Here is a 72089-nt window from a genome sequence, read left to right as displayed (position 1 = left end):
GTTACACGTTTCATGGTGGGGCAATGTTTTTAACGTTTGCAACGTAACAGAGACGCGAAAAAGTCTCACGCTAAAACTTGCAGCTGGTGTGGCCCTTTTAGTGTTATCTTAAGATCTATACTGTTCTTCTGGAGGGCTCTATCTTGGAACATGGGCTGGGGGGTGGTCCTGGCGGTCAGCCGGCCATGTGGTTGTCCGTCCCTTATCATAGGGCCTTCTAGCTTAACACGGTTCTGCTCTTGGCTTCTGTTCTCGGTTCTTCCCTCGGAACTGCGTCTGTTTCATGGTGGGAGGGTATGACATGCATTTAGGCGTTCTTGTGTTAGACTGTGGTATTCCATTTGCTCACTTGTTGATCATGTTACTTTGGTTAATTTAATGTCAGGATTTATTCGGAGCTATGTGACATACTGTCGCATTTGCTTATCATGTCAGGGTTTTCATGGAAGGTGTTGGATTTGCCTGACACCTTACATATCACCACCCTTCGAACTTAATTTTTGCACTGAAGTTAGGCAACGTTTGAATCGTTGTCTAAGTCAGTCAAAAACTATTCCTTTATCTAAATTTTGTAGCCTATTGTTCAGCCATGTTCTATGACAGTTTGTATTACTAATTTATATTTCTATATTCTTCCACAATATTCTCAAAAATATGTTGATATTGACAAGAGAAGAATATTTTTATGCTATTATCATTAATAATTTTTAATTATTTTCTTTCTATATTTAAGTGTGAAGTTTTTTTTTTAAGAAGTTTGTTATCGAAAGTGAGGAGTCTTTCACATCGATTTTCTTAGAAATATTTTTTTTATTAATGTAATAATTACGTAAAATCTATTCCTAACACATTTCTTAAATATCATATACAAGTAAAATGTTTTTATTTCTAGACACTCATTTGAACATTGTTACACAAACAAATAAGAGTTATTTCCAAGAGTTGCTTTGACAAAGAAATATACATACACAAGTATTGAGATATTATCCTAAAAAATGGTACAAATGCTAAAAAAGGGGAAACATACAAGGTAATTTTTTATTCTTTGTTTTTATAAGGAGAAAATAAGTAAAATTTAGTTATTCTTTTATTTTTACGAGGCGAATATAAGTGGCGTATAGTTTTAGTGTTTATTATGCCTTACTTTTGTTCTTTATATACTGTCCATTTCGGAACTAATGCCTTATTTTTATCGATAGTCTATTTTCACTTGTGTCCCTAGTCAATGACTGTTATTTTGTAGTTTATTAGCTGTCTGGTGTGCTTTACTTATTTAGTTTTTCACACATGTCTTTTGCACAGTTCCTACATCACACGATTTCACACTTTTCAGTATCCTATGAATGTTTATGCATGAGGTTGACAAATGATTTTCCACGAAATTGATGGACTTGAGCGTGATGGATGTGGGCAAGTATTTGATGTACAGCTTCGTTCATTGTTCCTTGTCGGCTTTGCAACTGTGTGTTGTTGTTGTGGAGGTCCCATAATGGAATGGAGCTGTGGGTGCAGAATTTCGTGGTTTACTGGCTTTGTATGCGTGAAAGTCATCGTTATGTGTCGCTGAAAGCGGTCGTTTTTCGTTGTAATACTTCGCAGACGACTAGTTTACAATAGGATAGGGATTTCGGAAGGTATGTCGTCTGTTCTTCACCCATCTTCTTTCTTGGTCTCAATCTTGCGAATCTTCAACTTCTGTTCTTCCTGCTTTTTCTCTGCTTCTTACCTGATTCTTGTTTCTTCTCTGGGCAGGATATGGGAATATTTATTGATAACTAGTCGCTTTGAAGTTCTCCTCTTAGTAACAGGTTGATAAATTATTTGGATGTGTCAGTTCTACTTTGTGGAACTTTTCTTCAGTTTCGTGCATCAGTGTGCTGTTTAATAGCAGTAGCGTGACTTTTACACATATTTTTTACCAGTGGTGGCTTGCCCAAGCGGTCTTCTCATTGGGCCGTTTTTGCTCGCTCCGCTGAGTCGGGGCGTCCCATGGTTTACGAGCGGCGAAAGTCTGGTGTTTGCTTGTCTGTCCCTGCACGGGTCCCTTTTAGCAGTAGATTCACTGCCAACTTTGGATACAATTGCCCTTTGTTGGTCTTGCTGTCCTTTCCCTTGTCTCGACGCTTCTGCCTTGTAGGAATCGTGTCTTGCTAATTACGTCCTTTCCTTTCTTGATACTTCTCTCATTGCAACGTGTGGTTCGTTGCATTTTCTTCTTGCTGGAGTTTTTGCAATGGTTCTTACAAAAAGTTTTACTTATAATCATCGAACATATGTCTAGTATCTACATTGCTTTACGCCTTTTTAAAAAGCTTTACAAATTTAGTCACCTTTTCCATGTTACAATTCGAAGATATTTTGAGTCTTAACTTCTACAAGAATCCTCAAATTCGTTTTTTATTTTTGAGTAGTGTCGTGGTGTATAGCATTTTAGTATTTCATACTGTTAGACTATCTACGCTTTATACCTTCACCTTAATCTATGCTACTATTGGTGTTATTTTTGTTTTTGTTTTTATTGAAACTACTTTCTTTTCACCACCTTCCTCTCTCTTCATTCTTATTTCTCCTGACGATATTATCTGCAACATAAACTTGAAATATTGTGCTAATTATTTACTTGAACTTCTTGAAATTTTTCGTGAATTGCTTTATGGACTTCTAACATGAGTTGAGGCGATTCCTCCTTTTGTGCATACTATTCTAATTCTTCGTCCTCTTTATCTTACATCATTCTTAATTGTTTGTTTATAACTGGTATTTCTTCTAATTTTAGCTTTTGCTCAAAGAGAAGTGTAACATTCCCGAATGTTACGCTACCTTTCCCCATATCTATTATCGCTCGTCTCTCATTTAAAAAATCTGCGCCTGTAATCAAAACTACAGTTAGTTTAGGTATAATCACGAAGTTGGCTTCGATCTTTTGACCTTGGCACGAAAGAGTTAACCTTGTTTGTCTCGCAACTTCTGCAGCATTCTTTCTAATAGGACATTTTAGATTAATCTTATGTGTTTTCAGAACTGGCAATTCCTCATTGGCATTACACTGCATGAATCAAGTTTCTGAGATCGCGGTCAGTTCACTTCCGCTATCAATTACAATATTGACTGGGATATGCTTTACCATAGCCTTTACAATTGAGTGAATTTGAAAGGGTTGGTTCTGCTCTTCTTCTTCTTGCATCAACGAATCCTCCACTGAATCATACATGAGTCTTTTCAGGAATTTCCCTTGTGAATTCGAACTTTCTGTAGGATAAGCTCCATCTGCTACTTCTCTCTCTTTTGTTTCCTCTTCTCTATTTCTTCCTTCATTTACGCTTTCTTCAACATCCTCTACTTTTTCCTCATCCTCGTTTATCGTCTCCTTCTTCGTCGCTACTTCCACATAATTGAATTTAAATGCTCTAATTATCGCTTCATAACTTCATTATATACGTTGGGTTATGTGCCCACTAGTAACTTATTTTCAACTTCTGTCAACTGCGCATTATTCTCATTGAATTCTCTTTCCCTGGTTTTCATCTCAAATAATTCTGCAATACTCATTACTTCGTCCTTTCCTCCTACATTCATTGTGCATGCCTCTGGTAATTCATCTTCCTCGTCAGTATTCTCCCAATTAATTTCGTCACAACATGATATTGTTATTTTCCTGTCTTCATTTTCATCTGGTCCCTGCGGTTTTGTTTCTTCCTTCTTCTCTTCTCGTGATAAGGTATTTACTTCTCTGTTCAAGGTGCAGCAATTACCCTGGGTCGGTGCGTCATTCTCTTTGGCTTGGGCGCTTAGCTGTCAATTCGAACGTTTTCGGGGTTTGGTGGTCTTACCTCCACCTCTTGTATCTGTATTCTCTTTTCTTGTTCCGCTTGTTGATACTGGTTCCTTTGTTGATAATTTGTCGATCTATTGGTTCTCCAATACCTGTTCTGGTTGTCATTGTTCCCTCTGTAATAGTTGCCGTTCCTGGGTGAATTATAGTTATTGCCGTATTCTCTTCTAAATCCATAACCGTGTTTTTTGTTGAAATCTGTTGTCGTTTCTTGGTGCAAAGTTATCATGTGGTTCGTAATTATTGTTTCTTCGTACTGTGTCTTGTGGATTCCACTGCTTTTTGCTTTCGTTGTCACATGCGTTTCGTCTTTTTCTTGCGTCATCTTCCGAAACTATGAACTCAAGTTCCCTTAGAATTCCTTTAAATGCTTCGACGTCATTGCCTCCGCGACCTACTAATGATTGCTGGTATTTCACTGGTAACTTCATCGCGCATAATTTAATCAACTCTCCATCACTGTATGGTACATCTAAGCATTGATTTTTCTTTGCCATTACTTCGAAAAATTTCACGGGACTCTTCTCTCTTGGATTTTCAAAATATGGGTTCTGTAATAATTCGTACTTCACTCTGTTCTGTGCTTCTCTGGACCAACATCGCGAGAGAAACTTCTCTCTGAAATCTTCGTACGATCGGCATGTGGCTGCAACATTCTGCATGGTTTCTGCGACTGTTCCTGACATGTGTGCACATATAAAGTCTAATTTGTGTGCTAGCGTCAAGTGTTCTTGTAATCCTACTCGGAATTGATCAATAAAAGTTCGTGGATGTAATGAGTTTCCTTCTCGAAAGTGTTGAAATTTTCTGACTGTGAGGAAATGATCGTTGTCGTACTTCGTCATAGTTCCATATGAAATTCGCGATTCTTCGCCACTTTTGTTTCTGATCATTTCTCCCGTCGTTCTTTCCGATTGTGGGAGATCCATTGGATATTGTCCACTGTAATTTCCGCCTACCCTTGCGTAGTATCGTTGGAGTGGTACGCAATAATTTTTTTCCATCGGTTGTGAACGTGTAGCTGAATGCATTGCACTGTACTCTTCGCGACCTGGCTTTCCATTGTCAGGTATTGGTTCGGTATCTTGTCTGGCTAACCTTGCCCCTTCATTGCACGATCCAGACTGTCTTGAAACATACATTTGTGGTTCTGCATGTGTTTGTGGTGCCTTTTGTTCATCAAGAATTTCGAAACGTATTTGTTGCTGTGCAGGCTGTCTGATTTCAAGTATGTTACTTTTCCGCCTGTGATTGGAATCGCAAATGCGTAATATCTTCGTTAATTGCTTGTTTTTTCCGGTGCTGTTACAGATACGGATGTGGTTGCAGATTCAGTGCTTGTTTGATCTTGTTCACTACGCTCTTCAATGGTTTGCAACAACTCTGCTCGCAATTTCTGAAATTGTTGCTTCGTTTGCGCTTCTATTTTGACTATGCGGTTATCAAATCTTTTCAGCGCTGCTTTTGTGATACGTTTGTGTAACACACTGTTTTCAACAATTTCACGCGCTGTGCCTGCTGCTTGTCTAGTAATTACGTTTATCTGTTTCTCTAGTTTCTTGACTTCTACCTGGGTGTTGTTACGTAATGTTTTGATCTCGTCCTGAGTGTCATTACGCAATGTTTGTACGTCCACTTGTACCTTGTCAATGTCTGTTCTCAATTGATTGTGACCTGTTATTAAGTTTCCTATCACTTCTCGAGATTCTTTTGCCTCATCTTCAATATGACTTAGGTGTAACTGAACTTTTTTGTTTTGTTCTTTAATCTCACGCATTTGTCTCGTGGTTTCTGCATTCTGAATTCGAATTTGGTTCGCTATTTCTTTATTTTGCCTTGTCATGGTTTCCGTAATTTGTTGTAATAATTCTGCCAGATTGGTGGGTCCTATTTCGTTTTCTTCCGACGTCCTATGCTCTGTGTTTTGGCCCAAATGTTGGTTCGCAACCGATTGCATTGAACTGTGCGGCGACACATTTCTGCTCGAATACCTTGTGTTCTGTTGTGAGGGAGCTCTGACTACTTGTACTATGGGTTCTATGTATTCAAGACGCAAGTTAGAATCCTCATCGACTGTCTCTCTACTTTCCTGCTCCTCTGTCGTATGCTGACCTACGTTTTCTATGCCTTGGCGTAAATTATCCTCGTAATGGTGCATTATCTGTCCTATTTCTCGCGATATTGCATCGTCTGTTGTACTGTCCTCTATTGTCTGTCCATCTTCATGCTGGGTCTCTACCTCAATTCGGTCAATGTCTCGATCTGCCATTGCTAATCTTTCCGAATCCCTTATTTTCTGTTTTAAAAGCAATTCTCGCGCCCTACTTCGCGTCAACATGCTCTCATACGATCTCACGCGTTTCATAAACTTTTTGTTCACACGACTTGACACTTATTATACCCAAGACTGACAATCCATTCACTTACTTGTTGGGTCAGAACCAACTTTTCAACGATGTATCCGCCACCTGTGCACTTACATTGGAGAGAAAACTTAATTCTAACAATATTAAAATTCATAACTTAATTATGCTGTTGTCTCTGATAGAATGTCTCACTTTCTATTGAATACTTTCTTACTATCTATCGCTGCAGCTACTGTTTTCGACTATGTATAACCTTAAGAAAAATTTTTTGTTACGAAAATTTTTCAACAGAAAATTTTTCTGACCTAGTTAGGCATGTGGTCGACGGTCAATCATGGTATTTTACCATCCTGGCAGGGTCGCCATTCTCTAACATTCTGCGTGGTGTCTGTTCTAAGTCGTGTCTCCCTACCACTTTCGCAGAACGAAGCTCTGAGCGTGTTTTTTAGGGAATTGACTAGTTTGAACCTGGGACCTGTTGCTGGTAAGGAGACGCCAGACCACACATGTCATGTAGAATTCAGAAGAGTTCAGTGAGACTAGCGATGATATAATCAAATACTTAATGATTTCAGCGTCAGCTCCACTGCACTCCCTGTAAAAGAATTTTAATGCTAACTAAATTTAGTGGAAGGGATCGAAGGATGACCTATGCATATCACATCTGTAATCTAGGTTTAAGTTAAGTTTCATAAAAGAGAAAACTATCAAAATCGTCTACAGTGACCCTCAATTACCTATAATTACTTATTTAACTTGTCGTAAATTCAGTGGCTGATGTGGCTTCTCAATAATTATATAACAGAAAAATCATTGCGTTTCAGATTTTAACTTATAATAGCAAATGTGAATACCGTGAGCTTTAATTGACAATCGACACTAGTATTACGTAAAAAGGTGGTGTAACAGATGAGACTTCTGCAGTTCTGAGTGAAGGTTTATGCACTCTCATGCGGCATCGCATGCATTCATTACCTTGTCATTGGTTAGGCAGCGTCAGGTAGTGGCGAGCGGCGCAGCTCCACACATCTCGCCGTCTCGGAAGCAACTCTCTCCTAACTTCTCCTTACTACAATTTACCGAAGTTGGTTTTTAAAAAAGTTATCTGGCTGTGTTTTCAACTGACCAATCAGCGTCTCAATGTTAACTTTAAGCTCCGCCTACAAAAATTCTGTCTATCCAATGGGAAACGTTACACTTTTCGTGGTGGGGCAATGTTTTTAACGTTTGCAACGTAACAGAGATGCGAAAAAGTCTCACGCTACAACTTGCAGCTGGTGTGGCCCTTTTAGTGTTATCGTAAGATCTATACTGTTCTTCTGGAGGGCTCTATCTTGGAACATGGGCTGGGGGGTGGTCCTGGCGGTCAGCCGGCCATGTGGTTGTCCGCCCTTATCGTAGGACCTTCTTGCTGAACACCGTTCTGCTCTCGGCTTCTGTTCTCGTTTCTTCCCTCGGAACTGCGTCTGTTTCACGGTGGGAGGGTATGACATGCATTTAGGCGTTCTTGTGTTAGTCTGTGGTATTCCATTTGCTCACTCGTTGATCGTATTACTTTGGTTAATTTAATGTCAGGATTTATTCGGAGCTATGTGACATACTGCCGGATTTGCTTATCATGTCAGGGTTTTCATGGAAGGTGTTGGATTTGCCTGACACCTTACAAGGTCACTGGCATAATGCACTCACAACTACACAAAACACTGTTCGGTCCACGTGAGGATATTAGACAGGTGTCGTTCGTGGTCAGATACGACAGTGGCTCCTATAGGAGTGGTTAGAACCTGCATTTAAGTTCAAGCATGCTTTTCTCGCAGTGATTCCATATTTTTTCCAACCCTTGCATTTGGGAGAGGATGGATACAGACCGCGTCCATGTCAGACGGAGCGTTGTGCTTAGATTAACTTCTAGAGACCCCGTTATCATCCACGATACACACAGACTGAGGTGGTGTGACGTTTGATGCACTTTCAGGAGAACGGCGGCTCAAATCCCATCCCTGCCAACATTAGGTTTCTCGTGGTTTCCCTTAGGTCATATGCCGGGAAAGTTTCCCAGTAAAGAAAACGATCGCTTCTCTTTCTCGCCCTTCGACAATTTCGGCATGTGCTTTGTATCTAACAATCTCTTCGTAGACAGACGTAAAACCTTAAGATAAAATTTTCCCAGAAGAAAAACTGTCGAAGTCATTTCGCATTTCTTACGATCATCCAGCGACGATACATGACTGTAGTCAACAGAATGCTGTTAAGTCTTATTACCGATTAATAGGTTTACGCAGCTGAGTAAATGTTTAAAATATTTACTGTATCAGTCACAGCTGCAACAGACTGCACTAGTTTTTATCTCATTTAATAAGCATATTCTGATATCATTAATCATGATTTCTGAAAAGTCATAATTCTCTAAAAAAAATAATCATTAGCTCTAAAATAAAAGGAACAGCACTATAGTAAACTCGTGACAACTACGTGTGGCATCTAGTGTAATGTAGTGCTGTTCTTTTTATTTTACGGTTTCTATCTCCTTTCTAAGGAATTTAGACTTTTCGCAACCGGTAAGTAATCAGATCTGGAGATGGTAATTAAGTGCAATAGGAAATAGTTATCTAGAGTGACTAACTGCAACTGAGACTGGTACAACAAATATTTTAAAAGGTTTTCTGTTTGAAACACCACCATATGCGACTGAAAAATTGAGGAATAACAAACGGACAGAGAAGAAGAAAACGGAGAGAAGATCAGTTCATCCACTACCACCACTTGTCAAGAGATATGAATGTGACGTCCTTCCTCTTTTACTGGTGATGTAGAAATAGTTGAGCCTACGATGTTTCATCTGACACCAGGAACTACAGGACCTGTGACGACATTGCTCGACAAAGAGGCTTCCTTTTGCAGCTGTGTGTGCACCGCTGCGATACCATTATAAAAGGCGCACAGATGAAATGTAGCTTTCATTCTGTTTGTGACGTTCATGTGTGTCGAGCGCTGTTTAGTTTGAAAATGTCTTACACAGAACAAAAGAAACTAAAATATGCTACTTCTTTACAAATAATGTAGAAGGAACACAAAGAAAACGCCGCGCGGAGTAGGCACGGTTTGAGGCGTCATGTCACGGGCTGTGGGGCCCCTCCTGCCGGAGGTTCGAGACTTCCCTCACGCATGGGTGTGTGTGTTGTTCTTAGCATAAGTTAGTTTAAGTAGTGTGTAAGTCTAGGGACCGATGACCTCAGCAGTTTGGGCCCCTACGAGTTCACACACATTTGAACATTTGCAAAGGAAACAGATGAGTTCTAAGCCCAAAAGTATCCCAACAAACCAGAATGTCAGTTCAGGCGATGTACTGACAATTGTTACTGGAATGTACTGAAGTACTACGAAGGAGGTCAGGAGCGAACCTCCAAAAAGCGGAATGAAACAGGCGCTCTGGCACCTATTGCCCGTAACCCACATATTAGCCCCTGACAAACCTGCCTCTGGAGTAAGTCAATTTAGCCCCGTTCGCAGTTTCGCACAGACAGAACTCCTCTCCGGGTCACGTGCCACTCTACCAGCAGGTTAATCGGTAGGACTACAGAAGACGCATGCATATATGTGGCTCATTTTTGATGCTCCATCAGGACAGTAACGGTGAAGTCGTCGGAAGCACGAAGTCTTCTGTCAGTATTGGTACATCACGAAGGAACGAAAGGACAATCACTGCCTTACTCGGCAACGGAAGAGAGACGTCGGCGTAGACACGCCATCAAGAGGGTCCATACACCGTCACTGTCAGAAGAATACTTACATCACAGAGCAACGATGCCCATCCCACTCTCTAATCATTGCCTAAGACGACGCCATCATCTTATTTCAGATCCAACGGCGCGAGTTGTATTAAAAACTAGAACTTTGTATGAAAATTAAAAGGCAATCATACTTTCACAAATGACAATGATTTTGGACTAAACTAAGTGATACTAAGATACGGGAAGATTTCAATTAGATTACATCATGGTCAGACAGAGATTCCGAAATCAGATACTGGATTGTAAGGCGTACCCAGGAGCAGATATAGACTCAGATCACAATATAGTAGTGATGAAGAGTAGGCTGAAGTTCAAGACATTAGTCAGGAAGAATCAATACGCAAAGAAGTGGGATACGGAAGTACTAAGGAATGACGAGATACGTTTGAAGTTCTCTAATGCTATAGATACAGCAATAAGGAATAGCGCAGTAGGTAGTACAGTTGAAGAGGAATGGACATCTCTAAAAAGGGCCATACAGAAGTTGGGAAGGAAAACATAGGTACAAAGAAGGTATCTGCGAAGAAAACATGGGTAACAGGAGAAATACTTCAGTTGATTGATGAAAGGAGGAAGTACAAACATGTTCCGGGAAAATCAGGAATACAGAAATACAAGTCGCTGAGGAATGAAATAAATAGGAGGTGCAGGGAAGCTAAGACGAAATGGCTGTAGGAAAAATGTGAAGACATCGAGATATTGCCGGAAGGACAGACTCAGCATACAGGAAAGTCAAAACAACCTTTGGTGACATTAAAATCAACGGTGGTAACATTAAGAGTGCAACGGGAATTCCACTGTTGAATGCAGAGGAGAGAACAGATAGGTGGAAAGAATACACTGAAAGCCTCTATGAGGGTGAAGATTTTGTCTGATGTGATAGAAGAAGAAACAGGAGTCGATTTAGAAGAGATAGGGGATCCAGTATTAGAATCTGAATTTAAAAGAGCTTTGGAGGACTTACGGTCAAATAAGGCAGAAGGGATAGATAACATTCCATCAGAATTTCTAAAATCATTGGGGGAAGTGGCAACAAAACGACTATTCACGTTGGTGTGTAGAATATATGAATGTGGCGATATACCATCTGACTTTCGGAAAAGCATCACCCACACAATTCCGAAGACGGCAAGAGCTGACAAGTGCGAGAATTATCGCACAATCAGCTTAACAGCTCATGCATCGAAGCTTCTTACAAGAATAATATACAGAAGAATGGAAAAGAAAATTGAGAATGCGCTAGGTGACGATCAGTTTGGCTTTAGGGAAAGTAAAGGGTCGAGAGAGGCAATTCTGACGTTACGGCTAATAATGGAAGCAAGGCTAAAGAAAAATCAAGACACTTTCATAGGATTTGTCGACCTGGAAAAAGCGTTCGACAATATAAAATGGTGCAAGCTGTTCGAGATTCTGAAGAAAGTAGGGGTAAGCAATAGGGAGAGACGGGTCATATACAATATGTACAACAACCAAGAGGGAATAATAAAAGTGGACGATCAAGAACGAAGTGCTCGTATTAAGAAGGGTGTAAGACAAGGCTGAAGCCTTTCGCCCCTACTCTTCAATCTGTACATCGAGGAAGCAATGATGGAAATAAAAGAAAGGTTCAGGAGTGGAATTAAAATACAAGGTGAAAGGATATCAATGATACGATTCGCTGATGACATTGCTATCCTGAGTGAAAATGAAGAAGAATTAAATTATCTGCTGAACGGAATGAACAGTCTAATGAGTACACAGTATGGTTTGAGAGTAAATCGAAGAAAGACGAAGGTAATGAGAAGTAGTAGAAATGAGAACAGCGAGAAACTTAACATCAGGATTGATGGTCACGAAGTCAATGAAGTTAAGGAATTCTGCTACCTAGGCAGTAAAATAACCAATGACGGACGGAGCAAGGGGGACATCAACAGCAGACTCGCTATGGCAAAAAAAGGCATTTCTGGCCAAGAGAAGTCTACTAATATCAAATACCGGCCTTAATTTGAGGAAGAAATTTCTGAGGATGTACGTCTGGAGTACAGCATTGTATGGTAGTGAAACATGGACTGTGGGAAAACCGGAACAGAAGAGAATCGAAGCATTTGAGATGTGGTGCTATAGACGAATGTTGAAAATTAGGTGGACTGATAAGGTAAGGAATGAGGAGGTTCTACGCAGATTTGGAGAGGAAAGGAATATGTGGAAAACACTGATAAGGAGAAGGGACAGGATGATAGGATATCTGCTAAGACATTAGGGAATGACTTCCATGGTACTAGAGGGCAAAAACTGTAGAGGAAGACAGAGATTGGAATACGTCAAGCAAATAATTGAGGACGTAGGTTACAACTCTGAGATGAAGAGGTTAGCACAGGAAAGGAATTCGTGGCGGGCCGCATCAAACCAGTCAGTAGACTGATGACAAAAAAAAAAGTGGTAAGTTACAGTGTGCAGCGACAGGAAAAAATAATAGTGACATTTCTGTGGACATGATTTGTTACCAAGTTAGCTATTTTAGATTGTTCGCGTTTCAATAAAGTGCTCTGATGCCGACCCCAATAATCATTCACAGACGGCAGGTGTCGGTACTAGAAGTGGTGGGCACATAAAGCAGTGTCTGAAGGGAGGGGATGGAGAGGGGTGGGGGGATGGTTAAGGAGATCGCGGACATCAGTGCAGCCGTTGTACTAATGCGAAAATGGGGCAATTTACCTAACGTTCAAAAAGGTGTGATTATTCGCTTTGGGTCAAGAGTGGACTATGCCCCAAATGGATACTTATATAAATTGTTTGCGTGCCGTCATGGTTACAGTATACCATACATGGCAAAATGGGGCTATCGAGAACTAGCACCGAGGCAACTACACCACGGTCAAGGGATTACAGGGGTGAACGACGGCTGCGGAGATGCGTAAGAGGGAACATACGTACAACTGTTGAGCAACAGGCTGCCCAGGTGAACCAATGGGCTACCAACAGTATCTCCTCAACGAGCGCTTAGCAAACGTTGCTGCGAATGGTCCTCCACAGCAGGCGTCTGGTTCCTGTACCCGTACTGATTGCTGACCCGTACTGACAGCTGACGAAGGCTGGAATTATCACGCCAGTGTCGGAACTGGACGTCCACTGAGTAGGGCAGGAGGCCTTTCTAGCTGAATCAGGTTTCTGGCTCCATTGAACTCGTGGCTGTTGGTGTGTAGAGACTGAAATGTCCGAAAGTAATCTAGGTGGGAGCATTAAGGTCTGGAAAATATTTTTGTGGCTTTCCCTGAGTGACTTCCTCATTCTGGAAGGCACAGTGGATCAACACAAGCATCTATTGTTGGGGACCATATCCACCATTCCGTGCTGTTTGTGTTTCCTCGGCCCAAGGGCATTTATCAGCAGTGCAATGGAGCGTGTCACGAAGGTCGCAGTGTATATGGTGGTTCAGAGAGCAACAGGACGAGTTTACCGTACAGTCCTGGCCACCAAACGCCCCCACATTAAAACCCAGTCGAGAATCTGTTCGCCCCATGGCTCCTCAACCGAGAAACTTAGCACAACTTGCCGCTGTACTGGAAAAGGCATGGCTCCGCATCCCTGTTGGTACCTTGCAGTACCTTACTGACTCTCGAATTATACGTCCCGCCGTGGTCTGCCTGCAAAAGTTGGTTATTCAGGCTTTGACAGGTGGTCGCATTAATATGACCGGACAGTGAAAATTTTGTGTGTTGTACTATCTGCCTGACCTCCTTCAGAAGCTGCTAGGAATCTCTACAGTACGAACCGAATGTCTTAAGTGTTTTTCGTCCGGCACTTCTTCAAAGAATTCTCTTTCCCGATGAAGCTACATTCACAAATCATGGAAAGCTGAAGGTGGCAAAAATGCACTGTTGGACAGCCGAGAATCCATACTAGTTGCGGATCTTTGTACTTCAGAGGCAGTAGACTGAGTACGTGTGGTGACTGGGTATTAGAGACCAAATGCTGGGTCCTTAATCCATTGAAATAATCTTCACGGTTAAGTCACATGTACAGGTTCTCACCGAAATGCTATCAGCTCCGTTAGAGGAAGTACCTCTTGAGATACGTAGATGTTTGTGGAGCTAGGTTCGCTAATCGCTTGTGGCTACAAAAGAGCTCAACCACCTCTCTTCCGGTCGCTGGACGGGTCGTGAAGGCGTTATGAGTTGCTCTGTATGTTCACCTTATTTAACACCAATGGACGATTTTCTGGGGTAAATTAAAGAAGTTTACGTACGAGGAGCGTTCAATAAATAATGCAACACATTTTTCTTCTCAGCCAATTCCTGTTGAAAGAATTCAGGATTTGTTGCGAGACATCTTGGAATATTCCCGCTTCGGCCCCCACAGTTTCATGAAGTACCGTTACGTAGCAGCGCTATACGTGCTCTTCAAAATGGCGGCCGTAACGGAGGTGCGTTCCATGCTGAGAGCTGTCATTCAGTTTATTTTGGCACAAAACCAGAGCATCGCAGATATTCAGAGGTGCTTGTGAAATGTTGACCGAGATTTGACAGTTAACACTGGGGGAGGCGTCTGTAATCATTGCAGAAAGGTCGCGCAGACCTGTCCAATTTCCCGCGTGCCGGCCGGTCGCACACAGCTGTAGCTTCTATAGTGTGCTCGTCGCCACAAAAACTCAAACGAACATCTTCTCGAAAACAACGCAAGACCTCACACAAGCATACGCATCCGAGAGGAGGTCACAAAATTTCAATGGACTATTCTTTTTCATGCACCCTACAGCTCTGATCTTGAACCTTTCGACTTCAATCCGTTTAGCGCAATGAAGGATGCACTCCGCGGAAAACAGTAGGTCGATGACGCGGAGACGTTGACCCCTGCATTGACCAATAGAGTGGTGCCATGGAAGGTGGACTAATGGTGTAGCATTACACGGACATTATGTTGATAAATGGCTTTTTGTAGCCAAAAGAGGGGGCAATAATATGGTGTACTGGAAACCTGAATGAAAACAAAGAGCTTTAAGAAAAAACTATTGAATTACTTACTGAAGGCCCTGCGTACAACTTCTGACTACCCAAAAGGATTTAAGACAACACTGATCAGCCAGAACATTATGATAACCCACCTAATAGCCGGTATATCAGTCTTTGGCAAGCGATGAGGTCTTCGTAGGTCGCTGGAGGATGTTGACAACACACCTGCACACACAAGTCACATAATTCCGATAAATTCGGGAGAGACGACGGAGCAGTGAGTTCTGCTGTCACTTTCAATCACATCCAGGATGTGTTCGACCGGCTTCAGATCTAGCGAGCTGGGAGGCCAGAACATCAACTGGAACCCGCCACTGTGGTCGTCGAACCACCCCATCACACTCCTGGCCTTGTAACGTTGCGCATTATCTTGTCGAAAACTATCACTGCAGTCGGAAGACGTGGTCGTCATGAAGGGGTGTACGCGGTCTGAAACCAGTATACGACTCCTTTGCCATATTGGTGCCTTGCACGAGCTACACTGGACCAATGGATATCCACGTGAATGTTTCCGAGAGCATATTGAAGCCGCCGCCAGCTTGTCTCCGTCCTGCAGTAAAGATGTCAAGGAGCTGTTCCCCTGGAATACGACGGACTCACGCCCTCCTATTGGCGTGATGAAGAAGGCATCGGGATTCGTTAGACCATCCAGCGCTCTGCTGCTGCGCCAAAGGCCAGTGCCGATGGTCACGTGCCCATTTCAGTCGCAGCTACCAATGTCGTGGTGTTAACATTCGCACTTGCATGGGTCGTCGGCTGAGGAGGCCCATCATTAGGAGTCTTCGGTGCACTGTGTGTTCAGACACACTTGCAGGCTGCCCATCATTAAAGTCTCATGTTAGTTCCGCCACAGTTCGCGGCTTGTCCTGTTTGCCAGTCTGCTCAGCCTATGATGACCGATATCTGTGGTGTCGTCTGGACGTGGGTTCACCTAGGTTTCGCTACGTTTTGAAGAAACTCACCACAGCACCCCACGAACACCACAAGGCGTGCAGTTTCCGAAATGCTGGTGCCGAGCCTCCGGGCAATCACAATATGCCCTCTCACACTCACGCAGATCGCGCGCCTTCCCCATTCTTCTCACGGAAAGCACGCTCACTGATACCAAATGCATTGTGTGTGTCCGACTAGTAGTTATTCCTCGCCAGGTGGCACTGCTATCGCCTAAACTGATTTATATCGACAGTAGGTCGGTGGTCATAATATTCTGGCTCAAAAGTGTATTTCTGCAACATTGGCAGTGATATCAAAGGAATTTGTTCAGCTTGCCCAGAAGTCCTTGCGCCAGTGCCTGTAGGCATGGACTGTCGTAGAGTGTTGACTTTTCGTACATTAAGTAATACAAGTGGAATATTGTGGACCTGTTCACTTTGTGACATCCTCTCTGTTGCTCTGTTATTTTGCAAAATAAGTGTGTATCTTGACATTTTTTGTGTTCAAGTTGGTGTGTCAGCCCAACCGCATCTAACCGCATGTATCATTAAAAAGACATTCTCCAGTATTTTGATTTTATTAGCAGAGTGTCTTAGCTGTGCCATCAACCTGAATTCCATATAGCAATGCGGCGTTGGGCATCCTATGGCAACCAGGTTCATGCTCAAACAGACAAATCCTAAGTCATAAATATGGTTATTTCTTCTATACTACTAACTGAATTTTATAGAGTGAAACGTTATTGAATTCTTTTCGTTTAGAACTGCGACACTAAAAACAAAATTCCGTCCGAACAGGCCTCGAAGGCCCAATAGTATCGACCAGCCGCAGTATCACTGCTCAGCCCATCGGCGTCACTGGATCCGGATACAGACTGCTCTCGCGGTCGCTGTCACTTTACAAGACCGGAGCCACTACTTATTAGTCAAGTAACTCCTCAATTTTTCTCACAAGAGCCGAATGCACTCCAAGTGTCAGATAAGCTCGGCAGAGACGGACGGTCAGTAGCCAAGCCCGACAAAACTCAATTTCGGTCATTGACGTTTCCACTGTAGCAAGGCCATGAAATGCGATACTCGCTGAGCCGTCTCGGCTTGTTCTATGTTTTACATCTTTGCCAACCGGCGCGATCCGTCCCTATCTAGTTGCCGTGTGGCGAATCGGTCGCCCGTTAGTTGAGTCTTTGGTAGTGGTTCCCCGGAGCGGCTTGCTGACGATATGGGCAGGCAGTCGGTCGCAGTGAGCGAGAAAGAGATAATAGGCACATATGACATACGGTGAACCGTTCATGGAGTCTACGGTTGCTTGTCTGTCTAAGAGACCAGTAGTCGGTAGAGTTGTGTTGGTCGCCAGAACTTGGGCCTAATGTCGATGCAGTCGATTTACCCATGATTAAGATGGCATTGCTGCTGATGTGGGTGTTGGAGTGCTGTTTATTTTCTAGTTTCGTCTGTTCTGCCCTTTGGGGGTAAGGCACTCATTACTTGATTCTCACATGTGCTCCCGTGTCAAAGTTCCTCCCGCCTCGCTGGATTGCCTGTGGTTCTCCATCACTCTTTCTGATGTGTTAATTGTACCCCTGGTGCCTCTGTTTAAATTATCTGGGTGCCCTATTGCCGTGTTTCTAAATTTCTTTTAATTGCAACTTGTTCAGCGTCTGTTTGTCTTGTCGTTCGGGCTTGAAATTGTTTCATACGTTCTAGGCCGCCACGTGTCTTAATGACCACTGAGGTCAAGATTGAAAGTTGTTGCTTCCCTCACTGCCATGTTAATCGAACGCTAGCTGCTCGGTGAATCTTGGCTCGTTTGGCTAATTAAGTTCCACAACTCTGATGAGAGAAAATTAATATTTATTGTTTTAAATATAATCACTATTGTAGTTGTTTGATTGTTAGCCCTCAAGATTTGTTTGTTACTTTTCAAGTAATGTGTTGAATACCCCGTGACTTCTTGGTTATTACGTTAACTTCTTTTTTATTTTATTGTAAGGTTACACGGGTAATCCTTCAGTAATTCTTATTTTAAAATATCTAATATTCTCGTTGTAATACGTAAGGTTTGTTTGGGGCTTGGGGACACACTCACATTAAGCTTCTTGTTTTGGTCTGAGAGTTTTTATGTATTCTATGATTATTATTATGCATGTATTATATGTTTGCTTGTATGCTCGCGGCTTTTCGAGCTGTACGAAGCGTATGGAGGTGGTGGCCCGGGGTATTATCTGTCGCCCGCCGGTTCATCGGGCATAGCCTGTCCGTGTCGGATGTGAACGTGCTTTCGGGCGGCTCGCCTATTCCCGTCTAGCCGTAGCCTCTCAGACGTTGCGAAATCCTGGCTTGCGTCTTTGTGTTAAGTTTCTCTTTATAAGTTGAGTGTTTATCTCGTAGCAACAGAGCGTTAATTTAACCAATTTTTTTCATCAGTCTTCTGACAGATCTGATGCGGCCCGTCACGAATTCCGCTCCCGTGCCAAACTCTTCATCTCAGAGTAGCACTTGCAACCTACGTCCTTAATTATTTGCTGGATGTATTCCAATCTCTGTCTTCCTCTACCGTTTCTGCAGTCTACAGCTCCCTCTATTACCATGGATGTCTCACTTTATGTCTAGACAGATGTCTTATCGTCCTGTCCCTTCTCCTTCTCAGTGTTTTCCTAATATTCCTTTCCTCTCTGATTTTGCGCAGAACCTCCACATTCCTTATCTTGTCAGTCCACCTAATTTTCAACATTCGTCCGTAGCACCACATTTCAAAGGCTACGAATCTCTTCTGTTCCGCTTTTTTCACAGACCATGTTTCACTACCGTACAATGCTGTACTCCAAATGTACATTCCCAGAAATGTCTTCTTCAAATTAATGCCTATGTTTGATACTAGCAGAATTCTCTTGGACAGGAATGCCCTTATTGCCGTTGCTAGTCTGCTTTTTATGTCCTCCTTACTCCGACCGTCATTGGCTATTTTACTGACTAGGTAGCAGAATTCCTTAACTTCATCTACTTCGTGATTATCAATCCTGATGTTAAGTGTCTCGCTGTTCTCATGTCTGTTACTTCTCATTACTTCCGTCTTTCTTCGACTTACTCTCAATCCTTATTCTGTCCTCATTATATTGTTCATGCCGTTCAGCATATCATGTACTTCTTCTTTACTCAGGATAGCAATGTCATAAGCAAATCGTATCATTGATATCCTTCCACTATGAATTTCACTTCCACTCCTAAACCTTTCTTTTATTTCCATCACTGCTTCTTCGATGTAAAGATTAAACAGTAGGGGCGAAAGACTACATCGATGTCTTACACCCTTTTTAATCCGAGCATTTCGTTCTTGTTTACTCTTATTAGTCCCTCTTGGCTCTTGTACGTATTGTATATTACCCGTCAGCCACTATAATTTACCCCTATTTTTCCCACAATTTCGAACTTCGTGCACCACTTTACATCATCGAACGCTTTTCCACGGCGCCTAATCCTATCAATGGGTCTTGACTGAATTACCTCTCTCGTGGCTTTACCTTTTCCAAAGCCAAACTGGTCGTCCTCTAGCACATCCTCAATATTTTTTTCCATTCTTCTGCATATTATTCTTGTCAGCAACTGGGATGTATAAGCTCTTAAGCTGACTGTGCGATAATTGTTGCACTGGTCAGCTCTCGTAGTCTTCGGAACTGTGCGGATATTTTTCCAAAAGTCAAATGGTATGCCACCAAAGTCATACATTCTACACACCAACGTGAATAGTCGTCTTGCTGCCACTTAGAAATTATGATGGAATCTTATCCATTCCTTCTGCTTTATTTGATCTTAAGTCCTCCAAAGATTCCTTGGATTCTGATTCTAATACTGGATCCTCTGTCTCTTCTAAATCGAATCCTGTTTCTTCTTGTATCACATCAGATAAATCTCCCCCCTCATAGAGGCCTTCAATGTACTCTTTCCGCCTATCCGCTCTCTCCTTTGCATTTAACAATGTAGTTCCGGTTGAGCTCCTCATGTTAACCCCCCCCCCCCCCCCCTTGTGTTTCATTTCACCGAAGGTTGTTTTGGCTTTCTTATATGCTGAGTCTGGCCTTCCGCCTATCAATTCTTTTTCGATTTCTTCACGTTTCTCATGCAGCCATTTCGTCTTAGCTTTCCCGCACCACCTATTTATTTCATTCATCAGCGACTTTTATTTCTGTATTCCTGAATTTTCCTGAAAGTGTTTCTACTTCCTTCTGTCATCGATCAGCTACAGTATTTCTTCTCTTACCCATAGTTTCTTTGCAGGTACTTTCTTTGTATTTAAGGTTTTCTTTCCAGCTTCTGTGATTGCCCTTTCTAGAGATGACCATTCCTCTTCAACTGTACAGCTTACTGGACCATTTTTTATTGCTGTATCTACAACCTTAGAGAACTTCAAGCGCATTTCGTCCTTCCTTAGTACTTCTGTAACCCACTTCCTTACGTATTGATTCTTCCTGACTAATCTCTTACGCTTGAGCCTACTCTTCACCACTACTACATTGTCATCTGAGTTTACATCTGCTCGTGCGTACGCATTACTGTCCAGAATCTGATTTCGGAATCTCTGTCTGACCATGATGTAATCTAACAGAAATCTTCCCGTATCACCCGGTCTTTTCCAAGTATACCTCCTTCTCCTCTGATTCTTGAACAGAGTATTCGTTGTTACTAGCTGAAATTTGTTACAGAACTCAATTAGTCATTCTCCTCTCTCACTTGTCCCAAGTCCATTCTCCTGTAACGTTTTCTTTTACTCCTTCCCCTACAACCGCATTCCAGTCTACCGCAGATTATCAGATTTTCATCACCCTTTACGTACCGTGTTTCCCTTTCAATATCCTCAAATTCTTTCTCTATCTCTTCATCTTCGGTTTGTGACGTCGGCATATATAGCTGAACTATCGCTGTCGGTATTGATTTGCTGTCTATTATGATAAGAACAACCCTATCACTGAACTGTTCACAGCAACACACTCTCTGACGTACCTTCCTGTTCACAATGAATCCTACTCCCGTTATACCATTTTCTGCTGCTGCTGATATTGCCCTATTCTCATCTGACCAGAAATCCGTGTCTTATTTACATTTCACTTCACTGACCCCTATTGTACCGAGATTGAGCCTTTGTATTTCCGTTTTCAGATTTTCTAGTTTCCCTACCACGTTTAAGCTTCTGACAGTCCACGCCCCAACTTATAGAACGTTATGTTTTCGTTGATTATTCAGTTCTTTTGGTTATGGTCACCTCCCCATCGGCGGTCCCGTCCCAGAGATCAGAATGGGGAACTACTGCGGAATCTTTCGCCAATTGAGAGATCATCACGACACTTTTTCCAGTAAAGGTCACATGTCCTGTGGATACATGTTATGTGCCTTAAATGCAGTGGTTTCTATTGTCTTCTGTATCCTCATGCCGTTGATCATTGCTGATTCTTCCACCTTTAGGGGTGCTTTGCCACCCAAAGGACAAGAGAGTGACCTGAACCTCCCTGTCCGCTCCTCTTCCCCCTAGAAAAGGCTATTAGTAGAGTGAATTTAACCGGTGTCAGGATTCGTACCCGGGACCGAGGACCATACAAGGCAGATTCTTGACCGTAGGGCCTTCGAATGGAAACTTTTTGATCGCTCCTTATATTTTCCCCACTACTTGCAATCACAACGAAATTGGTATTATTCTTTAGCGACTGTGGGCCTTATGTTGATGCGAAAAAATGCAAAGGTGCCACGAAAAGTTCCGAGTGTATAAAAGAATTCACAACTTCTAAAATTCACACAAAGATATTTACACATAACAGAACTAGTCTTGCAGCAACACTGTAGTAAAATAAATGAAATTTCGACTTCGGTAATATGCTAGAACCGAAACACGCTACCGCAATTTCTAGCGACAGTGGTAGCAAAGACGGCTGCCTTCATTGGTCCTGAGTGTTCTCGCTGCGATTTTTCTTTGGAGAATCAAAGTCTGCAACAGCTGTGAAACGTAATTTTCACAGAGTGCGTTTAAGATCCTTCCCGTAGGCCTACCATTTATGAGTAGTGTAAGTGGTTTTCCGGAACTCGATACTCGATAAGCCCTTAGAAATCCTCAGTTCGACCGCACGTCATAGAGGAAGTGAAGCAAATCTTCCTTAACAGTGCTACAAAATATCAGGCGAATAACACAACCAACCAGTCGCAATAAATGGCGGTTTTTAATTAAACTTAACCATGTTTTCAGCAGATTTAAAGCCCTCTTCTTCAGGACAAGAAACAAACAGAGCTACAAAAGCAAACAGGAATACTTCACGTGAGAAGGGCCTCCCAAGTGTGACTGTTTGACGGTTGTGAAGAACACATTTCAATCTCAATTCCTAGAGATTAACAATGGTGCAAGGAACATTGCATCTCATTCCCTACAAATTACCAAGAAATGTCTTCCCGCAGTCTTTCGTGGTACATGCCCGAATAAAATCTCGGTTTTGGAATGATGACACCTGGCATTAAACTCCTGAGCTTTCAACAACTTTCTCCGCCATCTTCGTCACGAGTAAAATTCTGCTAATTGCCAGCCCTGACACTGTGCTCTGCTACGCTTAAACAGGCGCGGTAAGATCGCCTTGGAGCCTCCAGAGAGGGCTGTAGTGTTGCGGGAGCAGGAATGCGGCTTGGGCAGCTCGCAGCAGCTCTGTCTCGCTATGGGTACGAGCTGCATCTGGTGGTACGAAGAGCCAATGCCACGTTCGAAACTGCCACTCCTGCCTCCCTAAGGGCGGCGGGAGGACGTTCATGAAACTGACCGAAAATGTCAGTTTTCAGTACATCGTTTAGTTATTGCTATAACTCATGTACAACACGATTGAACAGTTTCAATGATGAAATCGCATCCGAAGTGCCTGAAAAATAATTAAACGTGTGACGCGACCTTCCTGTCACACCCAGTTTGTGAAGAAACACTTCACGGTAGTTCGGGGAACGGCGATTCCGAGAATTACGTTCAAGAAAACTTGAGCGGGATACGTCTAGAAGGCTCTCTGGTTTCAAAAATCATCTGTGACTCTGTTTCGTGTCTTAGAGCCAATAACAAACCAGTTGCTTCGTTTATGAAGAAACAGTTTTTGTTTTAACTTGTGCTTCGGACGGATTTTAATCATAATTCCCCCTTTGTGGACAATGATGAGGACATAGGCAGAATGAAGGTATTACAAAGAATGGGCTTTAAGATAGGAAATTTCATTCAAGACATCTCGAAAAAATATATTTACAGCGCCTTTGTACAGCTAGAAAGTCAGTTAAGGACTTGGTGAAGGCAAGAAGGCACAAAACAAGAAACCAGAAAGGAAGCTTTGAAGGAAAGGACCATGAGTACAAATTTGGGGCCTTCTGAGGATGTGACACAAGAATAAATACTAGGTTGAACTTCTTGAAACTTATGTTTTGTGAAGTACTGAAAGGTGGCTACACTGAGTCACAGCGCCTGAGATTGCGCCAAAGAGTATTATTCCGTCGCCTCCACTGGCGCAGTTGTTGTTCAGAGAATGTCCAGGGCAGTAGTAGTTCAGAGGTTGTCGTGGGAAGTTCTTGTTGAGACGATGTCGAGAGCTGTACTAGTTGAGAGCATGTCATGGGCAGTTGTTCTTCTGCTGGGCGAGAGAGTAGATACTGTTCGGTGGGTGTAATGTACATATGGAAGATGTTGCAATGATCACAGTGTATTTTTCGTCAATATATATGGAGGTAACAAAAATTTTTTTTATTTCAAATTTCCTAAATAACAATGCCTCTTGGTCACAGGTTCAGTCAACAAAGCATCTGGCTCGTGTTCATGCATTAGACTGTAATTCTGTTTTCTATGTGCAATTATAGTATTTCTGGTTTTTCAATTAGTTCATTGTAAATGGTGTTTAAAATATCTCGTCGTATTGAGGAAGAACCTTGTCAGATACGTGTACGTTGAATCACACTTCCACACACAGAACAGTTACACTTGTGCTTTGTTGTTTCGGTAGCCTTTATAGTTGCCGGGGACTTAATTAATCAATTGTGTTAACGGAAATTTCTTGTCACTCTTTATTGTTATTTTATGCAGTCAGATTGCGTGCTAATACTAGTCAGGGCCAACCGATTACGAGACTTCGTAACCGGACACACAGCTACTAAAATTATTGCATTCATTTTATAATTAAGCCCCCATGCACGTGGCGACCGCTGCTTCGGATCGTCCCTTGGAATTCTTTTGACAGTAAAAATAGCAGACAGTAGTATTGTTGTAGTAATTTGTAGTTTTGTAATTGTAGTCTATATTGCACGTGTAGATTTGGTAATTCAACATTTGTAGTTGTCTTGTCATTCTTCTAACGCTTCTAATGGTATTTTTGCAGAATTTAATTTTTGGTGTCTCGTATACGGGTTTGACAATTTTTTGCAATTGTGAAGGTTTTAATTATTCGTTAATCGTGTTTGTCGGGAAGCATTTCTTGTGAATGGTATTGTTGGTGATAAAGTGTTGTATTGTGTGTAATTTTCGTATATTGAGGAGTTTTGTATGTTTTGTAAATGATTACGCGATCGATGAAAAAGGCAAAAATGATGGATAGTCGGAATGAGGAAATTGTTAACATGGCGAACTCGCCAACACAGGAGAACAGTAGGATGAATAATGAAGTAGAAAACAATTTAATAAGCCGAGAAAATAGTCCGGAACCAGTTCAAAATTTTCAGAATACGAGATTAACGACAGAAGATTCTGGAATAGTATCGAACACAGATAGCTTTACTGCTATGACGAAGGAAGTTAGTTTTACGGGAAATGTTAGGGGCGAGAAGAATTTCGAACCACTTAATATGGAGTAGTTGATGAGTGCAATATTAAATTTGGGATCACGGTTAGAAACTGATATGGAAACATTGGCAACACGGTTAGACTCACAAATAGGAACAATTAAAACAGAGATGGGAACATTGGCAACACAGTTAGACTCACAAATAGGAACAATTGAAACTGATGTGGGAACAATAGAAACACGGTTAAACTCACGAATAGGGACATGTTTCAAAAACATGAAAGATGAATTTTAAAAAAATAAATTAGAGAAGAAGTACAATCGACTTTGAATACTCACAATAATAGATTAATTTCAATAGAAATTAGACAAAAGGAGCAGGATAGGGAACAGGAAAAAGAGATCGCGTGATAGTACTAAAATTATCAGAGATAAATTTACGACGTGCATGGGGGCTTAATTATAAAATGAATGCAATAATTTTAGTAGCTGTGTGTCCGGTTACGAAGTCTCGTAACCGGTTGACCCTGACTAGTATTAGCACGCAATATGACTGCATAAAATAACAATAAAGAATGACAAGAAATTTCCGTTAACACAATTGATTAATTAAGTCCCCAGCAACTATAAAGGCTACCGAAACAACAAAGCACAAGTGTAACTGTTCTGTATGTGGAAGTGTGATTCAACGTACACGTATCTGGCAAGGTTCTTCCTCAATACGACGAGATATTTTAAACACCATTTACAATGAACTAATTGAAAAACCAGAAATACTATAATTGCACATAGAAAACAGAATTACAGTCTAATGCATGAACACGAGCCAGATGCTTTGTTGACTGAACCTGTGACCAAGAGGCATTGTTATTTAGGAAATTTGAAATAAAAAAAATTTTTGTTACCTTCATATATATTGACGAAAAATACACTGTGATCATTGCAACATCTTCCATATGTACATTACACCCACCGAACAGTATCTACTCTCTCGCCCAGCAGAAGAACAACTGCCCATGACATGCTCTCAACTAGTACAGCTCTCGACATCGTCTCAACAAGAACTTCCCACGATAACCTCTGAACTACTACTGCCCTGGACATTCTCTGAACAACAACTGCGCCACTGTAGGCGGCGGAATAATACTCTTTGGCGCAATCTCAGGCGCTGTGACTCAGTGTAGCCACCTTTCAGTACAAGTACCTTTTTTATGAAACTATGAGGGCTATAATTATGGCACTTTGCACACTTATTTCTATGACACCAATATATGTTGTCTCTGTAGTAAATACTGAAATTCTCACCGTAATCCGAGATATCGGCAAAGTGCTTTGTATTTTGAATGAACTTTGTAATTATACTGACAGAATTACGATTAAAGGTGATTAAAATTTTCCTATTCGATATAACTATTCAGAAGCCTCGTGAAATAAGCCTACTATATGCAAAGACATTATGTTTCTGAGAATAAGATGCAGGTATTATTTTGTGAAAATAAAAATTTTGATATCTATAAAAATGTTATATACATATAATTCTAGGAACTTAACAGTAACTTTATTAATTTCATTTAAACTTCGCTGCTGTGTCTCCAAAATTGTGGATTTGATGTATCTTTTAAATAGTGTGTGTTTTTCATGAACGTCCCCCTTAAGGTTTTCCTAATTCAGAGCACAGATTAACTGTTAACTGTGGAGTGTAGTGTTCCCAACTTACGTGGACAGCAGTTTACTGCCGCAGCCCTACTGAATGAGTGGCCCCTTATGTTTATTTGTGTTGCATCTGTTGACTGAACTGCATATGCAATGTTTATTAATGGAACTGTGTATATTTACGTTGCTACAGAGGAGGGTGTTAGCTTTCCTGTTTCGTGTGGTTGGATAACGAGGCCAATGCACAGCGCATCACAGGGTCGAGACGAGCCACATAAATCTGGCCAACAGCCACTGACAGCCGAGAACGCCCACGCGTTGTCCACTGGTTTCACGAAACCTGTTGTTCAAAGAATTATTAGTTTGGTGCCTAAGTTCGTTGCGTTTTTGCTTTACATGTTGTTTTTCCAGTTTCCATGGGTTTATTAGTCGATTGTCGTTTTTTATTTGTAATTTACTGTTGCTAATTGAGGCTACGCATTGTCGTTTGGTCATTTCGAGATAGTGAGTGTAGTTGTGAACGCTGAAAAATGCAGTGCCAAGTGAAGAAATCGGAACGTTTCAGAGAAATTCTTTTGTTTGAGTTCAATAGTGGGATGACAACAGCAGAGGCAGCCAAAAACATTTGCGCCGTTTATGGTGTTTGCCATTCTTTAGAGCATGGCAAGGAAATGGTTTCCTGGTTTTAAGGAGATTCGTTTTGACTCACTGGCCCTCCACGTTCAGTAAGACCTTCAGGGTTTGATGAAGATAGCTTAAATGCATTAATCCACAGTGATCCACGTCAGTATACTCGAGAACTGGCAACTGTGATGAACTGTGATGATTCCACCATCGTGCGACATTTGCACACAGTGGGGAAGTTTTGAACCTGGGGTGTGTGGGTACCACACGCTCGAAGCAAAATTCCAAGATTAGCAGGTGACTTGCTAGTCATCAGTTGACTCGAGAACAACAGCTACGATTCCTATCCAGTATTGTAACTGATGACGAGGAATGATATCTAATGGTGTCTTTATGCTAACATAAGAAGGGAAAGGAATGGTCGAACCCAAACAAAGCCGCAACTCCTTGTACCAAGACCTGCGCACATCCTCAAAAGCAAATGTTGTGCATCAGTTGGAACAGCGACTGTTTGATGTACTACGAATTGCTTCTATGAGGTGTAATCATCATGACTGTCATTACTGTCATTGAGACGTCTTGCAGACGGAATCCAAGAACAGCAACCAGGAAGAGTGCGTGAAGTATTGCCTCTCGGGGATAATGGTAGCCCGTATTCTGCTAGACTGACAAAAAGCACTTTACAGGAGGTGTGTTGCGAAGACATTCCGCACTCACCTTGTTCAACTAATCTTGCGTCGTCAGATTTTCATCTTTACCACTCAGCCTTCAAGGAACTTGCTTTCCGAAGTAAAAGGCACTCCTAGTATAGCTCGACGAGTTCTTCGTCTCGAAACGACCTGTCTTCTACAGTTGCTGAATCGAAAAATTACAGCAGCATTGGCAGACACTTGTAAACACTGAAGAATGATACATTACTGAAGAATAAAGTCTCTGTTATGTGTATTTGTTGTGTTTCTTAAACTTTTAGAAAAACGCTACAAACTTGTGTATCAACCTAACAAAAATTGTTATCAGAATTTTCCTTTTTACGACTAACAAAGGTATCTCCAATCTTTGTCACAATGATTTTTAGTTGTGGAGTTACTTTTGCTGATTGCTGCTATAGTGCGGTATTAGGGTAATTTGAGTCTAACTGTTAATGAACCGCTGAGGGAGAAGTGACGTTTTCCTAACGTGCAGAGTCTATAGAAGTTTATTGAAAATTATTTCAACAAGAGGAGATGTTTTGATTTTATAGATAACAAGAAACAATTTACCTGCAGTGAAAATTTTTGAAGATTTTGTTGTATTTGTAAAATATCGTAGCCAACATAGAACGTTATTGGAGGAGAAATCTGACGGCATCATTTATATATATATATATATATATATATATATATATATATATATATATATATACTGCCGCCCTCCCTACATCTTCTATCACCAAGTTATCGAATTCTCGCACCGTAAAGGCGAACCTGCATGAACTTGCTTGAACATCCAAGTGAAGAAACAAGTCCGAAGCAAGACGTCGTTACTAGAGATCCGAAACAGAGTGAGTACGAGTCCAATGTTCGGGCTGCTTATTTCACAAATGAAGGAGCCGCTGTTAGATGACCGCAAACGCGCCTCCTCCGTAAATGCTGTAGTTCCGCGAATATGACGAGTCTGAGAACTGTGGCGCTGCGGTCGCTTCATGCTCATCGACTCGTTCCCTCTTACTGAGGCATGCAGCAGTGAATGGCCACTCGTGACTTACTGTTGGTAAGGAAGATGAGTACATGATCTTGCAGCTGTAAAATACCACTGACAAGACGAAATGACCGATTGTCGGGATCAGATGGCCTTTAACGATGCTGTGTTTCGTGACACTTTGAAAGGCGTAAGACGAAAATTCTCTGTTGCTAGGTACAGAATTGCAAATGCGTCCCATTAGCGAGGGTGTAATATCTCAAATAGGTTTCACGCTATAGTCCACGCTTAATACGAAAAATATACTAATTTCGTCCAACGAAAACAAAATTATTGTATTTTCGTTTATTCCACTTTTCCCTTGAGAAAACATACGTGGTGCGTCAAACAAAACTGAGCACAGACGAACGTCTTTGTTTTATCTCTGCGACATAAAAATCATGCTGTTTCTGTATTCCTTTGGTCGTTGTAACTTGCGTTTGTAGGCTAACAGCGAGTCGTGTAGCTTATCATTCATTTCAGTGGTCTATTTTAGTAAGTAATCACCAATTTGGGGTAGCACTTCCTCCTCATGTTCTCTGGTACTGTTATTACCGACTCAGTGATACCTCGAAAGTCTCTATATATCTCAAACAATTAAGTTCAGCTTTTTTTTGATGTTTGTATAAATGCTAATCTTGGGAGTAAACGTTATCAACCTCATGACGTATTTCCCATATTTCGATTCAGTAATGTCATACGGTGTAATTTTTGGGTAACTAGTCATTTACACTGCTGGCCACCGTAAATGCAACACCCTGAAGGAAGCATCCGAATCAAGTGAAATTTACACCATGGGTTTGCAGCGATGAGATATGCAACTGATTAGAATTTCAGCGCAGACGCACATCACGCGCGCCTGTGGCGCCACCTCATAGCGCCATTTAAGGCTTGGCGATTTCGACGAGTGTACGTTCGGCACGTATGTTTACCTTGTGGTTGTTTCAAAAGACGATCAGTTATGCCCCGTAGACAACAGCGAACATCGTTTGATCAAGTATCCGAGTTCGACAGAGGAAGGATAGTGGCTTACCGAGATTGTGGATTATCATACAGAGAAATCGCTAGTCGTGTTGGACGAAACCAAACAACTGTAATGCGGATATGTGACCGTTGGATGCAGGAGGGTACGACGGACCGACGTGGTCGATCGCATTCACCTCGGTGCACCACTGCACGTGCTGATAGGCAAATTGTGCGCATGGCAGTGACGGATCGCTCAGTGACATCCCGAACCATAGCACAGCACATTGCGTCTGTAACGCATCATCCAGTGTCTGCGCGTACCATTCGACGCCGTTTACAGCAGAGTGGTCTGTCCGCAAGACGTCCATTGCTTCGTCTACCATTGACGCAGAACCACAGACGTCTCCGTCGCCAATGGTGTGATGACAGACGGATGTGGACGGCAGAATGGAATGACGTTGTCTTTACTGACGAGGCACGCTTCTGTCTGCAGCACCACGATGGTCGGATTCGAGTGTGGAGACACCGTGGAGAGAGGATGCTGGACAGCTGCATTATGCACCGCCACACTGGTCTTGCACCGGGTATTATGGTATGGGGCGGTATTGGATATTACTCTCGCACGCCTCTAGTACGCATTGCCGGTACTTTAAATAGCCGGCGCTACATATCCGAGGTGCTGGAGCCAGTTGTCCTTCCTTACCTTCAGGGCTCGGCCACAGCCATATTTCAACAGGATAATGCGCGACCACACGTGGCACGCATTGTCCAAAGGTTCTTCGTCAGTAACCAGATTGAACTGCTTCCCTGGCCGGCTCGCTCTCCGGATCTTTCGCCGATAGAAAACATGTGGTCCATGGTTGCTCAACGAGTGACCCAGATTACATCCCCAGCTGCCACACCAGGTTATCTTTGGCAACGTGTGGAAGCTGCTTGGGCTGCTGTACCCCAGGAACACATCCAACGTCTCTTTGACTCAATGCCGAGACGTGTGGCAGCGGTGATCTCCAACAATGGCGGCTACTCCGGCTACTGATTCTGGCAGGAACCACATGTCACAGACGTCTGTAAACGTAATCATTTGATACTTGGTCAACATGTTATCTACAAAATAAATTTTGTTGTGCTACCTCTTGTCTTTCTTGGTGTTGCATTTACGGTGGCCAGCAGTGTAGAAGGAAATCACTGACTGAAAAAAAAAGTAATCATTAATAACAATTTTTTTGTGTTCACCCACGGACGTCTTCGAGGAGCTAGGCATCCTCACAATACATATTTTCGCTAATGAAATTCGTTTTAAATAATCCATCACAATCTGAGAAAAATAGTGGTTTACATACATACTACACTCGAGGAAGAAATGACCTTTATTACCCATTGTTAAAGCTGTCAGTGGCTCAGAGAGGAGTTCAACAAGCAGCAATAAAAATTTTTCATTAGTTTCCAAATACCATAAGATGTCTGACAGATAATGAAACAAGTTTTAAATCCAATTTAAAATCACTTCTCCGGGACAACTCCTGTTCCACTGAAGAATTTCTGCTTAACCAGTAAGTGTGCTTGCGAGAGTGGGAAAAAAGTGATAATCTGTTTATTAAAGTTAACAGTAATCACGTCTACACATCCTGTAAACTGATCCGTTCGACGTGATTTCGATAGAAAAATCGTTCAGATGATCTATGGAACATGTAGCTAATTAACTAATGGAACTGTTATACAATTTCTAAATAAATATTAAATATTAATATAAATTTACAGCACTCTTAGGAAAAGTTTTACCTATATAAATGTATGTATTAATACAATATTCTTTGCTGATCGATCAGTCGTTTTATTTGTATATAAGTTACTTCTGTCACTGGCGAGGCTTTTGTGACATTTCAACTTGCGCTTCACAATTTCTAAGTGCCGATGAGGAAATCCCAAGTTACAAAAACTTGCTTCGATATCTGGTACTCTTTATGAACTATGATGGAGTTTACGAATAACTTACTTCTGATATATTGTGGCATGCACGGGAAGAAGTTTATGTGCTACATAAGATGTATTATCGCGAGACTGGAGATTGATATAGACCTCCTCCAAAGCCTAAAGCAAAACTGATTATGTTTTCTATATTTCGTACACAGCAATGCATGATGTAAGGTGAACCAAACATAAACTCATATTGAGTCCTGTTTTTCATCGTAAAATATTCGAATTTCGTGTGGTGGTTACGTAATCTAGAAATAGCACTTTTTATTCATTTATTTAGCCACTCGCTTACATAAACTTGGTGTAATGTATAGAAATAACGTGAATGAAACTGATAAAATATCCCAATATAGTCACAAGGATAAAACAGAGCATGCAATCAGTTAAAATTTTAAAGTTGGGACCATTAATCCAGTATAGCACAGAGTTTGATGTTTCGAGAAAATAACGTCTTCCTCCTGGGTATGCTCTACGGAGGCGTTCGGTGACAATGAGGTGAACAGTCCGACGAGATTCTCCACAATTGCAAGTCAGTGATTCGGTTTTTCCCCATTTGTAGAATGAGTCATGACAGATAGCATGTGACGTTCTTATTCTATTGTGGGTGTCCCATGCGTGGCAAGGTAGTTCCATTCCAGGTAATGGTGAAATAGGGTCGACAATGGGTGGAACTAGCCGGTTTAGTGGCTTCTGTGACGGTACGTCACATATATATTGACATTTATATCGGTTGTAAACAGTGAACAATATTGTGAAGTGTTACGGGTGAACTAAAATAATTTATGAACATAAGTAGTATAAAAGATACAATGTTCTGGAAACAACTGATATGCAGCGATAATTTAAGAGTAGCTTCTTTATTTAAAACATATTTATAAAAATAAAAAAGGATCGTAAAGAGACGCGATTGTACGGCCGACGAGGAAGGACATACTTTATGGTACTCACACTGTTTTGTTTCGCGATACGGAAGGCAGCCATTGAGCGGCTACACATATTTTACGTAAGTTATTCGGTATTCTGCTAAAATAAACTAATGATTGTTACCACTAAATTAAATCTTTGTAATAGTTGTCACCTCAAATGGTCGCAGCGGCTAGTTATTTTTAATAAGCATTTCTTCAGTAATTTGCGCTGCGGGAAGCTCATCTTCCGATGCAGCCTCTGGTCGGCCGTTACGCGCCGAAGCATTAATTTATTTTTCAAAGTGTTAACAGTAACTGTACATGCGAGAGATTTCGTTGTAAGAACCTTTCTAAACTGCAAGAGATAATTAATTTACGTTAAAGTTCATTTCTTAAATTATACAGATTCCATGAGTTCAGTAAGTTTTATCTTGGCCGCTCCACGGCAACAATCGAAATTCTGTCGAGCCTCTCTTCGCAATAAATAAATAAATAGAAACTAACAAAATTACATTCAATGCAGTTAACGGCAACTATATTTTAGTCATAATGTTCAAAACCTAAAGTTGGTGCAAGAATAACAGCGGCCCTTCAAGAACCCGTTTCATATTTACTTATGCACGTAAGTAAAATTGATAAGAAAAGATAATATCCCCGAGAGAAAGAATCATGCTGTAACAAAGGAAAAATTCACCTGATAAACTAAATAACAAAAAAAAAAGGTTCAAATGGCTCTGAGCACTATGGGACTTAACAGCTATGGTCATCAGTCCCCTAGAACTTAGAACTACCCAAACCCAACCAACCTGACATCACACAACACCCAGCCATCACGAGGCAGAGAAAATCCCTGACCCTGCCGGGAATCGAACCCGGGAACCTGGGTGTGGGAAGCGAGAACGCTACCGCACGACCACGAGATGCGGGCAATGTAACTAAATAACACTTCCCAGTGTTCTCTCCACATGTCATTAATTTTGAAATTGTCCATCAAAGGTAGTTTTGTTAATGACAGTGGGGTACATCTAGACTAGACCCTGTAGAGCAGCATCAACCACATCACTGTGCAATGGAAGGTGTGGACTGGCAAAATTTTTGGTCTCTTCCTTAACTAATCCTTATCTTTCCTGTCTACGAATATGAGGAGAAGCAGTATTGCTCGAAACAGGTAGCCAAGGTAGCGGTCTTATTCAGTCTGGCGTCAATCTTCCAATCTTTAACCAGATTGGAGCGCAGTATTCGGCAGCTGAGTACACAAGGCTAAGTGCTGATACGCTGAGGGTGGTTGTGTTCGCCCCTGAACTACAATTTATGGATTATATTGTTAGCGGTGTTGCGTTTCGCTACAGTGGTTTCTAGATGATTTTTAAAAAACTGTTATCCCAAATGATTTTGGGAAAGGAATATAGCGAACTAAGTTGTTGTTGAACACTTGGGGCTCTAGTCTTACTTGTTTATAATTAAAGTGAAAGCACAACACTTCCGCTTTGATATTGTTTAGAATTAGTCTCCAATGGGAAGAGTATCTCCCCAACACTGTAATGTCTCCCGGTAAGATAATGCTGCCTTTCTCTATTAACGTACTGTGGGCATCAAGGGCAAGGTCGTCGGCATATATCAATTTCTTATATATAGTATTTGGTTTATCTGAAACATACAGGTTAAACAAGACGGGTGATTACCGAGCCTTGAGATAGCGATTATTTAGATGTCTCATTTTATTCTTACTGTTTCCCATTATTAATTGGAGTGGCCTGGCGCTGAGCCTGTAAAAAAAGTGGATGTTATTCGGTAGCGTGGTGTCACGTTGAGAAGTTTATAATGATGACATTCTCTCGAAAGCGTGACCCATGCTGCAGTCAAATCAGTATAACCGCTGCTGTTCGCTGCCTCAGTGTGTGTTGTAGGGCTGAGAACTTGGTCAACACAACTGTGATGGCGTTTGAATGCAGCCTGTGATACAGTGTTAGAGGGGCTGTTCGCTCTAGAATGGTTCTTTCTATGGTTCAAATGGCTCTGAGCACTATGGGACTCAACTGCTGAGGTCATTAGTCCCCTAGAACTTAGAACTAGTTAAACCTAACTAACCTAAGGACATCACAAACATCCATGCCCACGGCAGGATTCGAACCTGCGACCGTAGCGGTCTTGCGGTTCCAGACTGCAGCGCCTTTAACCGCACGGCCACTTCGGCCGGCCGGTTCTTTCTAGTTACTGGTGCCGTAGAGCGGCAGCTTTCACATAGGTTCTTCGGTTTGTTCAGCTTCAGTACTGTAATGGCTTTCAGTTTATTGTACTCCTTAGAGATATATCCTGTTAGTAGAATGTCAGAGCAAGACTTCCTTAGACATGTTTTTGTACAATTCACCGAGTTTTTGAGGATTTGGTGTGAATTCCATCAAATTCAGGAGTTTGCCAGGAGCTTTCCGGGGATCTATCTCTAATCCTCCGAGTGGCACCCGTCTACACTGACTACTCCGCTGTGAAGGCGAGCATGTAAAAGATATACCCATGTAGATTCACATACTTTCCAGAAAATAAAAATTTTGTGGCTCTATGTGTAAGAAGAATTCACCCTAAATTTTTGTCTCTATTCACGGAGAAGATATAGTCTTACATAATCAAATGATTATAATGAATGATATGTTTTGTTTATTTTCGTACCAAGTAGGAGTGAGTGTGAATAGTTACAGTTTTGCCGTCACAGATTAAAACTCACCTTTAATTGAGAAACTATCTGTAAGGCATACGCATGTTGTCTTTAATTCCGTTATGCTTCCATAAGCAGTTTTCTTGGTTTCTCAACTATTTCGACCAAAATTCACTGCAAAATGTTTTTGTTATCAGAATGAGAGTTTCACTCTGGAGCGGAATGTTTGCTGATATAAAACTTCCTGGCCTCGAAGTTTCATGTTTTTATTATCTTACCTTATTAGATTCGATAGTTCGTGCGGACGCCAACACAACGTTTCTCGCCAGAGGCCCGAGATTCAGCATCTGCATTTAATAAACGTGAACAGGGAACCTCACATGAATGCTACGAACATTCCTCTGTAGGTTTGTAGGAAGACACTGAAACTAAAATACTGATCGTAGCTTTCTAGGTGAAAGTGAGAACATTGTTTTGCAACAGGCTTTGATCGTATTTAGAAGACATGAGAATGTATATCCTGATCTTTGTGGCCAGATATAGCAAACTCAGGATTCATTCTCTTGAAGAATTTTTATGCTTCACAATGTAGAATATTTGCCGGTACTTTGAGCTGAACTTTCCGCGTACCTTCATCCGCACGCTAGATGAATTTTCAAGAAATTTCACTTTTTGAACGCTACTTAACCGACTCAATTTTATAAAACGGAAGTGCCGTTGTCAACATATATCAGTTGTTACAAATGATGCCTTCGTTTGGGCTTTCCAGAATGCACTGTCATTTACATGCTGGAGAAATCTTAATATATTTTGCGTTTTGAAAAGTCTCTTAGGGTACTTACAGCTTGCGAGATGGCTGTTACGTTCCAATTTGGTGACTGACCTCTTGGATTTCCTGCGAAAAGATACAGAAGCATTAGTGAAAGCGAACGTAAAATCAGAGGAAGTAGAGGTGAAAAAAAAACAACATTAATACCACTGACAACTAGTGCACCTGCTGTACGTGGAGTAACGGCACTCAACACAGACGTTCATGGGAAGAAAGACGGGTACAATGTTCCTTCGGATAACAGCCGTCGAGAAATACGGAAAATGTATTCGCAGTTGCGAATATGAAACACGTTCAGCTGTGTATTCGAATGAAGGTCAATGGAACTTTGCACCAGACTGGGAATCAAACCAGGATTTCCCGCTTTACGCTAGCTATCGCTTTAACCGCTTCGGTTATCTGTGCACAAATCACGGCGACCCGTACTTCCATATGTCGTCACTGACGTGTCACTATCAGCACTCTAACCTTAGTTATATTTCCGTCCAGGAAGACTATATTTGTTGTGAGTCGAGGACATGGTACTGGCGAATAAATAGGAAACAGCAGTGCTTGTGTTATTAAGAAAGACGATGCATGCTTGCTTGTCCAAAGAAACATTGCATCTTATTCCTTAGGGACACAGGCACATCTGTTTCCTATTTATTCGTCAGTACCAGACTCTCGACTCACAACAAATACTATCTTCCTGGTCATGGACTGTGCGGCTGGTCCCGCCGGAGGTTCGAGTCATCCCACGGGCATGGGTGTGTGTGTTTGTCCTTAGGATAATTTAGGTTAAGGGGCTCCGGAACGCCCTATACTTGCAATGTTAAAATAACGCTTATAAATTACATCTTTCCTCACAAAGTATTTGAGGTAGGAGGTTGAACTTTTTACAGATTATTTATTGGAATATGGGCTACAACTTAACACAGGGATTTTACAAAATTTAGTTCAGTTATTAAAGATGATTTTTTTTCAATTGTAATGAAAATTCACAACATTTTTTTGCAATTTTTTATTTATATATTCAAAAATATACAGTTTTTTGGAAAAAGGCTGTGTTAAATTATGCAGAAGGTACTGTGTAACATTTACTGAAAGTTTGAAACAAATATGTTTGGAAGATCCTTAGAAAACATGTAAATAGTATGAGAAAATAAAAGTTTTGGGAATCGAGCGACAAAGATTGGATTAACTTTTTAGTGCATTCCAGGTCCATAGGATGGATTATCTTCATCCTCTGCAAACTCCTCCTCCAGCTTCCTCTTGTTCCTCCTCCTGTTTACTCTTCCTTGTATTTCTAGACTCTTTACAGCCCTGTCTGCAGCCCGAAGGCGTTCCTTGTCTAAAGCAAGCATCGCTCGTACCATGTTAGAACCTATCTTCATTCCCATATTTCTAAATACCTTTGGCTTTCCAACATTTCTCCTTTTCTTAAAAGCCTTCAGAGGATTTCTAATAACTTTACTTTTACTCATTATTATACTTCAACAAAACAGAGACTCAAGAAACAGAATTAATTACGAATATTTTCGAGATAACGACAGAGTAAATAAACATGAAACAATCGACAATCACACCAGCGATATATATTGAACCATCACAGGTTAGCCACAATACATACTTTATCTCACATCACTAAAATGTACCTGATGAACACGGACGTTAATAATAACACCATTTGACAGCAGTTTAACAGCGCCACAGTGGGTCACGCCCATGTAGAACACATTTCAAAAAAAATTTAAAAATAGTTGTAGTCTTCGGAATTGAACAAATTATATATCTATTAAAAGGTAATAGTCTGCAGATTCAGAAAACGCAAAAAAGTAAAAATTCAACTTTTCATGATTTTGAGCCTTTCCGGAGCCCCTTAAGTAGTGTGTGAGCTTAGGGACTGATGACCTTAGCAGTTAAGTCCCATAAGATTTCACACACATTTGAACATCTTTTTTTTATCTTCCTGGACGGAAATATAAATAAGGGTCGAGTGCTGATTGTGACACGTCAGCGACGACATAAGGAAGTCCGGGTCGCGTGATTCGCGCACTCGTAGCCGATTGCTGTCTGACATCAAAAATAAATCAGCGGCGCTGTATGTGAAACGAATGTCTACTTTGATACACTGTAACCCTGAGAGTCTTACAGCGAAGTTATTCGACGCAGCCAAGCCAGAAAGTACAGATTCACCGATGAGCGATCAAAACATAAGCAGTCAATTAGAATATATCAGGGCGTATTGCATTGAAAGAAGTTATCTTAAAACTAAACTCAAACAATACAGTAATTTAACTACAAAGGATATCTTAGCATATGTTACGAAACATGAAGGATTGAAAATTGAAATAAAGTTCAATGGAGTGAACTGGGGTGGACTGTGGAAAAATATTAACTGCAGTGTACATTCTTCCAATACTCAATCAGCGCTCTACAAGACAGTTAACAACGTCGTTAGCTCTAATGAAAGACTTCATTGAATTGCACTGAGTGACACAGACCTCTGCCTTCGTTGTCACCTCGTGCACACTGTTCCACACAGGTTTACGTGCGGAGATCGGATCCACGCCTGGAACTGAGTACGATACAAGATAGCTCTCCTTACCAGAACCTCTGCACATCATGTCGACACAAAACTACTGTATAGACCTGATGACACGTTCTATGCAAAATGGAAAAATAATGCTGTTATGTGGTTAACTGGGCAATATACTAGTTATATTTTCAATCACCTCGGTGGAGACGGTCTTCCTGTCTTCAAGGTCCACATGGAAATGGAATATGAAGAAATTATGTAACCCATACAAAACAGTTCGCTAGGAAGCCTGTTCTCACACTAATTTTGGAATCGGGGATAACTATCCGTTTACGATAGCTTCAGTGTAACTGTTTTTACCTGCAGGTGTAGGTGGACGGACTGCCGCGAAGGACGAGCGGTGTCGCAAATACGCCCCACCCCTACTGCGGGGAGGCCGAAACTTGCGTCACCTGCAAGGTGAACTGTACAAACGTCACTAACCTTGACAGAACAACAGAAATATCAGACATGAAATATAACACTGCGCTGAAAAACACAAAAGTAAAAGCTGAAAAAGAAATAATATGAAGGAAAAAATAATAAAAACAAAGTGGCTAGGTTACCTGGTTTAAAAAATAAAAAAATAAAAAAATTAAGTCTACCTCTCGCCTAAAGCGGGAAATCAGGGTTCTAGTCCCAGTCCGGTACAAAATTTTATTGTCGTCTTCCCAATACATAACCGAAGGATATTCGTAACTGCGAATTCATTTTCTGTATTTATAGACATTATTTCCGGATCATACATATTATTCTTTCCATCTCAAATATTACAACATTTATGAGGAAAGAGAAAGCTTTTCTCAAAGAAACAGCACGGATTCTGAAAATACCACTGATGAAAAAATACTGCTCGTAATGTTTATCGACTTATCTATACAACTTATACTGATCTATATTAACGACATAGGAGACAATCTGAGTAGCCGTCTTAGATTGTTTGTAAATGATGCTGTCATTTACCGTCTTGTAAAGTCATCAGATGAGCAAAACGACTTGCAAAATGATTTAGATGAGACATCTGTATGGTGCAAAAAGTGGCAATTGACCCTGAATAAGGAAGAGTGTGAAGTTATTCACATGAGTACTAAAAGAATTCAGGGTAAATTACGATTACGCGATATATCATACAAATCCGAAGGCCGTAAATTCAACTAAATACTTAGGGATTACAATTACAAATAACATAAATCGGAACGATGACATAGATAATATTGTGGGTAGAGCAAACCAAAGACTGCGATTCATTGGCAGACACACTTAGAAGGTGCAACAGGTCTACTAAATAGACTCCTTACAACACGCTTGTCCGCCCTATTCTGGAGTATTGCTGCGCGATGTGCGATCCGCATCTGGTGAGACTGACGGATGACATCGAAAAAGTACAAAGAATGGCAGCTCGTTTTGTATTATGGCGAACTAGGGGAGATAGTGTCACAGACACGATACGTGAATTGGAGTGGGAATCTGTGGTGTCACCGAAAGACACCACACTTGCTAGGTGGTAGCCTTTAAATTGGCCTCGGTCCGTTAGTATACGTCGGACCCGCGTGTCGCCACTATCAGTGATTGCAGACCGAGCGCCGCCACACGGCAGGTCTAGTCTAGAGAGACTCCCTAGCACTGGCCCCAGTAGTACAGCCGACTATGCTAGCGATGGTTCACTGTCTACATACGCTCTCATTTGCAGAGACGACAGTTTATCACAGCCTTCAGCTACGTCATTTGCTACAACCTAGTAAGGCGCCATATTCAGTAGTTAGAATGAATTCTGAACAGACAATATTGTGGATCATGTACCGTCAAGAGCGACGTTCATCATTAATGGATTAATGTTAAGTATCAAACTAATTACGCTAGGCCACCACTGCCGGCGGTCTGGGTCCCCTTTCTGAATTGTAATTCCTTGTCATGTCCCATACCGCCTGCAGTGGTGGCCTAGCGGTTCTAGGCGCTCAGTCCGGAACCGCGCGACTGCTACGGTCGCAGGTTCGAATGCTGCCTCGGGCATGGATGTGTGTGATATCCTTAGGTTAGTTAGGCTTAAGTAGTTCTAAGTTCTCGGGGACCGATGACCAAGCTGTTAAGTGCCACAGTGCTCAGAGCCATTTTTTTTTTTTTTTTTGTTTCAGACCTCACGTCAGTATAGTTATTTCGTCCTCATGCCAGCCTGCGTGAGCTAAAACGCGTGCATTTCGGCCTCCACTAGTAACATGGTGTTGGTTCTTCTGCCACCACAACAGAATCATTAAAACAAAGGCGTTTTTCGTTGCGACGGGAGCTTCTCAAGAAAGCTCAATCACCAGTTTTGTCCTCCGATTGCGAAAACATTCTGTTGGCACCCACCAACAAATGGAGAAATGTTCATCACGACAAAATAAGAGCCGCGCGGGATTAGCCGAGCGCTCTAAGGCGCTGCAGTCATGGTCTGTGCGGCTGTTCCTGGCGGAGGTTCGAGTCCTCCCTCGGGCATGGGTGTGTGTGTGTGTTTGTCCTTAAGATAATTTAGGTTAAGTAGTGTGTAAGCTTCGGGACTCATGATCTTAGCAGTTAAGTCCCATAAGATTTCACACACATTTGATTTGAACTAAATAATAGAAATCAGAGCTCGCACAGAAACAAATTAAGTGCTCGATTTTCCCGTGTGCCGTTCGACAGTGGAACGGTAGAGAGACAGATTGAAGGTGGTTCATTGAACCGTCTGCCAGGAACTTTATTGTGACTAGCAGAGTAATCAAGTAGATGCAGCTATACAGGGTGCTACAAAAAGGTACGGCCAAACTTTCAGGAAACATTCCTCACACACAAAGAAAGAAAATATGTTATGTGGACATGTTAGAGCTCATTTTATTACTTCTCTTCAAATCACATTAATCATGGAATGGAAACACACAGCAACAGAACGTACCAGCGTGACTTCAAACACTTTGTTACAGGATATGTTCAAAATGTCCTCCGTTAGCGAGGATACATGCAACCACCCTCCGTCGCATGGAATCCCTTATGTGCTGATGCAGCCCTGGAGAATGGCGTATTGTATCACAGCAGTCAACAATACGAGCACGAAGAGTCTCTACATTTGGTACCGGGGTTGCGTAGACAAGAGCTTTCAAATGCCCCCATAACTGAAAGTCAAGAGGGTTGAGGTCAGGAGAGCGTGGAGGCCATGGAATTGGTCCGCCTCTACCAATCCGTCGGTCACCGAATCTGTTGTTGAGAAGCGTACGACCACTTCGACTGAAATGTGCAGGAGCTCCATCGTGCATGAACCACATGTTGTGTCGTACTTGTAAAGGCACATGTTCTAGCAGCACAGGTAGAGTATCCCGTATGAAATCATGATAACGTGCTCCATTGAGCGTAGGTGGAAGAACATGGGGCCCAATCAAGACATCACCAACAATGCCTGCCCAAACGTTCACAGAAAATCTGTGTTGATGACGTGATTGCATAATTGCGTGCGGATTCTCGTCATCCCACACATGGTGATTGTGAAAATTTACGATTTCATCACGTTGGAATGAAGCCTCATCCGTAAAGAGAACATCTGTACTCAAATGAGGATTGACACATTGCTGGATGAACCATTCGCCGAAGTGTACTCGTGGAGGCCAATCAGCTGCTGATAGTGCCTGCACACGCTGTACATGGTACGGAAACAACTGGTTCTCCCGTAGCACTCTCCATACAGTGACGTGGTCAACGTTACCTTGTACAGCAGCAACGTCTCTGACGCTGACATTAGGGTTATCGTCAACTGCACGAAGAATTGTCTCGTCCATTGCAAGTGTCCTCGTCGTTCTAGGTCTTCCCCAGTCGCGAGTCATAGGCTGGAATGTTCCGTGCTCCCTAAGACGCCGATCAATTGCTTCGAACGTCTTCCTGTCGGGACACCTTCGATCTGGAAATCTGTCTCCATACAAACGTACCGCGCCACGGCTATTGCCCAGTGCTAATCCATACATCAAATGGGCATCTGCCAACTCCGCATTTGTAAACATTGCACTGACTGCAAAACCACGTTCGTGATGAACACTGACCTGTTGATGCTACGTACTGATGTTCTTGATGCTAGTACTGTAGAGCAATGAGTCGCATGTCAACACAAGCACCGAAGTCAACATTACCTTCCTTCAACTGGGCCAACTGGCGGTGAATCGAGGAAGTACAGTACATACTGACGAAACTAAAATGAGCTCTAACATGGAAATTAAGTGTTTCCGGACACATGTCCACATAACATCTTTTCTTTATTTGTGTGTGAATAAATGTTTCCTGGAAGTTTGGCCGTACCTATTTGTAACAGCCTGTAGATTTAGTGATTTAGCAGCACACAACACAGTGGAGTTCCTGTCCCAGTCGTACGCTGGCGCCAGCGCTGGTGATGTTTTCCTGCCGCGCCAGACATCGCGCGGAGCCTCGAAGCAGACGGCCACAGTGCCAGCGCGGCGAGAGCGACAGCAGGAAGCGCTGTGCTGGGTGACAGCGGAACGGCCACAACTTGACGCCGGCGCCGGGGCTGCGGGAGGCAGCCGGGGGACAGCGGTTTGTGCCGGCGATTCGCGCCATGTTGGGCGCGACGCCCGGTGTTGCCGCCGTCCTGGGCTACGGTCCGATTCACGAACGATGGCGGTTCGCGTACGTACAGTTAGGGATGGCGGCCATCGCTGAACCAACTGGCTTTCGCTTTTTTTCAACTTTTGTAGTCCTGTCTGCCTCTATTGCGTTTAATATTACGGTATACTGATAATTTTTACTTTATGGACCGTGTGACTACAACTGAATGAAACACAATTTTCGTGCCATACGCGTTTCGCCTCTATTTTCTGCAAAGCATCTTTAGTGGCCTGGAATATGTACATATTTTGCTACTTGGTTTAGATTTTGGTCATTGAGCAGGCCTTGCAGAAAATAAAGGCGAAACGCGTATGACACGAAAATTGTTTTTCATCCAGTTGGTTTTCGCTTGTATCCGCTTTTTCTTACCAGTGTAACCTACTGTTCAAACCGCTTAAAGAACCTGTCTGAAATAACCAACTACCGATTTTTAACTCCTACTGTTGCCTCTACTAAATGTAGAAATGGAGCAAAAATTTAAAAATTTTGCTTCACTTACTTTCAGGATACATGGAACCAAAACACTAAATTAAACAGACAAGTAAAACGAAAGTTAGTCTGTCCACCAATCACTGCTTTTCTCGAAAATAGTATTCTCCTACTGATTTTAATGTATGGAAACCCTGCTCAAAAATCATGATGTAATCGGGGATGTATCACTATTACGGCATTACGAATGGTCAGTGCTATAGGGTGAAAACTGAGGTTGAACAATTCTATTTATTCGTGTCAAATTGTATGTTGATGATGATGATGATTGGTGCGCTCAACTGCGCAGTTATCAGCGCCCGTACAATTTCCCAACCTTTGCTCAGTCCAATCTCGCCACTTTGATAAACGATGATGTAATGATGAGGACAACACAATTGCCGGCCTGTGTGGCCGAGCGGTTCTAGGCGCTTCAGTCTGGAACCACGTGATCGCTACGGTCGCAGGTTCGAATCCTGCCTCGGGCATGGATGTGTGTGATGTCCTTAGGTTACTTAGGTTTGAGTAGTTCAACGTTCTAGGGGACTGTTGACCTCAGATATTAAGTCCCCTAGCGCTCAGAGCCATTTGAACCAATTAGCCATTTGACAACACAATTCATAGGTTTTCATGGGCTACAGGCAGATAAAGGCATATTATGTAGACAAAGGTAGCAGATTAGCTATTTCGTGATTTTATTTCATACTATCAACGAATCGCTATTAAGTTTTAAATTTATTACTGTTAATATATTTTCTTTCCTATTTTATTATTTCATAGAAATGGCAGAATTTTTTTTTAAAGCCAATGAAACATTCTACTTCCCTGTTGCGTCACTTTGTAAACACATTTCCAAGACTAGCCTAGGGGTCATTCTACAGTACAACAGATATCTGGCGGGACAGCGAAAAACTACCGTATAGACCAATGAGGGTAACTATTGCACAGTGCACGTACAGGCGTACCTTAGGCGCAACACGTCAGCAGGGACATTACTGTCTGAGCATAGCTGTACCACTTGTTATGCCGTGTATTCATTATTCGTCTCAGTCGGCAATGTTAAAAATTAGCACTGACCGCATTTCCCATTTTCCTGTTTTATGAAAAGCTTTATTTAAAATCGAAAAATGTTAGGACTGCTGCTATGGCTAGTTGATATTTCGGTTTCTTCATACAGTTATTAGTAAAAAGTAAAAATAGCATCTGTTATAACCGAAACCAAACAAATAACGAAAAATACCGGTACTGGTGTCGGTTTTGACCGGTCGGTTCTTCCGATTCCCATGTCGTGTAGGGATGGTGGTTATCCCCTAAACTGGTTCTTTTCGTCTCCAACTCAAGCTGACGATTAACGCTACTCAAAATAATCAGTTTTTAAAACAATCTATTTTCGGTTTTTTACCGCTTTATTTCCAGTAATAAACGTAGACTTCGAAGAAAGATTGAAAAATTCTAAAGAAGGTGAGGGAATAGAAGACCGTGATCGATATGAGATTAAGGTTGCGGCAGATTCTCAAAATCTGCAGAAAAGGTGGGAAAGGTGAACGAGGCGGGCACCGCGACATCGAGGGCGAAATGTTATAAGCTGGTGACTTCCCTGCATCGTCACTTTTTGATGTTTATCAAATTGTCATCCTCAAGCAACCACAAAATTTTGGGTGCCGTTATTATCCGAAGTTTGTGGCATGTCAATAACATTATTCGTATATCAATCAAATTTCCTTCTCTTCCATGGAACACTATGAATCTTTTCTCCTTGTATGATGAAGCAAGTTTGTTGTGCATCCTCCCACTTTCAATCTTTTAAAGCGAATGAAACATTCTATTTCACTGGTATCGCATTTCGTAATATACTTCCTCAAACTAGGGAAGATACAATTCTGCAGCACAACTGATGTTTGAAGACGACAACGGGGGAAAGTCTTGCACATTACAAGTACACGCGTATCGTGCAACAGGCCACGCAGCACGGCAACAGGTACGTAATTGTCTCTGAAATGCTGCACCGATTCTTATGTCACGTATTTGTTGCTAGTTTTAGCTGTAGGTGTTGTTACTAAAATACTGCTGATCGCTTTTCCCAATATCTTTAATAAACCGCTGTTTCGAAGAGTGGAATTCTGACAAATAAACATTAATAATTTTTTGAAAAGCTTTATTTCAACACTAAAAATTTTAGCACCACTGCTAAGGCAATTTGATATACCAGGTTTTTTTCCTGCTTATTAGTGAGAAATTAAAAAAACAAACTATTATGCCTGACCCCAAACAAATACCAAAAATGCTGGTTATTCTAAACTGTAACACCTGCATCGGTCTTAACCAGTAGGTAATGTCGAGGCACAGACGTGAGTTGCATTGTTACGGACAGTTTGTCGCTTACCACCTACATCAATGATGACAACTCGCAACAAATTTAAATAACTTGCTGCAGTCACTCATATGAGCTACCACATTTACAGCAGTCATTCAGAAGACTGCTGGACGCTAACTGGATGCCTGAGAATACATCACGTAAGTGCGAAGAACAAGCCTATACTCGACTGCCATACTGTAAACATGAACTGTTGGAAGAGGAATTAAACGGTAAGGATGATGTGTGGGAAAAGTTAATAATTTGTGTCGGACTGGTACCAGAAACAGACTTTACCGCTTTTCATGAGCGATTGTCTCAACCGCTTCAGCCATCCGGACACGGTCTCTGACAGACTGAAATTTCCAACGTATCGCACGCTGCAAAGCAGCGACCTTCGTCCATTAAACCCTCTACTACCCCAGTGCACTGTACGGCTAGCCATTACGATTTCCCACCCATCATTGCCTCTTCCTTCTCCTTCCTACAGTTTATGCTTTCATGCAAGTAGAGTCCACACAGTAGATGCACAGTGAGCGGGGCATGTCTGGGGAGAGTGGTACTGATGGGTGTTACGGGAAGGAACCTGTAGGGGATATGCCGAGCACTGGAGGTGATGCGCCATTCTAACTAAAGTCTACAGTCACATTTTTTGTGAATATTAAGTAGAGCACCTTCACAACCACATTTGCCTGGTGATCATTCAATAGATTTATTACCTCTTCTTTGGTTACTATCTAAAATGAATTTCGAGGAAGATGCTACAAAAGCAGCGATTTGTTTTCACTTGTCTTGTAAACAATTAGTAACATTTACAAAAGCGACATGAGTGGCGAACTATGAGTAAAACCTACACATTTCTCTTGTTGCCACATTAAAATTTGCTTCTTTTCCTAAAATACTACGACGTTTGCACAGTGTCTCTTCATAAACTAATTACAAGAGAATTCTGAAACAGTGATTAAGTTTATTAACTAGGAACTGAGGAAAAGCAAGGGCAGTAGCCAATGAAAAGCGCATCGTCCGTACAAAAGTAAATGTGCAATGTCTTCATCTGCGTAGTTCCAAAACACATAACATTTCTCGTTCGCCAGGTGTCGATGGCCCTTAAATATTACATTATTTCATAGAAAAAGTTTGAAATATGAGGAGTGTTGTGGATATTTCACTCCGGCTTTATCGCTGGTGCCGCGCGATCGCAAATGAGTGTGCTACGTCACATCAATTTTCCAGAGGTTGGTGACAAATAGAGACATTGCGGGCCTCCCCTTCCACACAAACGAATGAACTCTCCCAGCGCTTTGGACGAACACTGGTCACTGCACATTGGCCATCGTATCCTGGACGGACCCTGAGCTGCTGTCTGTACTGCCGGACATGTCCAACAGAACAGACACCTCTCAGGTACAAAATTAAATGAGGGTATGGTTGGCAGGCCCCATGAGGGGACGTTCGCCCACCAAGTGCAAGCCTTATTTCAGTCGACGTCACATTGATGATGACAATACAACACCCAGTCCGCGAACGGAGAAAATCTCCAAACCGACCGGTAATTGAACCCGGGCCCGCTTCCATGAGAGGCGAGCACGCTACCACCCAGCTAAGCAGGCGGACCACCACTCAGATACACTTCTGGAAATGGAAAAAAGAACACATTGACACCGGTGTGTCAGACCCACCATACTTGCTCCGGACACTGCGAGAGGGCTGTACAAGCAATGATCACACTCACGGCACAGCGGACACACCAGGAAACGCGGTGTTGGCCGTCGAATGGCGCTAGCTGCGCAGCATTTGTGCACCGCCGCCGTCAGTGTCAGCCAGTTTCCCGTGGCATACGGAGCTCCATCGCAGTCTTTAACACTGGTAGCATGCCGCGACAGCGTGGACGTGAACCGTATGTGCAGTTGACGGACTTTGAGCGAGGGCGTATAGTGGGCATGCGGGAGGCCGGGTGGACGTACCGCCGAATTGCTCAACTCGTGGGGCGTGAGGTCTCCACAGTGCATCGATGTTGTCGCCAGTGGTCGGCGGAAGGTGCACGTGCCCGTCGACCTGGGACCGGACCGCAGCGACGCACGGATGCACGCCAAGACCGTAGGATCCTACGCAGTGCCGTAGGGGACCGCACCGCCACTTCCCAGCAAATTAGGGACACTGTTGCTCCTGGGGTATCGGCGAGGACCATTCGCAACCGTCTCCATGAAGCTGGGCTACGGTCCCGCACACCGTTAGGCCGTCTTCCGCTCACGCCCCAACATCGTGCAGCCCGCCTCCAGTGGTGTCGCGACAGGCGTGAATGGAGGGACGAATGGAGACGTGTCGTCTTCAGCGATGAGAGTCGCTTCTGCCTTGGTGCCAATGATGGTCGTATGCGTATTTGGCGCCGTGCAGGTGAGCGCCACAATCAGGACTGCATACGACCGAGGCACACAGGGCCAACACCCGGCATCATGGTGTGGGGAGCGATCTCCTACACTGGCCGTATACCACTGGTGATCGTCGAGGGGACACTGAATAGTGCACGGTACATCCAAACCGTCAACGAACCCATCGTTCTACCATTCCTAGACCGGCAAGGGAACTTGCTGTTCCAACAGGACAATGCACGTCCGCATGTATCCCGTGCCACCCAACGTGCTCTAGAAGGTGTAAGTCAACTACCCTGGCCAGCAAGATCTCCGGATCTGTCCCCCATTGAGCATGTTTGGGACTGGATGAAGCGTCGTCTCACGCGGTCTGCACGTCCAGCACGAACGCTGGTCCAACTGAGGCGCCAGGTGGAAATGGCATGGCAAGCCGTTCCACAGGACTACATCCAGCATCTCTACGATCGTCTCCATGGGAGAATAGCAGCCTGCATTGCTGCGAAAGGTGGATATACACTGTACTAGTGCCGACATTGTGCATGCTCTGTTGCCTGTGTCTATGTGCCTGTGGTTCTGTCAGTGTGATCATGTGATGTATCTGACCCCAGGAATGTGTCAATAAAGTTTCCCCTTCCTGGGACAATGAATTCACGGTGTTCTTATTTCAATTTCGAGGAGTGTATATACATTGACTGCTATCATTCGAGCCTCCAACTGCAGATGAAAAGCAGCTGTAGCCCCTCATCTTTGGGTGGACGCCGGGGGGAGACAAGACGTGGTCAGAAAGCCGACAACATAAGCGAGCAGCCCTGTGTGCAAGGATCGTGGGCCGGCAGCTTTCATCTTGCCGTCTGACAGCTCGTCGAGTATGAGAGCTTGCACGTGGAGAGGCAAGTGGTGGTTGGCTGCAGGCAACATGTAGCGGCCCCTTTATTGTGGAAGACGGTGAGGCTGCTGTAATGTCAGTGGCCATTGAACGGCACCGAATTGGACAGGTGGTGGAACGCTCGATGGTGATCGATCGCTAACAATAGGAATGTGGGGTTCTGAGGGATGGAATTAAAAGTCCAGAAGTCTGTTCACTGTTGTTTCTCGAAGACTGGTTCAAATAGCTCTGAGTACTATGGGACGTAACGTCTGAGGTCATCAGTCCCCTAGAACTTAGAACTACTTCAACCTAACTAACCTAAGGACATCGCAAACATCCATGCCCGAGGCAGGATTCAAACCTGCGACCGTAGCCGTCGCGTGGTTCCAGACTGAAGCGCCTAGAACCGCTCGGCCACACCGGCCAGCCTCGAAGACTGGAGCGGTATATTGAGCTGTGTGTGTGTCTTGCATAAAGCACTTCACAAAGGCCACTTCAAATTGTTTTTAAGTATGGCCACCTTATGGCCGACTTTGTACTTACAGAAAATAAACTGTCGAGTTAAATTTTTGTAACCATTTGTGGAGAGCCTGAATGAACACCTACTGCAGTGCCGACAGCTTCAAGATGTGCAGGAAGAGAGTCGGTGAGATTATGGAAGGTCCCGGCAGTGATGTGGAGCCTTGCTGATTCCCATGCCGTGGCCAGCAGACTGTTTACAAACTTAGCTGTTCCGGAAATGCTTCCACCCTTGGTCCGAAAGCCAATGATCATGCTTGTTTGGACGTTACATGAATCGCTCTGTTCCTGAATCACGACAAGAACTGCACTGTTTTCCTTGTCGCCCTCCCCCCCCCTCCAACCCTTTATATGATTTTGTTTCACCACTGTTAGTGCTGCCACCTGCCGTCTGTGAGTGGTTATAGCATGTTGACGTCGAAAATATGTGACTGCACCGTGTAGAATGGGTTCTAATGGTACATATGAGGGTAACCCAGAAAGTAATCCACCGCATTTTTTTCTGCAACAATTATTTGTTGAACATAATGAGAATGACACATACGAAAGAATGGTTTTTTTAACTACACTCCTTATTTTTTCACATAATTTCCATACTGTTCTATGGCATTCCTCCAGCGCGGAACAAGAGCCAGTATGCCCTATCGGTACCAATCCTTGTCCTGGTGGCGGAGGCAGTGCTTCACTGTGTGTATCACCTCCTCATCGTCCTCAAAATGTCTTCCACGAATGGCATCCTTTAATGGTCCAAATTGGTGGAAGGTCACAGGTAGCTAGCTAGGTCAGGTGTGTCAGGTGCTACAGCCGTGGATAGTCTCCACGACCGCTGCAAATCGTGGAGCTCCACCGAACCGCCTTCTCAGGATCTCACTCTCCGTGCCCAGCGACTAACTGTCGACAGCAGATGCTCCAAAGACTTTGCATAAGTGTTTGTGACTACTCCCCACAGTTTCTTCCTCTGCAGTGAGAAATTCAATGACGGCACGTCCCCTATAGTGTACATCACCCACAGATGCCATTCTGAAACTGTCCTGCAGCTACGCTATCTGTCGGAAATAACGGAAACCTGGCGCAGTCATTCAGGAAACTTCAAATAATACATACATAACGTTTCGCATTCCTAGCATTGTTTTCGGCTGAGGAAAAAAAATGCGGTGCATTACTTTCTGGGCAACCCTCGTAGTTTATATTGGCAGTGGGGATTTGCGAAGGTTATCATGCCCTTACACTGCCTTTAACTGGTTTTGTGTGCGAATGTTTCGATAGGTTGTTAATCTTGTAGTCTCCCCTGCGGGTCGGTGGGATAGAATAGGCGCGATATATCCCTATCTGTCGTAAGAGGCGACTAAAAGGAGTCTCACACTTTTTGGCCCTATAAGTTCAGGTCCCATTTTTTGGTTTGACCTGCTACTTTCCAAATTCTACAGAAGTGCCGGCCACATGCGGAAGGACGCCTTACGTGGTGCAAGAGTTATCCATGGTGCCCTTAGATTCGATCCCCTAAACCTCTTGTAATTGCTTTGCATTTCCATCTGAAATTCAACTATTTGGGTGAGGACACTTTCTGGGGAAATCTTTCGTTGTCTCCTGTCCTCTATCGCCCCCATGACAGTATTTGATTTCACTGCGCCCAATATCCAGCACGGAAGACAGTCCGTTGTGGTGGGACCGTCATGTACCCGTTTGATGATAGCCCTCTGACAACACAAGGATCCTACTGCTCATGCCTGAGCTCTAAACTCCCCAAGTACGCCAAGGAGTAGAAGCCTGCCTCCCAGGGGCATAAGGACTCCCAGAAACGGCCATCATGCCAGGTGGCCTTTCCTATGGCTGGGTGGCACCCATGGGGAGAGCCTCTGATTGGAGTGGGTGGCATCAGGGCAGATGACCCCACAATGAAGTGGACTAAGTCATCTCTTGGTGGTGAACGTACAGCTCCAGAAGTCTCTAAGAAGGGCAAGATCGAGTACAGTGTTGACAGATATAACCCTAAATCGTTTACCTCCCTTGCTACCCCATGGGAGGAACGTAGGGCTACAGAAAGAAGACAACCATATTCGCCTGAGTATTTAGTATGTATCAGAATGGACAGGCACTCCTTTCTACCTATGAAGCTTCAATTTCATGTTAACCATATTGAGGATAGGTTTGAGGAAGTGACAGCACTGTCCAAGATGGGAAGTGGTGCAGTCTTGATTCAGACAGCTCAATTCCAGGCGTTACTCAGTTGTGACTTGCTGGGTGATATTCCTGTTTCCGTCACTCTCCATAAAAGCCTCAACATGGTCCAGGGGATTATTTTCCATCGCGCGACCTCCTCTTGCAGTCTGACGACGAGCTCCGCACCAATCTAGAATGGCAGCGTGATTACAGGGGACCCAAAGACAACAGGGTTGCTACCAGTGCCTTCGTCTTGGCGCTTGAGGGTGATTCATTACCTGTAAGGGTCAAGATGATGATTTACCACTGTGACGTTAAACCATACGTCCTTCCACCTATGTGGTGCTGTAAGTGCTGGAAATTCGGGCACATGTCTTTCCGCTGCACTTACAATGCCACATGTCGAGACTGTGGATGTGCACTGCATCCAGATACTCACTGTGTGCCTCCTCCCAGATACCAGCACTCCCCTGCTCGCCAGACTACACAGTACTCCAAAAGGAGTGGAAAATCATGGAGTAGAAGACCTTGGAACAGTTGATTTACTAAGGGGATAAACGTAAATTTGAACGATTACACACCATTCGGTTGATGTCCACTAATGCTGCAGCTACATTACGATCGCCATCACAAGTACCAGTCGTACCACACTCTGTGCCACGAACAGTGGACCCTCTGGACCTCCAGGATACATGGGCCCCCTTGGTGGTAGGGGGAAAGTCTCCTTCTGTTGCTTCCAAAGTACCTACTTTGGGGCAAGGCTACACAAAACGCAGCGGAAATCTGTCCCCTCCCCCCCCAACCAGGTAAACAACAGTCTCCTCCGGCTCCTCTTGTGCAGAACGGGTCCCTTGATACCCTCTCTCCCAAGGTCTCCACTACTGCCACAGCGAACACTCACCAGTGGCTGAAGGAGCCAAAAGCTGCTGGACGGAGGGCTTCACTGTCTTTCTTCGCGCCTGAAGCTACTCCAGCGAAGTCCTTCCAGCCAGCCCCTACAGAGAAGCGAGAGGGCAAGCAAACAATGAAGTCTGATAAGAAAATGGATCCTTTGGTGGCCCCAACACCATCACTCTCTAACAATTCTGCACCTGCAGATGAGATGGAGATCCCAGCGTCCCCTGAGGACCTGGATCTCACTGATGCCTCATACACATTAGGAATGGATTTAAATACTCAGTCGGTGGCAGCAGGTGACCCTGAGGTGTAACCTGCCTCCTTGCATGCTTCATGGCCTCTCAGCCTCACAATAATGTAATCCTCCAGTGGAATTGCTCCGATGTTTTCCACCACCTGACTCAGCTACGCAACTGTTAAACTTTACACCTGCTTTCTGCTTTGCCCTACAGGAATTCTGACTCCCCCCTGCCCTTCGTGGCTATACGAGATATTACAAGAACCATAACGAATATAACAGAGTGTCAATGGGAGTTTGTGTCTATGTCCTGAACTCAGTATGCAGTGAACCTGTGCCCCTTCAAACCCCTCTTGAATCTGTGGCTGTCATGATAATGACGATGCAGGAAACGTCTGCAAAGTATATCTTCCTCCGGATGGAGCAGTATCCTTGAACGCTTTGGCTGCACTGATTCATCAACTACCTAAATCTTTCCTTCATTTAGGAGATTTCAACGCCCATAACCCCTTGTGGGGTGGCTCTGTGCTTACTAGCTGAGGTAGAGATGTCGAAACTTTCCTGTCTCAACTCGACCTCTGCCCCTTACATACTGGGGCCCCCACTCATTTCAGTGTGGCTCGTAGCACTCACTCGGCCATTGATTTATCCCTCTGTAGCCCAGGACTTCTCCCATCTGTCCACTGGACAGCCCACCGTGACTTGTGTGGTAGTGACCACTTACCCATCTTCCCGTCACTCCCCCAGCGCCATTCACCTGGACGTGGGAAGCTTTCACCTCTTCTGTCACCGTTGAATCTCCCCCAAATGGTACCATAGAAGCGGTGATTGAGCAGGTCACTAGAACTATCTTTTCTGCGGCGAAAACACGATCCCTTGTCTTTAGGATGCCCCTGGCGAAAGTCAGTACCTTGGTGTTCGATGAAAATCGCTGAGGCCATTAAACAGCGTCGACGAGCTCTACAGCGACGTAAGTGGCACCCTTCCATAACAGCTTTTAAACGGCTCCGTGCCCGCCTTCGGCAGCTTATAAAAAGGAAACAGGTGTGTTGAGAGAGGTACAGAGCCCTTGTTCAATCCTGCCTTGACTATCGGTGTCTGGTTTATGGTTCGGAGGCACCCTCAGCTTTACATGTACTCGACCCAGTGCACCACTGTGGCGTTCGACTGGTAACAGGAGCTTTTAGGATGAGTTCGGTGACCAGCGTCTTGGTGGAGGCCGGAGTTCGTCCACTGAAGGTTAGGCGTACACACCTTATCGCCAGTCACGTTACACACATTCACAGTTCTCCTGAGCATCCGAATTACCGTCTCCTTTTCCCCACCCACGGCGATTCATCTCCTGCATTAGAGACCCAGGTCAGGGCTTAAGATTGCGGTTCTTGTCCGATCTCTTCTGTCTGAAGTGGAGTCCTTGCCTTTGCCACCTATACTAGAGGTCCATTCACTTACACTTCCATGTTGTACACCTGGGCTGAAGCTTCGCCTGGGCCTTTCACTTGATCCTAAGCACTCAGTTAACCCCACAGCTCTCTGCTGTCACTTCCTCTCGATTCTTGACATGTACTAGGACCATGAAGTGGTTTACACTGGCGGCTCGATGGCTGATGGTCACGTTGGCTTTGCGTATGTTCATGGAGGACATATTGAACAGTATTCCTTGCCAGATGGCTGCAGTGTTTTCACTGCAGAGCTGGCGGCCATTTCTCGTACTCTTGAGCGCATTCGCTCATGCCTTGGCGAGTTGTTTCTTCTCTGTACTGATTCCTGGACCAGCCTACAAGCTATCGACCATTACTATCCCCACCATCCTTTGGTAGCGAGCATCCAGGAGTCCATCTATGCCCTGGAACGGTCCAGTCGTTCCGTGGCGTTTTTGTGGAACCCAGTCCACGTCGGAATCCCAGGAAATGAACTTGCCGACAGGGTGGACAAACAGGCTACACGTAAACCGCTTCTGAAGATCGGCATCCCTGTAACTGACCTGCGATCATTATTACGAAGCAAGGTTTTTCAGCTTTGAGAGACGGAATGGCATAGGCTCAATATGCACTACTAACAGGGTGCCCTTAAGGTGACAACAAATTTGTGGAAGACCTCCATGCGGGCCTCTCGCAGCGACTCTGTGGTTCTCTGCCGCCTCCGCATTGGCCATACGTGGCTAACACATGGCTACCTTCACCATCGTGAGGGCCCACTTCAGTGACACTGTGGCTCACATTTGGCTGTCGTCCACATCTTGCTTGACTGCCCACTTTTAGCCGCTCTGCGGCGGACTTTTAACCTTCCGAGCACCCTGCCTCCGGTGTTGGGGGACAATGCCTCAACAGCAAATTTAGTTTTACGTTTTCTTCGTGAGGGGAGCTTTTCTCATACCATCTAAAGGTGAGCATTGAGCTTTCTCTCTGAGGTCGCCACCCTCCCTCCATTTTAACTCTGTTGCACTTTCTTTGCATTTGTTTGTCTTGGTAGTCGTCTTTTCCCTACATGTGTTCATATCGCTTTGTCTTTTTATGGTGGACATTTTCTGTGTGTTGCAGAGCGTCTGGCTCATCGTCTTTTATTATTGTGGTCAGCCAGCCCAGTCCGTATGCTCTATGGTTTTAATACCTTCTCCTACTTTTCCTTGTGGTGTATGTATTCCCCGTTTTTTGTTCGTCCCATTCGTTTTCTTTTCAGGTGTGGTGTTGGGTGTTTTTGTATCTTGAGCATTGCATGCTTCAGGAAGAAGGGACTGATGAATCTGTAATTTGGTCCCTTTATACCACAAACCAACCAACTAACCAACCTTCTGTATATTAATCCACAACCAGTTTTTGAGCTTCTTCAGGCGAGGTTTCGTCTGCTGTCGAGCACCATGTTCAACAATAAGCGGTGAACACTGTGCTCCGAAACAGTTCCTAGCAACAAAGTCTTATTCTGCTGAGAGAACTGCAACATATCGTGGCTCATCCTGCTTTAGAGAGCTGGCAAGCCTCCTACCCCCACGCTGTGGTGGGAGGCGTGGACTCGAAACGCCCTGTCCTCGACTCGTGGTTTCAAAGTCCATCGGTCACTTTCGGTAGATGCTCACGACAGTAGCACCCGACCAACCGACCATCTTTGAAGTTTTCAATATTCTCGTTCCCAGGTGTCAATACTTAATAGTCTGCTCTTTCCCAGTGACGATTATGACTGGATTTTCCCATTTGCAGTCCGATGGCAGCTATATTTCCTATTTGTCTTCGCTCTGCTTATATACCTCCCTTAATACGCCATGTGCCCTAGGCAGCACGATGTGACATTCATGGTGGGCAGAGGTCACGATTTTCTGATTCATCGTATGTTCTCGACAACAATACAACCTGCTGTCAATATATTCCTAATACTGTACGAAAAAAACAAAGAAAAGACACACTTGGAATGTCACAACTGCCGTGAAAAGTTTTTGAGGCTTACAAAAACGAAAAATGGTGTTTTGCGAAGAGGCAGACCCTCTCTAATTAGTTATTGTTTTATGCAAGCAAGGGAACAGAGATTAAAATTCCATTATTATAGTTCCCATGAATTTTCATTCCAAACTATAACCCTTGAATGCATAGCAGGGTTCTTTTAGACCAAGCAACCTTTGTTCTTCTCAAGAAATTGTCTTATAATCTATTTATTTCAGTTGCTGTCCTGTGTAATGGTCAATAGCCTTGCAGCAATGGTAACACCGGTTCCCGTCAGATCATCGAAGATAATCGCTACCACTTGGGTGGGTCACCTTCCGGGTCTCCCGAGTACTGTAGGCAAGCGGGGTGCACTCAGCCCTTGGGAGGACAACTGATGAGCTACTTGACTGAGAAGTAGCGACACTGGTCACGAAAACTGACGAAGGTGGAGAGAGCAGTGTGCTGACCACACGCTGTAGTGGGACGTGAAATTGAAGCGTCCCCCATCCACCAGTGTCAGCCCAGTTTGCAGGTGAATATAAGTTTAATTTATTGTTTTGTTTATGTATTTTTGTATTATTTGTAATATCTGTGAATTATCTAAAGTTTTGTATTTATTTTTTACGTTTCATGTATGGAGAGGGCGGCGCAACGAACGGAGACAGCATCTTCGCTGCCGGGACCAGAGAGAAAATTGCTGGCCACTATACGTCGCGGGTCGACAGCCAAAGAGCAACAGAAGATCCTGAAACCGAGTTGTTGCGTCGTGCTTCTAAAAATTGAAAATTAATAATTTGTAATGTTTCTACAACAATGACGTCATAGAAAGTTTAATCATGTTGGAAAGGTTCAGTTCTGTCTTGTCAAGGCTCAGGTTCACGTCTATATGTAGGAAGATAAGAAATTAGTGGATGCTACTAAAGTTGAAATACGTGTTCCGAGAATTTATTTATGAAGAATTATGTGAATGAATTAATAATATATTTGACAAGATTATTAATTTTTGACAACGTTCATCGCGAGTTTGAATCTCAAAATTTTATTCAATGTGGTTCTAATATTTATTAAATCAGATAACGTGCATTAATATAATTTCTGAGGAGAAACAAACGACATCTAAACTGAAAAAGTTTACGCAAACCAATTGGACTGAGTGACGTAATTCTGCGCATACGACTCAAATGATGTTTTACAGTTTCGTTCAAGAACCATTCTGAGAGAATTTAAAAAGAATATAAATAATTTTGAAGTGTGCTGTAACTGACGTAGGTGACGAAGTCTACACATGGTCATATGTGAAAAGAAAATCATTTACAAAAAATTTACGTCGTTACACTACAACGCCCCTCCGTATCCGCGTCCGGTGACGCTTTAAGACCGAGGTTGAGACAACGGCTGGTCGGCACGTTGGGCCTTCAACGCCTTTTCGGACGGTGTTTGTTTATGTCCTGTGTAAACCTTGGAAATACAAGTGACTTACTTCTGACGGAACATTGTTTGCTGCAAGTTAAATTAATTGCTTTGTTTTATGAAGTTCGTAGTCATATATATATATATATATATATATATATATATATATACTCCGCAAGCCACCCAACGGTGTGTGGCGGAGAGCACTTAACGTGCCACTGTCATTACCTCCCTTTCCTGTTCCAGTCGCGTATGGTTCGCAGGAAGAACGACTGTCTGAAAGCCTCCGTGCGCGCTCTAATCTCTCTAATTTTACATTCGTGATCTCCTCGGGAGGTATAAGTAGGGGGAAGCAATAAATTCGATACCTCATCCAGAAACGCACCCTCTCGAAACCTGGCGAGCAAGCTACACCGCGATGCAGAGCGCCTTTCTTGCAGTGTCTGCCACTTGAGTTTATTAAACATCTCCGTAACGCTATCACGGTTACCAAATAACCCTGTGACGAAACGCGCCGCTCTTCTTTGGATCTTCTCTATCTCCTCCGTCAACCCGATCTGGTACGTCTGTAAGACAATTTGACAGTTGTACTATGTGTCGCCAAAAAGAGCAAATGTGTGAAGTCGCTAATTCTCTGCAAAACGGCACCGATGTAGTTAAAAAAAAACCACATTATTCTATCATGGAACTACAACAAGAGTTGATTCTCTAGACCAGAAGGCAAGTACATACACTTGGAAGAGACAGTCAATTTCGTATTTCATCTTATGGACAAACACACTGAATGTGGTAGCAATAAATAATTTGTGCTCATTTTCACCATAACATGTCATCTACATGGAAGGCAGTTATGATATAAACACAACTTTTCTCATATGGAGAGGAGAATCAACAAGCCATGCCATCAAAATAAAGCCCCACAAGCCAAGTCGCATTGTGGAATAGCGAGCTCACGAAAGGAAGGTGTTTCATGATCCCACATCTGTAAGATAGAATGGGCGTCAGTCGTTCTGCAAATGCTCAAAAAATCATATGAAAAGAATGTAGAGAAAGTGTTTGTGAAGAGTATTACTTTTAATGAGCAAACGTTCTGTTGTGAATCAATAAAACTAAGAGCTATTCAATTTTTGGCAATTATAAATTCAAATACAGCATTTCAGAATATGTTAAAATAAAAGCCGTATTATGAAAATAAATGCTTTATTGTTTATTCTGTGTCTCCAGTTCTTAAAAACGTTATAATATATCCTTTAAAACCAACATTTAATACTTGTTTAAGGACCCCTCTCATGCATTTTACTTAATTATGTTACTCAAGCATCCAAGGATTAAGACTAATTAGCACCGATATAAAAACATCCATATAAATCAATATAAACCTCGGGACCGCTACCCGACTGTCCATTTGATGATCACTGGCCTCGGGGCTCGCACTAACCCTCTCCATCTCTAAAGCGCGTGCAGTCTTCCGTGGACTCCGCGACGGGTAACTATAACTTCCAGAATTTTCTAGAACATCGGCGACATCGATGATTAGAAAGCGTACCGGTAATTGTGCGCTTAGAACGTGACCGTACCATCCTCGTAAGAATAACAGTTATGAATGACACGGACTTCCATGGACACTACTGCGTATTCATGATATACGGATACTTATTCCGTGGTCGTGTACATTGAACACCATGCCATGTTATTTTGGCTTGTTACACCGGTTACCTTTGTTACCTTGTCTACAATAGTGAAAAATCTGGTAATACGTAATCGCAGAAACGTACTGCACAATGCCGATAGTAATGCAGCAATCCTCAGACGATACCTGTACACTTACACCACAGTGTATTCAGTTTATTCCATTTGATTCAATGAGTCCGTCGGGAGGCGTACATTGGCCTACTCTTCATCAGCAAACCTATTTCCACCACTGTGTGTCACTGGTAACGTCGCACGAACACTGCTGCAAATGCTAACCAAAGACACAACCGAGCAATAATAAATGCAAGTTTGAAAGTTAAGTGGGCATTGCTGTTGTCAACAGCACGTAATGTAAAATTGTTACTAAACAAGATACTATAGAGCATACAATCGTCTTTCGCACTGTTGTTGTGCAGATACTTTCAGTGCAATACAGATGTAAAGGTACGTTTGAGCACTAAATCAAAAGAAATATTCGTCTGTAAAGAGCCACAGGAGACCGAGAGTCCCTTACACAAAAATTCTCAGAGAACAATCCCTGAATAACCTACGAAATTTTGTCAGTGAAGTTCACATTCACGTTAAGTACAGGGTGTTCGGAAATTCCCGTAATAAACTTCTCGGACTTATGGAAGGGAGTGAATAATTTGTATAAGGGAGTCAATACATAACATTTTGAATATGAACCCATGTCGGAAAAGTGATGGTTTCAGTTTGGATATGTAATGCGTCCACATCTGCTTCCGTTCATGCTAACTGTCCCTACGTTTTCTTCCTACAAAACGTATTGGACCCGTTTTTGGAAGCTGTGCCACTGAATGTCCGTCAGGAAATGTGGTGTCAGAATGATGGCGCACCACCTCACTTCTAACGTGCGGTACAAAGACATCTCAGCAAACGATATGGCGAAAGATGGATGGGAGGTCCAACCAAGTGGCCGCCGCGATCGCCAGATTTAATTTCTATAGACAACGTCTTGTGGGGGTCGTATCCGAAGTTTAACTCACGTGACTCCTGTAGAGACAAAGGAAGATCTGCAGCCACGAGTTCTGGCCGGTGCACTAGAAATGAAAGAGACGCCGGTTGGGATGGCGTCCGTAACAACGGTGGTGATTGCCACATTGAGCCGCTGTTGTAATGCATCAGTACTGTTCTGTACGTACAGTAAGCCGAGTTCTTCGTTGTTTCGGAAAAATGTAAACACGCAGTTTAAGCGTTAATACAAAAAATGTGCTTAAGTGTTCAATGGATGTTTCGTTATGTTTCCTTTCGAATTGTTACCTAATATTTGCACTATGTCACGCCTAAATCAATTCCTCGAGCACGAGTGAATCAGTTAAAATCTGAAGTGAAACCGAAGTAGACCGGGAACGGTAGGCTTCCGGACATGGATTCCTACTCTAAATATTATGTCCTCACTCCACTCTACAAGTCCTAGAATTTTGTAACGCGAATTTCCGAATACCTGTATACAGTGTGAGTCACCGAAAACTTGCACCGCTAAGGCGCCATTGATATGCGGATATCATAGACACGAATAATATACAATGAGTCGGTTGTGCAGCCATACATAGAACATAATGAGTTTCAAATGTGTATTCATTGTATAAAGGTAGCCTACTTATATTTCAATGAAACAATGCCTGTTAACAGTACCATAATCAAGGTAGCCTTAATTTATAATGTCAATGGTGATTGCTTCAGCAGTGTAGTGCTAGTTATTTACAAGATATCTTAGTTTAAGCATTGTGAATTCCGATAGTTGTTTGTTTCATGTTGTAGCACAAACGAACGTAAATTTCCATGGTTGCTTCAGTGCAGCCCTACACTGATGTTGATTAGTTTCCGGAGGTGTCGTTTAGTAGAACGTTGCCTAGGACAAACGAATGAATGCATTACCTGTGTAGTCTGACACGTAAAGAACCAGTGTGCGCTCAAAGCCTGTGTTCAAAATTTGCATCACCAGTGGTAATGTAAGCCTGCAGATTGCCATGCAATGGTTGCTGCGCACGTTCTAGCATTCCAGAGGAAATTGCAACGCTGGCAGTAGTAATATGCCGTTTCATCATAGGGGGTATATGAGGGTGACGTCTATTGGCATATCTTTCAACGCACACGGTACACGAACGAAGGACATACTTCCTACGTTCAATAAAGGACAAGAGCGTGTCCGCGTTTTTCACATTGGGAAATACCATCTTCCAAGAACGATCTACTACGTCCTCTATCACACAGTAAGTGACAGGCACGCCGCAATGCATTTACAGTGTGCACACAACAGGATGTAAACAAACGTAATATCATCGCTTAGCATCTGAGCAATAGGATGGAACAAACAGCTGTCAATGTTTACAATGTTCACAATGCGATAACTCGAAAATTACTTACACTAGCCTACAATCCAATTCTGTGAAAACGACGCATCGGTAGTGTCTTCCAAGTCCTAAATATCTGCGACAGCATTTAATATGCTCCGGCAAGCTTGAATACATGTGGACCCGTGTATCTGTTTCCTTTCTGTACTAACTTAAATCCGTTGGAGCCAATACAAAACTACTGACTTCACAAGGAATAAATGAATTACTGGCAATTTAACTTTAAAGAACACTAAAATCAGTCCTAGAATATATAAATAATGTTATTCTGGAACTAATATAGTAAGCAGAAGAATGGCATTAGGTTCACTGATGTAAAAATAAACTCACTTAAAGTTAGGAACCAACTGTAATATTTTCAGTAATTTCATACTTCTTATTTGTGCTGTTTTCAAAGTTCAAAACGTTATCTTGGGTGAAATGTTGGTACACAACGTTTTTATTCCTACCTAGGTTGTCTACATTTCAGGAGTGGAAATATTTGCGTGCAGTTGTGTTTTCAATATTCTTTTGCCTGTCCATACACTTGTTCCAAATGCAAAATCGCGCAGAAAAACTTAAGAGCATTCATTACAAGATGGCGCATGCTAGAAAAAAACGAAAGCTACACCCTTGTTGCGAATGATTTACATGAGATCCTTGAGTCAGCCGAAGCTGTGAACTTTTTCACGTAATTATAATGCATAAAACTTTCTTCTTTCATTTTAAAGATGCTATTACAATGAAATGAATACCCCTAGCTGCATTCAGGCGTTGATATAAGTCAACAGGGACAGGTGAAAATGTGTGCCCAAACTGGGACTCGAACCCGAGATCTCCTGCTTACATGGCAGACTCTCTATACTTTTTTTTGTTGTAATTTTTTTTATGTTGTTCGTTGAATTTGTTCGTGGCGGACGTCCGATGACACCCGTTCATGTTGTTCGTTGATCCATTCACTCAGTTTTTTTTTATTACACAAGGTACCTAAACCCTCTGACCGAATACATTGAGCTACAGCGCCGGCTAATCCATCTCAGCCACCGAGGACACAGATGATAGTGCGACTGCAGGCACTTAACTCTGGCACGCCTTCCGTGAGACCCACATTCCCAATTTATTGTCCCGCACTATATTCATAGTGCCCCTGACCATTATACTCATTAGTCGCGGCTTTCCAGATTCCCATAAGATTTCGGGCACTGTTTGTGCATCCGCGCAGAAGAATATGGTCAAATGGCCGGTGAGCCTTAACTGTATATACAGGTTGGTCCATCTGAAGTTTAGGATGAGATTATCTCAAAACTATACATCGGGTAAAAATAGTGGGTAAGACAAGTTCGTAAGCTCAAAGGGGGACATGAAGTGATACTACACGTGACCCCCACCCTCCGCCCCCTCGGTTGGGGTGGGGGCAACTTAAAAATATTTAATGGAAACACCCATTTCTTATTGTAGATTCCGATTCTCCATAAAAAAGTAATCAAGTTTTGTCTCAAACATCTTTTAAACCACTGACAGATGGCGCTGAAATCGAGAAAAATTAAAACTGGGGAAGAACTCCGATTTATTTACAACGATCTGAGAAGGACACATCAAATCCATACAAAATGTGCACCATGTTTTTCATTACGCCAAATTAAGCTATTTATAGGAGGCTATACCGCAGCAGCTGCTCGACCACCTGATCTAGAGTAAGCGAAACCGTTGTGCGGCACGTGTACGTGTGCATGGTGATCATATCAGATATTGATCAGGTATTAATGTTGGAGTACATGCACAGGAAACTCTACTTTTGGGATCAGATGCTGCCAAGATTACTGTAGAAGTCCCTGCGTTGTTGAGGAATAAACGGCAACATCATCAACTGGTATTTACGTTTTGCAGCTGAAAAACATGTCTGGCTTTCTGGTGAAGTACGGCACGGCTTGTACCAGCCAACCGCCATAATCTTACCTCTTTCAAAAACATTGAGATTTATCCGTCCTTCTGTTCCAGAATTAGAATTTTTAAAGAGGTATTTAGACTGATGTGAAAGACACCTGCGTTGACAACGACGTTCCAGCATTGCAAAAAGGTACGGCCAAACATTCAGAAAACATTCCTCACACACAAATAAATAATATATGTTATGTGGACATGTGTCTGGAAACGCTTAATTTCCATGTTAGAGCTCATTTTAGTTTCGTCAGTATGTACTGTACTTCCTCAATTCACCGCCAGTTGGCCCAATTGAAGGGAGGTAATGTTGACTTCGGTGCTTGTGTTGACATGCGACTCATTGTTCTACAGTATTAGCATCAAGCACATCAGTATGTAGCATCAACAGGTTAGTGTTCATCACGAACGTGGTTTTGCAGTCAGTGCAATGTTTACCAATGCGGAGTTGGCAGATGCCCATTTGATGTTTGGATTAGCACGGAACAATAGCCGTGGCGCGGTACGTTTGTATCGAGACAGATTTCCAGAACGAAGGTGTCCCGACAGGAAGACGTTCGAAGAAATTGATCGGCGTCTTAGGGAGCACGGAACATTCCAGCCTATGACTCGCGACTGAGGAACACCTAGAACGACGAGGACACCTGCAATGGACGAGGCAATTCTTCGTGCAGTTGACGATAACCCTAATGTCAGCGTCAGAGAAGTTGCTGCTGTACAAGGTGACGTTGACCACGTCACTGTATGGAGAGTGCTACGGGAGAACCAGTTGTTTCCGTACCATGTACATCGTGTGCAGGCTCTATCAGCAGCTGATTGTCCTCCACGGGTACACTTCTGCGAATGGTTCATCCAACAATGTGTCAATCCTCATTTCAGTGCAAATGTTCTCTTTACGGATGAGGCTTCATTCCAACGTGATCAAATTGTAAATTTTCACAATCAACATGTGTGGCCTGACGAGAATCCGCACGCAATTGTGCAATCACGTCATCAACACAGATTTTCTGTGAACGTTTGGCCAGGCATTGTTGGTGATGTCTTGATTGGGCCCCATGTTCTTCCACCTACGCTCAATGGAGCACGTTATCATGATTTCATACGGGATACTTTACCTGTGCTGCTAGAACATGTGGCTTTACAAGTACGACACAACATGTGGTTCGTGCACGATGGAGCTCCTGCACATTTCATTTGAAGTGTTCGTACGCTTCTCAACAACAGATTCGGTGACCGATGGATTGGTAGAGGCGGACCAATTCCATGGCCTCCACGCTCTCCTGACCTCAACCCTCTTGACTTCCGTTTATGGGGGCATTTGAAGGCTCTTGTCTACGCAACCCCGGTACCAAATGTAGACACTCTTCGTGCTCGTATTGTGGACGGCTGTGATACAATACGCCATTCTCCAGGGCTGCATCAGCGCATCAGGGATTCCATGCGAAGGAGGGTGGATGCATGTATCCTCGCTAACGGAGGACATTTTGAACATTTCCTGTAACAAAGTGTTTGAAGTCTCGCAGGTACGTTCTGTTGCTGTGTGTTTCCATTCCATGATTAATGTGATTTGAATAGAAGTAATAAAATGAGCTCTAACATGGAAAGTAAGCGTTTCCGGACACATATCCAAATAACATATTTTCATTCTTTGTGTGTGAGGAATGTTTCCTGAAAGTTTGGCCGTACCTTTTTGTAACACCCTATATATAAAGATTCTGCTGAAACATTGTTGTCAACGCAGGTGTGTTTCACATCCATCTAAATACCTCTTAAGAATTCTAATTCTGGAACGGAAGAACGGATAAATCTCAGTGTGTTTGAAAGAGGTAAGATTATGTCGGTTGGCTGGTATAAGCTGTGCTGTACTTCATCTGAATGCCAGCCATGTTTATCAGCTGCAAAACGTAAATACCTGTTGACGATGTTACCGCTTATTCCTCAACACCATATGGAGTTCTACAGTAATCTTGGCAACATCTGATCCCAAGAATGTAGTTTCCTGCGCATGTACCCCAACATCAGTATCTGATACGATCACCATGCACACTTACACAGGCCGCACAATGGGTTGGCATAATCTTGATCAGGTGGTCGAGCAGCTGTTAGGGTATAACCTCCCATCCTTGCACCAGTGCCTGTCAGAGCTCCTGAAGTGTCGTAGGGGTTTGAACACTTGCAGCTGTGCGTCGACCGAGATCATCCCGGACATGCTCGATGGGATTTTTGTTTGGAGAACAGGCAGGCCACTCCATTCGCCTGATATCTTCTGTTTCAAGGAACTCCTGCACGATGGCAGCTCGGTGGGACCGTGCATTATTATCCATCAGCAGGAAGGAGGGACCCACTGCACCCGTGAAAAGGCTGACATACCGGTGCAAAATCACGTCCCGATGCACCTAGGTCAAAGACACGCAGGGGTGTACGTGCACCAATCTTAATCCCACCCCACACCATCAAATCACGACTTGCATATAGGTCCCTTTCAGGGACATTAAGTGGTCCAGGGGTAGCGTCTTTGATTCATAATCAAAACGTCTTCGATCCCCGCCAATGCCTAAATTTTGATAAATAATCAGCATTGGCGGCCGAAGACTTCCGGCATAAGAAGTCATTCTGCCAACAGCCTTGTCAAAGAGGGCAGGAGCGGATAGAGGTTCAGGGCACTCTCTTGTCCTAGGGGTGCGAAATTGCCCCTAAAGGCGAAAGAATCAGCAATGATCAACGACATGAGGATGCAGAAGGCAATGGAAACCACTGCATTAAAGACACGTAACGTGTATCCACAGGACATGTAGCCTGTAACTGAACAAGTGTCATGATGATCTCTCCATTGGCAAAAGATTCCGGAATAGTCCCCCATTCGGATCTCCGGGAGGGGACTGCCAAGGGGGAGGTTACCATGAGAAAAAGATTGAATAATCGACGAAAGGATAACGTTCTACGAGTCGGGGCGTGGAATGTCAGAAGCTTGAACGTGGTGTGGAAACTAGAAAATCTGAAAAGGGAAATACAAAGGCTCAATCTAGATATAGTAGGGGTCAGTGATGTGAAGTGGAAGGAAGACAAGGATTTCTGGTCAGATGAGTATCGGGTAATATCAACAACAGCAGAAAATGGTATAATAGGTGTAGGATTCGTTATGAATAGGAAGGTAGGGTATAGGGTGTGTTACGGTGAACAGTTCAGTGACCGGGTTGTTCTAATCAGAATCGACAGCAGACCAACACCGACAACGATAGTTCAGGTATACATGCCGACGTCGCAAGCTGAAGATGAACAGATAGAGAAAGTGTATGAGGATATTGAAAGGGTAATGCAGTATGTAAAGGGGGACGAAAATCTAATAGTCATGGGCGACTGGAATGCAGTTGTAGGGGAAGGAGTAGAAGAAAAGGTTACAGGAGAATATGGGCTTGGGACGAGGAATGATAGAGGAGAAAGACTAATTGAGTTCTGTAACAAGTTTCAGCTAGTAATAGCGAATACCCTGTTCAAGAATCACAAGAGGAGGAGGTATACTTGGAAAAGGCCGGGAGATACGGGAAGATTTCAATAAGATTACATCATGGTCAGACAGAGATTCCGAAATCAGATACTGGATTGTAAGGCGTACCCAGGAGCAGATATAGCCTCAGATCACAATATAGTAGTGATGAAGAGTAGGCTGAAGTTCAAGACATTAGTCAGGTAGAATCAATACGCAAAGAAGTGGGATACGGAAGTACTAACGAATGACGAGATACGTTTGAAGTTCTCTAACGCTATAGATACAGCAATAAGGAATAGCGCAGTAGGCAGTAAAGTTGAAGAGGAATGGACATCTCCAAAAAGGGCCATCACAGAAGTTGGGAAGGTAAACATAGGCACAAAGAAGGTAGCTGCGAAGAAACCATGGCTAACAGAAGAAATACTTCAGTTGATTGATGAAAGGAGGAAGTACAAACATGTTCCGGGAAAATCAGGAATACAGAAATACAAGACGCTGAGGAATGAAATAAATAGGAAGTGCAGGGAAGCTAAGACGAAATGGCTGCAGGAAAAATGTGAAGACATGGAAAAAGATATGATTGTCGGAAGGACAGACTCAGCATACAGGAAAGTCAAAACAACCTTTGGTGACATTAAAAGCAACGGTGGTAAAATGAAGAGTGCATCGGGAATTCCACTGTTAAATGCCGAGGAGAGAGAGCAGATAGGTGGAAAGAATACATTGAAAGCCTCTATGAGGGTGAAGATTTGTCTGCTGTGATAGAAGAAGAAACAGGAGTCGATTTAGAAGAGATAGGGGATCCAGTATTAGAATCGGAATTTAAAAGAGCTTTGAAGGACTTACGGTCAAATAAGGCAGAAGGGATGGATAACATTCTATCAGAATTTCTAAAATCATTGGGGGAAGTGGCATCAAAACGACTATTCACGTTGGTGTGTAGAATATATAAGTCTGGCGACATACCATCTGACTTTCGGAAAAGCATCATCCACACAATTCCGAAGACGGCAAGAGCTGACAAGTGCGAGAATTATCTCACAATCAGCTTAACAGCTCATGCATCGAAGCTGCTTACAAGAATAATATACAGAAGAATGGAAAAGAAAATTGAGAATGCGCTAGGTGACGATCAGTTTGGCTTTAGGAAAAGTAAACGGTCGAGAGAGGCAATTCTGACGTTACGGCTAATAATGGAAGCAAGGCTAAAGAAAAATCAAGACACTTTCATAGGATTTGTCGACCTGTAAAAAGCGTTCGACAATATAAAATGGTGCAAGCTGTTCGAGATTCTGAAAAGAGTAGGGGTAAGTTATAGGGAGAGACGGGTCATATACAATATGTACAACAATCAAGAGGGAATAATAAGAGTGGACGATCAAGAACGAAGTGCTAATATTAAGAAGGGTGTAAGACAAGGCTGTAGCCTTTCGCCCCTACTCTTCAGTCTGTACATCGAGGAAGCAATGGTGGAAATAAAAGAAAGATTCAGGAGTGGAATTAAAATACAAGGTGAAAGGATATCAATGATACGATTCGCTGATGACATTGCTATCCTGAGTGAAAGTGAAGAAGAATTAAATGATCTGCTGAACGGAATGAACAGTTTAATGAGTACACAGTAAGGTTTGAGAGTAAATCGGAGAAAGACGAAGGTAATGAGAAGTAGTAGAAATGAGAACAGCGAGAAACTTAACATCAGGATTGATGGTCACGAAGTCAATGAAGTTAAGGAATTCTGCTACCTAGGCAGTAAAATAACCAATGACGGACGGAGCAAGGAAGACATCAAAAGCAGACTCGCTATGACAAAAATGGCATTTCTGGCCAAGAGAAGTCTACTAATATCAAATACCGGCCTTAATTTGAGGAAGAAATTTCTGAGGATGTACGTCTAAGAGTACAGCATTGTATGGTAGTGAAACTTGAACTGTGGGAAAACCGGAACAGAAGAGAATCGAAGCATTTGAGATGTGGTGCTATAGACGAATGTTGAAAATTAGGTGGACTGATAAGGTAAGGAATGAGGAGGTTCTACGCAGAATCGGAGAGGAAAGGAATATGTGGAAAACACTGATAAGGAGAAATGACAGGATGATAGGACATCTGCTAAGACATGAGGGAATGACTTCCATGGAACTAGAGGGAGCTGTAGAGGGCAAAAACTGTAGAGGAAGGCAGAGTTTGGAATACGTCAAGCAAATAATTGAGGACGTAGGTTGCAAGTGCTACTCTGAGATGAAGAGGTTGGCGCGGGAAAGGAATTCGTGGTGGGCCGCATCAAACCAGTCAGTAGACTGATGAAAAAAAATAAAATAAAATAAAATAAAATCTGATTCCTGGTTCACACCAGATGAAAACCCGGCGACAATCACTGTTCAGACTATACCTGGACTCGCCTTTGAACATAACCTGGGACCATTGTTCCAATGACTACGTACTGTGTTCTTGACACCAGGCTTTACCGCCTCTCCTGTGACCAGAGATCAGTGGAATGCAACTTGCAGGTCTCCGGGCGAATGGACCATGTCTGTTCAGTCATCTGTAGACTGTTTGTCTAGAGATAACTGTTCCAGTGGCTGCGGTAAGGCCCCGAGCAGGGCTACTTGCAGTACTCTGTGGCCGTCTGTGGGCACTGATGGTGAGATATCGGCCTTCTTGTGGTGTTGTACATTGTGGACGTCGCGTACCGTAGCGCCTGGACACGTTTGCTGTCTGCTGGAATCGTTGCCATAAACTTTAGATCACATTTTGTGGCACACGGAGGGCCGGTGCTACGACCTGCTGTGTTTGACCAGCCTCCAATCGCCTTAGTATTCTACCCCTCATAATGTCATCAAAATGTGTTCTCTGAATCATTTTCAACAGACAGTCAGCATTAGCACGTCTGAAAACGTGTGCACACTTACTCGCTGCACGTTACTCTGACATGCACCGACATACCTCTACCTCTGCCTATGTGGACTGCTGCCAGCGTCACCGTGCGACGACCGCAGGTCAAATGCACTGCATGGTCATATCCCGAGGTGATTTAAACGCGCAAACCGGCCACCAGAGCGTTGTTTCACCATGTATCAGCATTATCCTTAATTTATGAGCATGAGTGTAGTTTCCTGATAGGAACCTAGATCATTCCTAATACATTATTCATTTTCTAATGTAACTCATTTTTTTACAGTGTTGAGTTTAGCAGCACAATTCAGTGATAATAAAACACCTTCGCGTTGTTTTTTGCACACAATAAATTTTGTACTAAAAGAGAGACATTGTTTTCCGATTCTCCTAGGAAACGTGACTTTGGCACTTACAACTTTTGACATTTTGGCTCATCTTTTGTTTTCAGTCTCCGGCGAGTTGTCCTTGGTGAAATATTTGTACAGAGTGTTTGTTTGTGAAGCTGTACTCAGCGCTGAAAAGCCTTTATCGCGAGACGGTCTGGATAACGATCGCTTCAAAGGCGGCCGGTCCCGGCTTCCTTTTGACGAGTTTTCCTGCAGAGCAGACGAGTCTGTCATTAAGCGTCCCTGGTCCCCAGTACCAGGTATTTAATTTGAGCAAATAAATTTACTTAATGAGAAAAAGTCCTCCAAGCACCAAGCCGTAAGAAGATTAGCAAATCAGCGAAACGTCCGAGATTAAAACGAGTCTACAAGCGGCATGTACCGCGATAGATTTTATCGATGGCACTATGGAACAAAGAAGTGCCTTACAGTGAGACGCAAATAGAAGAGGAGGGGTCTGGCCTCACATAATTTCCTTATTCTTTGGAGGTTATTGTATTTGTGAGGTTGAGAAATTGGTTCTTCAGAGAAAGTGACTTTTCGAAAAGACTATGGGAAACGGATAAATTTATGGTGAGTACAAGTAATTCTACATCAGCCAAAGACCTTAATGTTGAATAATAATATACAGGGAGCTGGAATTACCTTTGTTTACGAGTAAGCGTAGAACTCTAACCCCATCTCAATGAAACAAACGCTAATAGGTTATATGCTCTGTCTTCACGGAAACGAATCGAATGCAGCATTCTCGTGGTCGTTTCTCTTTGCACACAGTGCTACAAATGCCAGTCAGATAAATGTGACTACGTACAGGGAGGGGGATCACGCTGAAAACAATGCAGTAGTTGTCGTAATGCGGAAATCGAGCAATTTTTTTGACTTCTAAATGGGTATGATCGTTGGCTTTCGGGCCAAAGGCGGAAGATTTGCAAACTGTTCGCTAACTGTTCGCTAACTGTTCGCATGCCACCATGGTTACAATATACTGCATATGGCCAAACGGTGCTGTGCAAAATTGCCGCCAACCTATGTGTAGGGCAGCACGGGCCATAAATGAGAGGATTCAAAGACGGCTGCGGAATTGTATACGGTTGAATACACATGCAATTGTTGAGCAACTGACCGACCAGATCCACCTAGGGCTACCAACAGTGGCTTCTCGACGACTATTCGGCGAACGTTGCTGCGTATGGCCCTAAGCAGCAGATGCCTGGTTCATGAACCCACGCTGACTGCTGTTTTTCAACGACGAAAGCTGGTAGTCCCGCGCCAGTACAGCAACTGCACGTGGCGGCAAGTGAGCTTTGCAGATGACAGATGGCCGTTGGCGAGTAGCGCGTGAAACGTCCGAAACCAGACTCTCTTCAACAATCGTCCACGCTGGAGCATGGACGTTTATGACCTGGGTGGTGTTTTCGTAGCATTCCATGGGTGATCCAGTCATTCTGGAAGCCACAATAGATTAACATAAGTA

The sequence above is a fragment of the Schistocerca nitens genome, chromosome 2 (genome assembly GCF_023898315.1).
Source record: "Schistocerca nitens isolate TAMUIC-IGC-003100 chromosome 2, iqSchNite1.1, whole genome shotgun sequence".
Taxonomy (NCBI): Eukaryota; Metazoa; Arthropoda; class Insecta; order Orthoptera; family Acrididae; genus Schistocerca; species Schistocerca nitens.
Note: the sequence above shows the minus strand (reverse complement) of the source record.